Genomic DNA, 72,089 nt, shown 5'->3' with positions numbered 1-72,089 from the left:
GGCATTTTAGGGACCAGAAGTGCCAAAAAGCATTGTTTGTCATTAAAAAGCTAATCTGGGGAGCAAGTTGAATTACTGAGGTGCCACAGTAGCAAGGTTATTTCACGTTCTTTTTTTATTTTTTATGGTTAACTGTTGGATTAGAGTAATCACAGAACTCCAAGATTAGCATTTGCTCATCCATGCATGTCTTTAAGCTTGGCTCAAGCAGGTTTGATGATTTAACTGTAGGTTTGCCATTATCTAGTTTCTGGCATAATGTCACTCTCCATTTATTCATCACCTGTTTGAACTATGAATAAGTAGCAAAATGTGGTACTCTTAAAAAGCAAATCCGTTTTCTATAGTTGTATGACTTATATTTGAGATTATAGATATGATTTTATATGAATTTTGTATTTGATGAAGAGGCTTGATTTCATTATTTTTCAGACTATGACTTTGTTGTTTCTGAATCTCTGCATATAAATAAAAATCCTCTGTTATATCTTTCTTGGCCACGGTATCTAACAGTCTTTAAATGTACAAACCAGAAGCTTATTCTTTTTATTGATTAGCATTATAGCTGTCAGTCTTGCACTGAATTTGGTGCAAGTATTAGGATAGTATCATTCCTCAAAAAGATATAAAATTCCCACCCCTGTTTATTTTAAACTTTTAAAATCATGTTATAAATTCTCTTCATAATGCTATTTGGCCCTAGAAATATTTTCTCTATCTTAATTTGCTCTATCTCATATTCTTAGTTTTGTATCTGTTTTCTAAGAACACTGATTTCTCTGTAATTTTGTGTATTTATTTTAAACAGTAGCCAATTTGGCAAGGTGGCTTATTTAAATACATGCATATGCATGCATATATATTTCTCCCCATATAGTAATATATCCGCACATCTACAGCTCTTTATATAATATCCATTGAGGGTTTGGGTCTCTTTATGCAATTGATTCAGTATTTTCTCCCATTTGCTTATTTACTAATGTTTCTAAGACTACAGAGTGTTTAAGTATGCTTGTCTAAAATTTTATTCTAGCCTGCTTGAGTAGTAACAGTAGGTGACCGCAAAACTGATTTCATTGTCAGTCAGAGCATATATTTACTGTTTGTTTTCATAAGTCACATCCTTGATCATGAAAAATGTGTTATTGAATTTCATGGGTGGATTGGAAGATCTTCATTCATGTCTGTACTTTCTTATGTATTGGAGTGTGATCAGAAATTACAAAACTCCATGCATGTTTAATTTTTGAAAGATACCCTAAGGAAATTTGGAGGAGTTCAGTCTTTTTATCCGTTTGACATTTGTTGGTACAATATGTTTCTGTCACGCAGAGAAAGAAATAGCATAAAAGAATTTTCCTACAGAGCATTTTCTGTATTTTTAATGGGATTCAATGTCTGTGAAAGTCATCTTGTCAATTAGTCTTCCTGAGCTTGGGTCATCTACGCGAGGTGGGCCAAGTACCTGCCTCTGGCATGGCTAAATAATGAAGAAGGATGTAGGAGAAAGTTTCAGCTGCTTGTGGTTCTTTTCCCTTCTCTGGCCTCTCTATTTTTGCCCTGTGGGACAAGATAATGACATCTAGCAAGAAACCAGCTTTCTGTGCCTTGTAGCAGCATGTGTGAGTTCTCCACAAAGATCATGCATGTAGTTTTTGAAACATGCTCTGCCTGTGTCATATTGTCATCATCATCATCATCATCATGGCTAGGCTTCGCGAACGAAGATTTGAGAAGGGCACTACCCACGCTTGCTGCAAGCGTGCTGGTGGCTAAAAAGGCCGATACGGGACAGGCAGGTCCAGTCACAAAAGGCACAGCGGAACGTCTCCCTAGGTGATATTGGCAAGGAGCGGTTCTTTCTGCGTTGTCTTTTCTCCTCAAGACTGACTCTCCGTGCATTCTCAAAGGAAGCAGCAGCGTTGTGAATGGTGTGTCTCCATGAATCCCGATTGGAGGCCAGAGTGGACCATTGGTGGCAGTCAATATGGAGCTTTGTTTAGGCCACCTTTGCTAGGCCCCTCTCCATATGGAGCAAGGAGTGCTGTCCCTAGAAAAGGCTGCTTGGTCATTCAGGATGCTGCCGCAAGAGACTGTCATCTCCGGAGTCAAGTCTCTAATGACCAATACCCTGAACTGCCTGCATGCAGGGTTGGGTCTGCGGCTTCCAGCAGCTTTCTATCACCTGCCATTTTCAACCCTCACCTGTCGCTACAGGGCTTTGCAATGTGGGTGATCCCTTCAAGCCTGTGCAATGGATTTTTTAGGTGAGGCACAGCGTGTGCAGAACTGGCCCCACCCTTTGCTCCTAAGGTTCATCTGCCACGGCCTAGCGAGCTTGGGCGGTGACAGCGAATACCTCAGAACGTAGGTTTGGTTAGAGTATCCTTCTCTTAGATGGGTGGCCTTACAGGGCTAAACGAGCTCCATCTGCCCGGGTTTGGAGTTGGAGTTGTCCTTCTCCTAGGATGGTTGCCAGACGGCTAGTGAGCCCATCCTGCCCGTGGACACACTTTGTCTGACCCTTCAGCTGAGACCTGTCTGGCATGGGAGACCCTACCGGCAGCACAAACCACCTCCAGCATAGCTCTCAATCTCATGAGGGCACACAAGTTTCTCCCCTGCGACAAGGGGGTGTCCCCGGAGAAGATGTCATATTGAGGCCACAGCATATGACCATTCTCTTTCTGCTAAAGGGAAGGTAAGTAAACAACCACATAAATACAAGAACTGCGATGCTGGGAAATCAACCCATGGCACACAAGGATAATATAAGCAGAAATATTGTCCCAAGAGTGATTATTATTCAGGCCATTTACAAGAAATCTGCTACAAGTGCAGAATGCTGAGGTCCTGGTATCATTGCTAAGCCAGAAACTCCAGTCCGTCTTCTGGCTCTGAAGTCAGTCCAACCTCACAAACAGGGGCACCATCTGTGAGGGTTGGTTTCTTGTAGCCTTGTTCATGCTGAGTGCTGAAGGGAATCTGCAATGATATGAAGGTTCTCCTGGTCCTGGATTATTAGTCCATTAACCTAGGAGAAGTGTATGCTCTCTGCTAACCCCCCAGCCATGTGGTCCCTGAGAGCCCCAGTGAAGGACAGGCAGAGACCACCAGCAAGGGAGAGAGGAACAAAGAGGAAGTTTAATCAGGAGAACAGGTTTATATGGGCTTTGGAGGGATACAAACTCACCAGTAAGGGACAAGGGGGGAGTCTGGAATTGGACCAATAGGAGTAGGGGGATTTACATTCAATGGAAAAGGGTTTCAGGTAACATGAGGTCACAGTCTTTCTCCCAGCCCCCTGGCCTGGCAGGAGGTTATGGGAAGAAGAAGCAGTGACTATGCAGTTTCTACATTTAGTACATTTAAACCACATTAAAAACATCAGTTGTTAAAGCATTCTCAGTGGCTGGTGTATTTTCTTCATCAGCCCATTTTTGACATGGCATCCTCCATGCCATGTATTCAGAATGCATTGCTACATATAAGTATTAAATAAAACAGCTACTTAGTAAGAGCATTGGAAATGTAATTCAGATGAAAGAAATTATACTAGTCTCTAATCTCACAATGTTAAAATGCAATGCAAAGCAGAATAGGTAATTAAAATGAGGGTAAAAACCTCATTCCATTTAAATTAGGGAACAGTTCTTGTAGCTTCAGTTAAACTAAAATCATACAAAAATATAAACCAAGACAAAATTTCCCATTGTATCTTATTTTAGTGAGAACTACAACCTGAATTAAGCACATAAGCAAAAGAAGAGATCATGTGCCTCAACCAGGGGTATATAATAGACAGAAAGTGGATAAAAGAAAGAAAAAAGTCAGTGTGTTAAACTGAAATGACAGTTGTTTCATATTTCTAATTGTCAATGAAACAACTCAGAACAGAAATAAGGTCTAAGTGGTAGCGGGCCAGGAGGATGTTTCCTGCCTACACCTCTGCCACTGCGCTGCTATATCCTACTTCCACTCCAGACTGTTTGGAGGACAGTAGGAGTCTGAACCCATGCTTTTTGTTCTCTGTTTTTGCACCTTTTTTCTGTTTTTTTTTTTTTTTTTTTTCCTGCTGTGAGGCTGCTTTGATGGATACTGATTAGCTCTGCTACCTCAGCACACAAAGAAGCTCACAGTGCAGGAGCTGACAAACTCATGAGATGCAGTGTGCTGAGTATTAACAGAATCACTACATAATTTTGTTATGGCTACAGCTAGGACATTTGCTAAAAGCTCCCTGCCAGGGATACACTGCAATAGTGAAGGCTTCAAATGTGTTACAGCTGTTAACCAGCTGTAAATAACAACCAGTTGAATTCAATGAGTCAGACCAGTGCTAGAATAGAAATTAAGGAACCTATTTTTCTTTGGATTAGAACAAAATCTTAGCCATAACTCTGTCCAAATGTTTAAACTGAAGCTGCAGTGCATGTGAAAAGAAGTTAGGATTGCTATTCCATAAAAAATTGAATATTGTAAACCTGATGATCAGGACAAAATGTTAAATAAATGTACATTTTCAGTCAGGACACAGCTGTGGAAAGTTACAAAGATAAAGCTTTGTCTCCTAAGGCTGTGAAAAAAACCCCAAAATTTGGGAAACTCCTCTCTCAGTGCCCAGGGTGGCGTGCAGACATAAATAGCCCAGCTCAACAATTGCACAAAACTAACCCCAGCATTTCTCAAAAGAAACCTCAAAAAAGTGCATTTGACCCAGAGTTAGCAACCTCACAACCTCAAACCTTGGAGAAAAACGAGTATCACACGGTTTTGTTTGATTCTGCCACCTCTGATGTTTCAAATTTTATAGGTAAATGTGTTATCACAGTAACAGACCATGCAACTGCATTAGGTATCATAGTTTTGCCACTGGTTTTAAGTTTGCAAGATCCTAAAGTTGTGTCTGTTGTAATCAAACCTAATTTTGCACCCACAGTTATTCAACCACAGAATAAAATTGCACAGGTTATACCCATAGATGGAGGATCTCAGAGTGAACAGAGCATTCTTGTTAATTGGGCTCAGAAGGTTACTGCTGAAAAGCCATTGTTAAAATGTACCCTTCTCTCTCCTAATTCAGGCCTACAGGTAACAGTGTCTGGTTTATTAGACACTGGGGCAGACGTCACAATTATCTCAATCAAAGATTGGCCAAGCACTTGGGGTGCCACAAGACCACCTGTTGACATCCAGGGAGTAGGAGGATCTCAAATTCTCCTTCAAAGCAGCTTGCCTCTTCTGGTTCAAGGCCCACAGGGTAAGGTTGCATTATCTAAGCCTTTTATATTGGACATCCCACTGACTCTGTGGGGCAGAGATGTCATAACACAATGGGGAATTGTTTTATCTAATAGAAATTATAATGAGTGACGCTAGTGTGCCACATGCACCACCCCTAACATGGACAACTGATACGCCTCTGTGGATCCCCCAGTGGCCCGTCAAAAAGATAAATTGCAACATATTCATGATTTAATAAAAGAACAATTAAGTAAAAACAGATTGGTTCCCACAAATAGTCCATGGAATTTTCCTGTTTTCACAATCAAAAAATCCTCTGGGAAATGGAGACTCCTGAATAACCTGAGAGAGGCAAACAATATAATAGAACCAATGGGAGCCCTCCAAGTAGGACTACAATACTCTAACATGATTCCAGAAAATTGGCCAATTGTGATATTGGATATTAAAGATTGTTTGTTTAATATCTACCTTCACCCTAATGACGCACATAGGTTTGCTTTTTATGTTCCAGCTATTAATGCTGAAGGGCCCATACTTATATGCATTTATTTTAATCAGGTGACATGGTAAGTATTAAAATATGACTGATTACTGCAATTAACTCAGTAATGAATATAATAATGGTTACTGTATATAAAGCAGAAGAAGAATTCTTAATGCTTTCTCACAATTAATGAAAAAATCGTGCTAAGCTGTATGAAGAATTGACAACTGCTAGATGTACTCCAGGGACTGCTGGGTGTCAGGCACAGTTCTCAGTGCGTTACACTAGCCCAGAGAGCTTCAGCTAATCATTAGAAGAAATGCCTTTCTTGGCTCTTATGCTCCTATCTTTAAAACAGACCTGAACAGCTTTTGTGAAAAAACACCACATTACAATCTGAATTTCCCAAAACAGTCTGTTTGGAAAAATATCCTCATTGAAAATTTCAGTTTCCTACATTTTAAGGGCTAAAGTAAGGTAATATTATCCAAAGGCTGGCATCCTGTTTCACTTGATTTAGGTTAAGATAAGTGAAATGTATTTTTTTACAACTTCTCAAACAGTCAGGACCGCTACACAGTCACAAGTGTTTGTAAAAGGCATCAGTGAAAAAAAGCAAGAATATTGTACTTTTGTCTTTTTTATAAAAAACAAAATCTGAAGTCTGCTTGCAATCAGACAACCTAGTGTAGACTCTTTGCTGGCCCACACAATGAGAAACTTCTCTCTTCATCCAGAATTTATGTCAAAGGTTACATTTATCAGAAAAAATCTCCTTTATTGGCCCATTTTTTGAAGTTCTTCTTATTCATCTTTAACAACCTTAGAGATTGCTCTGACACTCCTCTAAACTAAGAGCTTTCTCACCTCCTTCAACAGCTTATTTTGACAGATACATCCTGCATATGATTGTTCTACTATGTTGGTTATTAATAAAAAAGTAAACATTCCCCAACCTGTACCTGGTGAGATATAAAATCTGTGTTTCTGACAGACATCCTCAATGCAAACATGCAAACATGATTTTTTGTGCGTGTCCAAGTGCAATTTTTTAAACACTATGTATTCTGCTGCTACATCTGAAAGACTTTTTTTTTTTTTTTGATGGACTGTAGCAGGATGCTCTGCCCTGGAATGTGGTCAAGCAACTAACAATGCTATTTGCAAGACTATCAGTGGTGGCCTGAGAGAGGGTATGTCTTGCTGGTTTTGGTGCTGGATTATGCTAAAACCAGTCTGACACATCAACCCCAAATTAACATCCTGATAGTGCGGCAAAGATTTGGCAGATAAACTGCTGAACTGGCCTAGAGACTTATGACTAGCTGTCAATCACTTTACACTGTAAAAGTCCAGTCCACTTTCATAGGGCAGGTTCTTCTTACATAACCCATCTTGTGGTGTATGTATGGAGATTCCTTTCTTGAGAAGAGGACACCCCTCAAGGTTACTCCTCCAGCAGGAGTGAAAGAGATATGCCCACAGTTGTTGGTATGAGTGAGTTACATCAATCTCTACTTAGTAATTTCTTTCTTTTTTGCTAGCTTAAATAGAATTGCCTTAATATAATTACTTTGGTATAGTGCCCTAGCCTAGCCTAGCCTAGCCTATTCTATCTACTAGTAGTTTTACTTCTGTACTGTGTAGTAAATAATTCTGATTAAGTTCTTTTGTCTACTCATTTGTGATAATAAAGAATTCTTTTTAAATAGCTATATCTGGTTTGCCATCTTTAATCCTGTGGAATAAAGTTGTACTTAAAACTGTTGCCAAAATCTGGGGCTAATACTGGATCCAGCTGCACCTAGACTCCTCTCTGAGAAGGGCTTTAGGAAGCAAGGACGTCCTTTCTGCAATTCCTGACTCAATGGGAGGGCTTCTCTAATAAACTTTGTCTGAAGCTCCCACTCCCACCTGCACTACAAACCTTCTCGCTGATGTTTTCTCACTTTATTCATAGCTTAATTTCCTAAAGTGTACTTACACCACTGCTGTTCATTCCTGTGCTTAGTGAACTTCTTGCCTCTGACTCTAAGCTTCTACCCTTTCTAAAATTCAAAGTCCACAACCAGTGTCTCAAGCTTTGGATCAGTTCTTGTGGACTATAGAACTGTTTTATGGAGGAATAATATATAAAATCAGGCATGACAAGTATTCATATTATATAACATTTATAAGGTAATTATGCTGTTTTCTGAAATCCATGTAGAGTACCAATGGGTCACCTAAATTCCCATATGCTAAAGAATCTCAAATGGCTTTGGACTTCTAAGTTACAATCTCACTATATCATTTCTTAACATGAATTTGGCTTGTGTGGTAACAAATTTGTTTTTATGCAAGAAATACCTATTGCTGGTTTTGATGGTAAAATCACTGTCAATAGCTTATTACTTAATTCTAGTTTACAGATCCCTAGCAACAGCTAGTTCTATTGCTCCTGTCCTTTTTGACAGGGTGTAAGATAATTTTGTGTTGTGCATCAACATGATGCACAATTCAAAATAAAGTTTAGACAGAAGCACAGCAGCCTAAAGCAGCCAGAGTATAAAAATCACACATTAAGCCAATGGTCCTAACCCAGCAATTTGCAGCAACCAGCAGCAGATGCCTAGTGCAAAATACAAAAGCCAGTAATCATGGAGTGATATTTTCAGAGAGTGATGTCCCTTTACTTAGTCCCTCGTGGACACTTCTTCTTGCACTTGCCCAATCACTTATTGACTGCACATACACTTTTGCAATGAACAATGGTATCACTAGAATTTTTATAGCTTATTTACTCATTGTGTGGAATATCACCTCCTGTTGTTTGTTCTGCATCTGTTGCCTGCTTGTTTTAATTGAGAATAATATCACTGTTTCTTGGATGGTAAAAAACAATTGTTCTCCATTTATTATCTGTTTTGCTAACTGCTACAGAGGCCTCCATTGCATTCCCTTCACAACGGTTTCTCCTTCATGCTAGCACTTGTTCCTCACAAAGCTGGTACAGACATCCCTGCTGCTCTTCTCTGAACACATTCTAGTCCCTGAGTCATAACATCCCAGAATACACAAGGTGCAGGCACATGGGGTTCACATAGGGAAAAAAGCAAGGGTTTCTGTTGTGTCCTTTATTCCTTTCTTTGTAATTTCTAGCATTTGGTTTGTTTGACCTGAGCACTTGACCACTTAGTAATAAAATTGTAATAAAATTCCCAATTCCAGTAGCAGTCAGAAAAGCTATTATTTTTATATGTAAGATTTTCCTGTGAATTGTCTGCTTTTTAGTACTTTTCTCCCTCTAGGTTTTGTTCCCCATAGGCATGAGTTTTGTTCCCAATAATTCAGTGATGATTTTAAAAATCATGTTTTGCTTCAGATCATTTTCAGCTGCTTCCTGCTTTGCATGTTGGAAGTACATATCCAATTATTTGATGTAAATCAAAGCTTCCAGGCTACTACTCAATTTAAATTCTCCTTCAAAGCCATGCCTAATTTGAATAGAAAAGATCAATATTCCCTCTTTTTCTGCAGAGACATATATTAATTCACCCAGGTTTTCATCACACAGGACAGTCCTAAGATTTCTACCTTAGACCATGTGCAGTTAATTTTTTTTTTAATGAAATGTCCTTATGCTTTTTCTCACAAAGAAGGTTCTATAAGTCTTTTTTTGTTGTTGTTGTGAGACCTATCATCTTTAATTCTGTTTCCATTTTGCTTTTTTCCTTTGAAGTCCTTCATAACTATCTCCTTTTCCTTCAGTAACGTATATATTCCATGTGGAACCTAGTAGGTATGAAATTTTCTGATTTTCTGGATTGTTTCTTTTTACAAAATTTATGTTGCCATCTGAAAAGCTGTACTTGGTCATGATGCAATACTTTTTGAAATTCAGGCTTCTCTGAAGCAACTCAGAGTTCACAGACCTGTATAACATTCTATATTGACCTAATTCTCCTGTCAATACCTATCTTGTGCATTTAATGCCTGAAGTATACAGATGCACAAAACACTCTCTTGTGTCAGTATCACACAGCTGGAAATTGCAATAAATGCATTTTCCGTGTTTGTCCTCTCTTCTTCCATGATGAACACTTTCTGTTCTTACCAAAAAATAATAATTAATTGCTTGGTGACAGTACTAAACATTCATTAAAGAAACCTCTCTGGGGAAAAAAAGCTATCAGCATTTTTGAATGTACAACACATGGTGTTGGAATAGGGAGAAGAAAAAACAAAATATTTCTTATCCTGAGGTGGTGAATAAGAGTCAATGCACTGAAACAATGTTATACCTGATTCAGATTGAGTGTGCAATTATGAGCTAAAGAGGTAGTAAAAAGGCTTTTGAATTGATTTAGGGTTTTTTATGACCATATGTCATTTCTCAGCTTGCAGTACTCCAGTGGAGGTGTGCAGTATTATCAATTGAATATATTTTCCCATTTAACAATTTTCAGGCTTTCAGGCCACTTAGAATAATGATTCAAACTATCCCAAGAGAATTAATTTTGTTTTCTATAGAGTTTTTTTCTTGTTCTTGCAGTAGCATGGAGGAAAATTTTGTAATGTGTGGGTGTTCTGTAGAGCTTATTCATCTGCTTCAGTGAGCCTGCTCATTTTGCATCCAACCATTCAGTTGCTAAAATCAGCAGTATGTGTAGACTCCTTCTTATATAACAGCTGATACAAGAGCAAATGGAAATTTAAACAATTTGTAAAGAGTCTGAAAAATTTCATTAGAATAAATTATGAATTCTAACCAAAAAACATATTTAGTAACTGACACTGAAATGATTAGTTTCCCCTTTTGTGCTGACAGATGTGATATTTGCAATAGAAGAATTTTTGTGAGGACCTTCCTCGGAGTACACACACACAAAACCTGATGTAACTGGTCACTGATTTGGAGACAACAAAGCTGTGATGCTTTCTCACTGGACGACTCTCACTCAAAGTCTAACGTAGGTTTATGAACATGTGAGAGCTATGGTTGCTTTTAGAAATGGTGAGCAAAGGTAATAGCTTGACTTTTCAACCTTTATTTTTCTGTGTTTCAGAACTGGTGTGTCTGCTATGCAAGGCCTACTTCATACTCAGCTTTGCTTTGCTCACGTGCTGGCTGTTCACTTATCCTGCAGTTTGGGGGTTCTTCCTCTGTGTGTGAAGGCTCAGACTCACCCCCTGAACAGACTCATTAAAACTGGTGTAGCCACCAACAGAGTGAGCACTAGTGGTGTTTTTAAAAGTCACTTAGTATTACATAACCTCTGTAATACTCTAACTATCCACCTTAAAAAAATGTGTGTATATTGGGGTAGTAAGAAAAACACGAGACAGTTTAATTGCTGTTGACTTCAAACCTAGAAGCGTAATATGGCAGGAAAGTGCAGCACAAAGACATTGGACTGTTGGGCAGAGGGAAGCATTTGGAGGCAAGGATTTCCCTGGGTGGTCTGAGAAGGTCACATAGTCTTACCCATGGGGTAAAACACCCTTACACCTTACAGGTCTCTGCACTGCACACTACAACCTTGTGTACTTTCATCCATTTTGACAACATCAAAAATAATTAATAACAAAGACAGGAAACAGAAATATGTTAATGTTAATTCTAAAATGTTCAGTTTGTAGGAGGTTGTATCAAAAGAAATTAAGATCAGAGGGGGCAGTCCCGTGGTGTAATGGTGAGCACTCTGGTCTCTGGATCACAAGGTCGTGAGTTCGAGTCTCAGTGGAAGCCCGTACCGGGCAGTTAAATGCCTCCCTGACATCCGATCCCGTCAGATCTCGGATGCTCAGCAGGGTCAGCCCTGGTTAGTACCGGGTGCTGTAGACAGTCCTGAGAACTTCACTGTCACTGTCCAAGCTCGCTCGGCCATGGCAGATGGACCTCCGGACCTCGGGGCCAGTTCTGCGCACGCTGTGCCTCACCTAAAAAATCCACTGCGCAGGCTCGAAGGGCACACCCCCACGTGGGGAGAGCCCTTCCCAAATCTTCATTCGTGAAGTTTGGCCATACATACATATACAAGATCAGAGAACCAAGGTAATTAAATGACACTTGTACAGCAGGCTGTTTCAGATCTGTCTCTTCAAAATTTGCCATTTGCTAGTGTGCTGTTTCATCAGTGGCCTATCCAGTATAGTGAGATTAAATGAGAATTTTGACCTGCTTCATCACTTCTGTAAACAAGAAAATTCAATGATTTTCAGCATGCTTATTGAAATAATTATCCAGGTAATTTGGGGCTTGACCAAAGCCCAGTGCAAATCAGTGGAAAGAGTTCCATTAGCTTTAGTGGATTTTGAATCCTGCCTTTGGAACTTGGAATAAACTTGACAACATGGAAGGAATCCGTCTCTGAGAATAAAAAGAACAGATCATGCTTCCATATTTTGTTTTGATCCATTCATGACTGACTTTCAAATTGAACAAAGACCTCAAGATGTTTCTAATTGTTTTATGAAGGGTCATGATAAACATTAGTTATAAAGAATCAGCAATATAAATTAAATAAATTTAATATTGTTAAAATTGGGTGATAATGGAAAAAGGAGAGCCATTTGCACTTCTCAATTTTAGTTCTGCAGAAATATAGTTAAAGGCACTATCAATCCATGCAGCATTTTGTACAATTAAATAGGTTAGTGATGTGTGCTGGGCAAGGGTTTTAAAGTTCTGTTGGTTGCTGAAGAGGTAGGTGGGGCCTTGGGATCATTCAGATACTTTTCTTTTAGGCAGGAGTCTCAGAAACTCTCAGTAATAACATGAAAACAGACTATGGCTTTGCTTCTGGAATAAAACCACAATTTAAAGTTACAAGTTTAAACCCAAGGTTTTATGAAGAATAGTTCACTTGAAGAATTTAATAAATTTAATCAATTTTAACTTCAGGCTGTGTTTTAGCAATAGCAGTGCAGAATAAAGCACACTACAGTAAAGTAACAGTATAAGGAGTGTCTCCATTAGAATTTTACTGTGTTCATTCCCTTTATTTTGAACAGGAATGGAGATGAAAGATTATATTTTTCTTGAAAAAAATACCAATTTGTAGCTCTAGAAAATGTATTCTAGTCTTGGAATTCTAACTTGACCAAATATTTCCCTGTTGCAAACTTCATTATTTTATGGAATTACTTACTGCACTAAAAATATCACTAAGGATGCCTGTTGAGACATTAAATTGACTTCAAAAAGCCAAATAATCCTATTAGATGTATTCAAAAGATTACCTGCATCCAGCATCTGTCCAAAGTAGCTGACTTTTATTTAAAACTAGAAATCCTTTCTACAACTGTGCACATTTTTTTCAGTGATGATTACAAGACTGAACATATGTCAGAAGAGTAATAAAATTTCAGAACACACACACACACACACACACACACACACACACACACACACACACACACACATATGTCTTTCCCCACCATAAGCTGTTTATATCTATTTCCTTGCAATAGAGCTTATAAAAACTGCCAAAGAAATGAGGTATATCAGTCCTCAAAGAGGAGTCCCCAGGTATCTAACATTCTGTCAGCACAGTTCTTTTCCCAATCTGAGCTGTTCTTTCAGTTGTCCAGATTGATGCCATCAAACTAGACTTACACAGCTAAATGTTGAAGCCTGAGAGACTTGCCCACTTACTTATTTAAACTCCTGCACAGAAAAAATTATCTTTGTCCTTTTGAGATTTTCTATAGAACTAAAGATGTTTAAAACTCCAAATGGAAGATAATATGTGAGGTTAGAAGTGGTTAGACTAAAAAGGCTTATTGTTTAGCCTCATCTCAAATAATTTATTGTTTATGATATGACCTTTCTCTTCTGGGCACACTTAAAATAAAAATATCTGCAGTTGTAGTGTACAGGGAGCAAGTGTGATGGTATTTGTCACATCTAATTTCTGGTAAACAGTAGAGATGATAACCTGGAATTTATGGTATTCAGTGTGTTGTGTCTGATGCTTATAAAGTTGTTTTTCAGATATGTGAGCACCCAAGATTTTTGAGGCTCTATTTTGACATTGCTTGGTAATGTGATGTAATGTTTTCCCTCACTATGCTTATGACTATGTCAGAAGATCAAGGAATTTGGTAAGATTTCTTTTGTGATTGCACAAATATGAAACATTACTTCTTTATTCCTTAATATTAGATTGGAGAGAGTGAGTGATTACTCTAAAAGAGCAATGAGACTCTTTGAATGCGAATGAAATGGTAGTTCATCACACAGAGAGTTCAATATACACTTGGAACTCATCAAAGAGATATTCAAAATGTATTTACTGCTAAAATTGCCATAGCAGCAGGAAACTTAAAAACCACATATCTTAAATACAGCAAATTTGTGACTCTGTAGCATTTTCTAAAATTCAGGTTCTTTTGCATCAAATGAGAAGCTGGGAATAACTTCTATAGTAGTAGGTTTGCTGGAAGACTGTTCTAAAAGCTACACTCTTCTCTCCTAAATTGTATGGGTGCAGTGTTGGCACCCTTAACTATCAGATGTCAGAGATACTTTACAGCATCTAAAGGTTCAGGAAAAAATTTAAACCAGGAACTGTATAAATTTTCAATCGTCTCATCCCTTTCTAAGATAAGAAATTAAAAAATGCCCCTTAAATGTGATTTTGATAAGGTAGTTTTGATACTGTATGATAACGCAGGGTTGTATTGAAAGGCTTGTATTTCAAAAAGCACAACTCTGTCTCGTGGCATTTTCGGTGCTCTGTGCTAACAGAGGAGCTCCAGTGCTTTGGGATGTTGAGCAGGAGAAAGAAAATGCTGTTCTCAGGCTTGACTGAAACACATATTTACTAATTCTAGAAAGTTGAAAATTATTAACAACATTTCCTTTTACTAATTCTTCACCTTTACTTCTTCAGGAATTAAAACATAAGTTATAATGATGACTTGAATTTCTGAGCAATTCAAGAAAAACAAAACCAAAAATGTCCCCAAATTCCTTTTTGGCCTTTCCTCATTATTCTTAATAAAAAAGCACACATCGAGCAGTCTGGATTTACATTATTCTTGAATACTTTCTTTAATAAGAAACTGGATCCTTTTAGAAAAAGTCACACAGTAAAATTATTTTAAATAAAGGAATGTAATTCAAGACCTCTATAGCTTTATCAGGATTTAATTATGTACAGATTTAACAGGGATAATCTGCTACCTGTGTTTAATTTCCTCATAAATGACAAAACAAAAACTTCCCAGAATGGGTAGTTATCTGAAAAAGCTCTTGTAATAATTGCAATAACTAGATAAACCTAAGGTAATGAAATTTGAAATCGTGATTAAGTTGGGAGAGTGAAGCTACTACATAAAACCAGTTTATTTCTAAAGGAAAAGATATGTAACTTTGGTATCACACAGCAGCTACCACAGATACAGCTAAGAGAACACCCACACTGATTTTACCACCATATTTGTTCATTCATGTGTCCTAAGCCTCTCTTACTTCTCCTGGATATATATGTTTTCCCTTGTATGAACACTCCTCTAGAGAATCTGAAATAGAGGAATTAAGCCTCAGGAGACAGTATTGATGGTAGAGATTCCTAGGAAAGCACTGGGTATTCATGAGAATTCAGAAGAGTATTACTGAAAGATTTGCTTTTTACCAGATTATGCCACCATATAGTAGTAATGATTTGTGTTACTGCATGTATATATATTTATCAGTGAAACTGATATCTAGCAGAGTATTTATCCCACTTAAAAGATACTATATAATTGGTGTTCTAGAATACCTGTAGACTGCATATGAAAGGCCTGAAGAGTATTAAGACATGTTAATGGTGTTTAGCTAAGCAGTAGTTTTCTAACTACTGCGTAAAATGTAAATCTATTTCAGATTTATCCTGCTGTATTGGTTTACAGGATGCATCTTTACCAAGAACATATTTTACTGTTTGACTAAGAATGTTATTCTATCCTTAGGTTGTTTCAAATGTTTTTAAGGAATAGTTAAGTAACAAAAATAAGTGGTGGGAGAGAACTGGTGACTTGTAACAGCAAATGTTTTTAATCTAGTTGATCTACTACTGACTTTTCTTTTCAATCACTTCACATTTCCTCCCCATACTATTTCAGGAAGCTCTGCAGTGCCCTGGAATCCTTACCACTGGCCATTATCTTCCTTCCAGGAGGCTGCCTCTGGAGATGTGGTGGCTGACAGCCGCTGTCCCCGGGTCCTTACCCCAGGGGCTTTTCTCTGCTCAGCCACCAGCAGGGAACACAGTGCCAGAAGGGTCTCTAGCTCACCTTTGGTCTCGTTCTTGCAGGTAATCATTGTGTGCTGCCCTTCAAAAAAGTGCCTACAGCACCACCAAATTAATGATTGCTCACCTCAAATAATGATAGAAAAGCCACTGCAGAAGTTCTAGTCTCTAGTAGTTCAGTACCTTGTTCCAGTTTCTACCCTGACCACACTCTCAACTGGATCCTCTCTCCTTCGACTTGACTTTCATCTGTTAACCTGATTTTCCAAAGGCTCAAGGCTTATGTGATCACACAGCCTACAGTCCCCACCCTTATAGTTAAATCTATTTCTCAAATTAAAAAAATTGACAAATGAGCTGAGGTCTACGTGAGAATGTTTCCTGTAAGACTCTGAAGCCTGGCTGCCTGCCGGAGGAGCAACTAAATTGATCCAGCTCGTAGACGTACTGCACTGCTCCCCAGTAGCCCATCAAAACGTGTTTTGCTTGGCGAGAGGCAGAGTAAGGCACTGCCACGTAGCTCAGGAACAAGGGGGCGAGGCCTTGTCTGCGTACGCTTTGGGGAGGAGAGGAGACTATCTGTGAGGTGGTGAGGTCACCAACAAATGGGGACATACGTGGAAATAATAGAAATGTCAGAGTAAGAGAGGAGAGAAAAATGGATAGACTTGTATTTTTTTCTCCTCAAGACTCGAATTGTCAATTGCCTTAAACGGAAGACGAGGCAGACTCGCCCGCAGGCGGGTCCGTGGTGCTGCAGCCCTGCGCGCAGCGGCCGGCAGGGTGCAGCAGAGCATCGCGAGTTGGGCGCTCGGGGCCGCAGCGCTTTTCGAAACACGGATGCAGAAATGAACATCATGTAAAATTACACTCTTGACTCTTCTTAAGGATCCTAGTGCCCTGCCAATCAAAAAAATTAGCAGGAGGGAGAGATCTGGTAATTAGCAGCAACTTGTAGCCAAAGAAACTTCTAGAATGCTCATATAATATATGCACCTTGGCCACTTCAAGAGGGAACAGATACTACAGCATTAATATCAGCTAGAGAAACACAAACCAACAATTGAGCTGGTTCCTTCAGGTTCTATGTCCAATCCTGAAATATGTGGGGCTAGGAAACTTACAATTGAAACTTCTGCCACTGCTGATTTAGATCCTGATTATGCCATTGTGTGCAGGTTGTGCTTGCACATTTTGGAACACGAAGACTGTATTTTCTAACTGCTCTGAATGCTTATCAAGTAGTATATTTTCACCCTGAAAGCCAAAATGTTCCGCCTGACACGGTTCAGATCTACAAAGTGTATTCCCTGAGTTCAACAGAATATGCTATTGCATTATTGCAGCCTGTAGAGTGAAAAAACATATCCATACAGCTCTAGTTTTATGATCATGTCCTGAAAGGGGATAGGAGAAGCTGTTATGCGAAGGTACTGCAATGGCTGAGAGAGAAATTATGTTTGTCTCAAAAAAGTGCCCTTCTAAATTTCCAGCTCATCACCACTGGGTTTTTTCATGTTTTCCAGCCATTGTGACTTTAGTAACATGCAAAGCAAAATTGTTCATAGAGAAGCACCTAGAGCACTTGATTAATCTTGTAGCTTGTTTACTTACCCTCTTTATTCTCTTTTATCGTGAACCTTCTCCAAACACAGCTAGTTCATAGTTTTGCATCTGAGCTTCAAAGTTCAAGGAGCTGAGTTTCTTCAGCCCCAAGAGAAGACCTCATCATTGTCTATAAGCATCTGAAGGGAGGGTGTCAAGAGGATGGAGCCAGGCTTTCCTCGGTCATGCCAAGCAATAGGACAAGAGGCAATGGGCAGAAACTGATGCTCAGGAAGTTGCATCTGAATATGAGGAAGAACTTCTTTACCATGCAGGTGATTGCGAATGGGATTGCCCAGAGAGGTTGTAGAGTCTCCCTCACCAAAGCTATTCAAGAACCATCTGAACACAGTTCTGTGCCATGTGCTCTAGGATGACCCTGCTTGAGCAGCGACGTTGGACCAGATGACCCGCTGTGGTGCCTCCCAATCTCACTCATTGAATGATTCTGTGATTCTGTCTACCTATGGTTCCCATGGATCCACAAGCAACAATCAGCATTTCATGTCAGATAATCTTGTTAGAGGGTGGAAAGAAATGCAGGCTGGCAGCAGAACAAGCAACAGCAACAGAGGAGTCATGGTGAATTCCTGGAGTAAGGGTGTTCCACAGCAGGGGTACAGGACCAGTTTCATAGCACAGCAATGCTGCAAAAGATGCAGCTACTTGCTTGGATGCTGCTTCTGTTTGCAAATTAGTAGCATCACTATTAGTGTTTCCTACTTGGATAGGAAACACCCTTAGCATTACTAAATGATGACCTGCCCTTTAAGACCCTCAACAGAGATGCTTACAAATGTCTAACTACCACTGTGCAGTGGGTGAGTCACAGGACAAACTGAGAAAGAACACAAGACCTGGCAAGACCCAGGAATTCGGAGGTCACCCAAATGTACTGATAATATTTATCACAGACTGGACATTTTCAGATATAGACAGATGAGATGAAAAAAATTGTTGACCAGCAAACTATTTCTTGAATTATTATTTGGGTTAAAGATTATAACTTTGTATTTTTGGAATGCTTCTAATGTTTCTGGTTTTGAAACAAACTGACCTGTTAAGTGTAACTTCCTCTTACAAAAATATGCAGGGGTTGGTGCTGACCAAGAGAGGCCAGGAAACAGAGTATAGAATTACGAGCATAACTTCATACGACTGAGGTGCCACAGCCAAACTGGGTCACCTTGAATGTGGCTTTACACAGGGTTGTTATACCCTTCAACCACTCAGGTACAACACAATTTGACTAATTACTAAGACCTACAGGGCTGATTTCTAATCATGGTAAAACTTTGTCAAACAAATGTATTTCTGCAGCATTCTTGTTGCTTGTCTATTGAACCAGATGTCCCTGGGGTCAGTTTTCCCAGATAAACTGGAAGGGTTGCAAAGACATGTTAGAGGGGTGAGGGTGCTGGAGGTCTTTTCCAATCCAATCAATTCTATGATCATTAAGTATTTTTTTACATGGCTATCAAAAGACTCTGATGCCATTGTCACATTTTGTAACTAAAAAATTCATAGTTGAGAAGATTCTTTTGCCCCAGTCTTCCTTCCCTGATAGGGTTAACTTCCTCTTCTCTTTTTTTGGTGATGTGAAGAGCCGATCCCAAAATCTGAGATCCCTAAAGATATGTGTTCATGTCTAGACAAGATCAAACATTCTTTCAGTAGAGAACTGATTGGAAAATATAACTTACTCTTACTGGTTGCTGTTATCACACAGAATCCATGCTAAAGAACAGTAGGCAACATGGAGTCTAACTTTGAAGTTGTGTACTGAAAAGCTCCATTTCAAAGACATCAACTGGAAAGACTTTCAGGCCCTGTGTTGGCTACAGTTTCTTTGAAGCAGAGGTTAGATACTGCAGTGACATTAAGTATACGTTTGGAGGGCAACACCCTGTCAGTTTAAATAATTTTTTCTCCCTTCAAATTTGGCTAACAGCCTACTAAAAAAGAAATCTGCCTTTTTCAGAACACATCTGAAAAAGCCCAACTACCCAATCACTGTAGTCTTAATGGAGTGATGCCCATGCAACATGGGCCCATGCCATACACTAATAAAACAGCGGAACCGGGAGGGATGTAGAGTGATTATTGGGAGCAACAGCGCATCCTTTGGCCAGTTGCATGTCAGAATGTGGAGGGACGGTCAGCGGGCAGCGACTCCTCATGTGTATGGAGGCTTTCCTTACTCCGCAGCCTCTTGCCGCACGGCGGTGCCGGTCCCTCATCGCCCCGGTTCCCAGTAGAGCTCCCCGGTTCTCAGTAGAGCTCTACCCGGCGGCGCGGGGCGGCGGGCGGGGCGGGCCGTGAGGTCAGTTCCGCCGCCGCGGTGGGCGGGGGCCGTGCCGGGGTGGCCGGGGGACTCGCTGGGGTAAGTGCCGCAGGGCGGGGCGGGACCCGCGCGGGGCGGCGCTGAGCTTGTCGCGTGGGCCCGGAGACGAGGGGCACGGCGGCGGCTGGCGGGGTCTGCCCGGAGGGAGGCATCCCTTTCTTTTTGTCGCCCTGCTCCGAGCCAGGTAAGGCTCGTCCTCCCGCGGCTCCCGCCGCCTCCCTGCCCGTCCGCGCGGGGCCGCGCTGCCGGCGGTGCTGCCCCCTGCGGGTCGGCGGCGGCGCTGCGGGCGGAGGGTTGCGCGGCCCGCGCAGCGCCCGGCTCGGCCCCGGGACACGGGCAGCGAGCGAGCGAGGGAGGGAGGGAGGGAGGGAGAGGGAGAGAGAGAGAGAGAGAGGCCTCCGTTCCGCGTGGGTGGGCTGGATGCCCAAGAGATTTTTTCTTTTTCTTTTTTTTTTTTTTTTTTTTTTTTTTGTCTCGTGGACGCCATCAGGCCGCTTTGGACTCGTCTGAACTAAAGCTGACGTCCAGGTTTTTCGTCTTGGCCATCTTCCTGAAGAAAAGGAGCTCTCGGGTTAGTAGCTGTATTCCTGAGCAAAATAGAACATCCTGTGTTTTGTGTGCAAATGAGGTTCTTTTGAATATTTGGGCGTAAGATTCGCTTAATTAAATTCCACATTGAGTTTTATTGCAAGACTGTCTACCATTAAGAAGTATTACATTGGACGCAAGGTAATTTAGATGTATGAAATGGTTTTCTTTAAATTAGATGATCTAGTGTTGTCAGAGATGTAGCCCAAGGGTCCTACAATGTACATTTAATAAAAAAAGTCTGTTTTATGATTAGGAAGTCAATGGTGTTTTACAGGATTTTCCTAGCGTCTGTTGTGCATTGTTGCTGCAGTAGATGGTTGCAGCCAAGGCCCTTTTTTTGCACATACAGATAGCATGTGGCTAATCTTAGCAGGAATGAAATCTGTATAAATTAGTTTTAACATCTACATGAGTGCTTTGAGAACTGGGCACGAAGGGTTATGTGATTTTAATGTTTCTCTTCCCTCTCCTCTCCCATTTTGTTCGGTGCCATATTTCTTTCTGTATTGCTTACAGGCCTTAGAGCTTAGAGAAAGGCAATGCTACATATTGGGCAGTGTGCTCTGGATATACAGAAAGATTTTCAAAATGGTCCTAAATTGTGTGAAATAATGAAATGAGCAGTATAGATTAAAAAAGTTATCATACATGTAATGATAAATACCTGTATAAACATCTGTGAGCACTCTCTAGAATAATGCTTTTGATACAGTAGTTATTTGGGAATGCCTTTTTCAGTGTATGCAGGAAGACAACCAAAGAGTGGAATGATCAAACAGAAATGTGTATCTTTCATATACGAATAAAGCTAGGCCTAGGTCCTAGAGCCACGGGGAAGCAGACCTCCATTTCAGTAGAATATTGCATAGTACATACATGTACTTGCCTTTGTACTATGCCAATAAATATCAGTAAATTGGACATGTTTTCACTTATGCATTTGAAAAATAGTGATTTGCTTTTAATCAGTGTTTTGCATGAGTATATAGGTAGTAAACATTTTAAATGTAATTGTTTTTCTGTAGATTGAAAGAACTGCATATTTTATAATAAAAATGAGCTCTAAAAACTTGATGCATGGTCTTTGCTCTTCTTAATTTTCTGCATTGTTATTATTCATTTTGATTGAAAAAATATAAATTTCAGATACAAAACAAAAGCTGTTATGTGTATGATTAGCTGTTACTGTGAAACAAAATATCTTTTTAAGAAGAAATAATTGTGGACAAAATTTCTGTGATGTATTTGAATAATTTGTTTTTAATACAAAATGAATTATTTTAATTAATACAATATGCGATACTTGAGCGAAACACTTCAAATCTTTCCCACTCATTAGGCCTAAAATCAGTGACTGATGATTCGTAACTGTATAGTTGGGTCTGTAGAACAGTCAACTCTTCTTAACAAAGATAGTCACTTGATGTTAAATGGTCAGTATATGGTGTGTACATATGTATACTTATATATATATACATATATATATATACACACAAGGTAGTTTTAAGCATGCACAGAGATTTAAATTTTTCACAGGGACTCAGATTTTGCACATGCATCCTCCTGATGCAATCATGCACAGTGTCTTCCAATTCTGTTTAAACTTCTTTCTCCTAGGTATGACTTATATGGGTTTTTCAGTACCAAAGCACACCTGGTTGTTGGCTGCAGCCTTGTGAGCTCAGTGTGTGAGAGGTGTGTGCTTTGCTGAAGTAAAGGCTCATTTGATTAATCACATGGGATAAATGCTGCTCATCTCACCCTTTTCACTGAGAGCAGCATATAGTTTGAGATAAAGGGAATGAAATCCGTGGAATATAAATGTTCTGATTTGAAATGATGAACAAAGTATTAATGTATTTGAAGCAAATAGAAATTTCCTGTCTGACAGTGGCCACATCAGTGGTTTGTGATCTTGTACAGTGCAAAAGTCCTTCTACTGGATGAATTCGGCATAGTCAGACTGCACATGTTTCATCCTATTTTCCTTTATTTTAATGGATCTTTGGTTTTTTTTAACCTTTACATACATGTGATACCCACAGTTTGAAATGTGTTTTGACTTCTGTGGATCTGTTAATCTCTGTGTCTTGAGCAGCAAAGTTCAAGATACGCAAGTATTGTGTCAAAGGTGGGAATATTTCTTTTTACTGAATGCCTGACTTTTTAATGTCACTCAATTCCAGATATTTGGTAAAAGGAGTGAATGAGGAAGTTGTTTTTCTTCTGCTGTCTTTTTTCCATGTGCAGTCTTTTTTCCATGTGCATCTAAGTTTTTACTTTTATTTATTTATTTATTTATTTTTCAAACTAGGGCTTCTTAAGTTTTTTTAATTTCTTCTAATTCGGGTACTTTACTGTATTTCTGAGTATTTTTATGGGGGTTTTCTTTGTGAATCCATTCCTGTAAAGACAATGACCAGAATTTATTTTAACACTCTTAGTGTCTCTTACTCCATCTTCATCCATCCCGTTCCTGTTTGCCATTCACTCCTTGTAGACGTTCAGGTCTTCCTTTATTGATGTCTTTGGACTGGTCCAAAGACACTGCTTATGATTATAACTTGAAAAATCTAGTATCTATCGTTAAATTAAATCTTCTGAAATGTTCTTCTACCAACCCTCTAAATACCAAAACACATCTTAAGTAGAATTCCTCCCTCTTCTCGCCTATCCTCCAGTGGTACATTGTGTACATTGATGATCTCAATTTTTTGAAGTAACCAGAAATTTTTTTTCTAATATAAACATGAAATGACAATGTGATTTTGTGCTTCTTTTATTCAAAATAGTGACAAATTGGTTGTGTTTGTATCAAAACTTTTCTTATTAATTGTTCAGCATTCAGGGTGCATGGCAAATAGCTAGCTAGAGAGACATGAGATGTTACTTTGGCACCAACTGTTTATTCAGTTCTTTTTCACCTTGCAGTAGGACTAGCTGGAACAGAGTTAAATTTCTTCACTGCAGCCTATACAGTGCTGTGTTTTGCATCTGTGGCTAACACAGTGTTCATAACACACCAGAGTTTAGTTTGTTAATGAGCAGTTTGCACAATGTCAAGGTTTTCTTTTCCCCTTCTCTCTGCCTCCACTGCAGTGAGTAGGTATGGGGTGGGCAAGTGGCTGGGAAGGCACACAGCTGGGACAGCTGCTTGGAGCTGGTCAGGGAGATAGACCATATCATATAATGTCATGCTTAGCCATGAAAACTGAAAGTAGAGGAAGAAGAAGGGGAGAGAGCAGTTGCCTCCCAAGGTGGCTGCTGTTTGGAGACTGACTGGGCATTTGTCTGCTTGTGGAAGGTGGTAACTTCCCTTATGTCACCTCCCTGCCTCTTTCCTTCTATTCAACTGCCTTTGGCCTGGTCCATAAACTTTCTTGTGCTTTTTCTTCACTTCCCTTCCTACTCAGGGTGCAACACCAGCAAGTGGCTGTGTGGCTGCTTGGCTGCTGGCTGGGATCAACCCTCTGTACATATGGAATGCAGTCTGACACCTACACTTGAAACCTTAATTCTAGTAACATGGTCATTTCACAGCTCTGAATGAAATCTTGGTTTTGGGGTTAAAGCCTGAAAAACCTAGTTGTTTCCACTTTCCTACATAAAGCTGTTTGAATTAGGAAAGTTTAGTAGGATTACTAGCCTATTCTTGGACTACCTCTATTAAATTTTTCTAGTGTTTTGGACTGAGCAGCCCAGATCTGACTTAACTTGAAGCATTCTTAAAATGTTGGGACTCTGTTACTTCTACATCCTTGCCCCTTAAAGAATGTGGATAGTTCTTCATGTTGTCCCATAAGGTGGAGTTTACAGTGTTTAAAATTTTTAAGAAAATTCTCTGGGTTTATAATCCCTTTTTTGTGATTAAGCGTGCTAACGGCATGTAGCTTTTGGTGAGTTTACATGGAGAACAGTTTCAGTATCAATGGATAGCTGTTAACAGCAAAAAAGGGCAAATACTGATCTAACATCACCCTTTTCTTTCAAATGCAATTTTAGTTCTCTCTTAAAGCTGTACAGAAATGTGCAAAGCATCTTTGGTCTGGATCTTGAGCATATCAAGATCTCTTACCATCTTTCTCCTGAAACAAAACAGTTGGTCTCCTGAACACAGGCCTACCATCACACTTGTGTGTCAACCGGTTCATCTTAAGTCTAGAAAGAGGCAGCAGCAGGGGGAAGAATGTTCCATATGAGCTACTGCATCCGTACGCTTTTTCTTTCCTCTTTAGATTCAGAATAATGGAGAGCATAATGTCACCCACATTAGAACTGCTTAAAACAAAATAAATCTCCAGATCATATTACATCAGTCATGTATACTTCCCTCCTTCCTGCAAGGCTGCCATTGATTTCTTTTTCACATTGTGTGTATTTTCACAGCTGTCTGCATTGCACTGAGATGAGATTACTACAGTTCTAGAACTACCTACTAAGGAGTTTTAGTGTGCAGCCATCCATCTGCTAAAGAATGAAAAGCTCATTATGTTGTCCCTAGCCATTGTTTTATTGTTGTTTGAGGTTACATTCTTCAGCATAATTTTGCAGAGCCCCATCTTTAGGGCAGCATTACTATAGCAGTTATATTGACATGCTATACTGACAGATGAAGCATAGGAAGATCATAGAATCACTGAATGGTTTGAGTTGGAAGGGACCTTAAAGATCATCTAGTTCCAAGAAAAGGTTGCTCAGAGCTCCATCCTGTGTGGCCTTGGACACCTGCAGGAATAGGGCATCCACAGCGCCTCTGCGCAACCTGTTCCTCAATCTGTTTCACCACTCACAGTAAAGAATTTCTTCCTAATATCTAACTCTCCTTCAGCTTGAGGCCATTCCCCCTTGTCCTATTACTAAATGCCTTGTGAAAAGTGCCTCTCCAGCCTTCTTGAGAGCCTGCTTTAGGTATTGGAAGGGACTGTAAGGTCTCTCCAAAGCCTTCTCCAGGATGAGCAACTCTAAGTCTCTTAGCCTGTCTTCACAGGAGAGGTGCTCCAACCCTGTGATCAATGCGGAATAATTCCAGAGGAGAGCCACTAAACTGCCCACATCTTTCTTTTGTTGTGGGCCCCACATCTGGACAGTACTCCAAGACTTGGTGAGGAACTGGATTTCAGAACCATAAGTCTTCTGTTGGATGTATTGAAAAGGCATCTAGAAATAACTGTGTTTAATGGTCTATTTTTGAATGGAGGTCTGTGCAACAGTATGTAACTAACAGTGTTAGACTAAGAAAGATGTTGAGTAGATTTTGCTTGTTGATGTTAGCTTTGGACTATATTTTACATATGTTTCAAAAGCCTAATTTAGTTGTTTATTTTCCAAATAACAGTGGTCTCATAGCCTTGCCAAAAACTTAAAGGCTGAGATCTTGTTTCCATTAAATATAGTAAAGGGTCAGAGTGCTGGAACCTGTGGGGCCAAATATACTGCACATGCTAATGTGGTGTTTTACAGTGATATTACTGTCCTTCCTCTGCCTTATGTTGCATTGTTTATTTTGCTTGATTGACATTCTCTATTATCAGGATGAAGTGATTTATTTATATGCTTGTCCACATACACAGAAGTGATTACACTGTGATATTAATAGAAGAGAAAGTAATTAGTTTTATAGCCCCAGATTGTTTTGACTTCATTACTTTCAGAATATGTGAATCATGAATCACATCTTCTTATGAGTTAGTATTCAAGACTGTTTGCATCTGAAACATTGGCACTGATTAGGAAAGAACTTCCTTCTGCATGTCAGGAATTTCTGTGCTAACTTAAAAATCCCTATATTTAAAACCAAACAAATGGTTCTGTGTTTCTAGTAACCATTGTAGCCACCTCTTGTTTCCCTGCTGAGATCCGCAAAGGAGTGGCACTTGCAGTGTTTCATAATATCTTGTCCTGAGTCGAGGGCTGAAAATCAACTGAAATTAGACTCTAATGCTGATTTCTGTTGTGAAGTGTCTTGTTAGCTTCTAAATACATTTTAGATGTACGATTTTTCATGGCATGGGGAAAAAGCACAAACTCTTTAGGTTTTGACACATAGCATATAACTTTGTGTATTTATGACAATGCTGAATACGAGCAAATGTTAAAGGATTATTTGATTTGGTATGTTTTGTTTAGAGTTACTTGTATGTGCAGAATACTATCAGTGGTGTATTAATAGACTTAGAGTCTATTATTCAGCTGTAGTGTGCTAATAGTTAAACTATTAGTTGATTGTATTTCAGTGATCACTGAATCATAACTGACCTGAACTTCTGCTTTTTATTCTTTAGTGCTGCAAGTTGATTGACTAAAATTAAGAACATGGAATATAATACAGATGCACTTGCTTGAACACCATTTCGTCCAAAGTGTATATTCTGCAGATTGGTGGCCTGAATGATTGCTTGATAAGCAGCATGTACAAGAGTAATACCAAGAAAACATTTTTTTCTGTTGATGCTGTGTTTGATTAAAGTGGTGCAAAGTCGCATCTTCTGAAATGCAGTTGAAAAAAATGAGGGAAATTTTACCAAGATTGTACCCTGGCCAAGTTAATGATAGGAATAATTCCCTAACTACACCCCGAAAGCAATCTTTTGAGGATAAAGCAAATCCATCAAATAGGGAGGATGACCAAAACTGCTGTTACCAAGGAACTGAGGTTGAGAACAGTAAATTGTCACTGATAAGCTGTATAAAATGCAGAAGTGTTCAGAAAATTTCAATGCAAGATATAGAAAAGCATAAGAAGCTTGAGTGGACTGAAGACAAAAATTTCATCTGCAAGAAGTGCAGTCATATTACACCACCAGCTTTTCATTTTGTTCCTGAGAGTGCCAATGCTGCAAACTTTGAAGAACACAAGAGGGAAAACCCAAGTAAAACTCAGAAAACATTTAAAGTAAAAAATTTTCTACCAGGTAAATACTACTGTGATAAATGTAGATTTTCAACAAAAGATCCTTTACAGTATAAAAAGCATGTAGGGCAACATGAAGAAATTAAATTTCTTTGTTCCCATTGTAGTTATGTATCCTACACCAAAGGAGAATTCCAGAGGCATTTGGTGAAACACACTGGAATTTTTCCATATCAGTGTGAATACTGTGAATATGGTGCTGTTAGACATGACTATATAGTAAAACATACAAGAAGAGTACATGAAACACCTACTAAACGGCTGTCAAATACTCTCATAAAACAGAAGCAAAAGAAGCAAAGTCAAAGCACTTTATGTAAAAAAACACAGGAATACAATAAAATTCCTTTTCAGAATGAATTTTCAAATTTGTCTTCAAATATGGTTTGTGAGATTCCAGGTAAAGCAACTAAAACAATCTGTTCATCTCATAATGTAGAATGTAGTGTAAATACATCATCAGTCCAGGATAAAACAATGTTGGAGCCATCTGAAATGAGTGTATGTGAGAATCAAAGTGTGGAGGTTGAGGTTTATTCTCCAAAAACGGAGCCTTTACAACCTGGGATGCCTTTAACAGTAATTGCACCGTCTGAACTTGTAGTTCCTTCTAACTGTTTAGCTCAGATCGTAAAGATTAAAATAGTGAATGGAGCACAACAACTGGTTCTTAAACTAATTCCTTTGAAAGAAGCCACTTACAAATCTGTGAACTGTGCTGAAGAGAAACTTGAGAGTCCAGGTACAGAGCGATCTACAGAAGGAAGAAAAACATCATCTGTGTCTCAAAATGAGTTGCTAACCATGGAAGTGAATGTAGACAAATTATCCAGTGTTAGTAACCAGCTTAATTTGGATAGTACGTATGACAAGAACTCTGAATGTCTTAGTTCTTCTGATTCTCACCTCTCAGACTGTAGCTCTGTATCTGTACAGAGGGAAGATGCATCAAAATTATGCTTTCATTTGGTGAAAGGTATTGATGTCCATTCAGGTATCATAGAACTTTGTTCTCCATCTCTGGTGATGAACAGTTCTGAAAAAAAAAGTGATCTTAAATCTTCAGGGTGGGATGTAGGTGGAAAAAATAATTTCCATTGTGACTTGTATCATTATGAAGAAAGTGAGGACATATACCCTCAAAAATATGCTTCTATTTCTGAAGATAAATGTTCCAAGAACATTTCAGTAGAGGCTGCTCAGGAGGGCAAAAATTATTCTGCAATCCTAAAAGAAAAGGATACATTGCCTGTGAAGAGGGATGTGAAAGAATATAAGAATCTGCCAGTTGGCTGTACAAAAGCATATGTAGCTGGTAAAGGTTTTGATAAAAAATGTGTTGCATCTTCTGAGGCAGGGAAAAAATTTCACATCACTAAAATTACACCTTTTGAGGATATAACTTTTGGCTTTAGCAAAGTAAAGAGATCTCAAAACATAAGTCAAAAGAACAGTCATCTTCTGGAATCACTAGAACTACAGAAAATGGAAAATAAAGGCAATCCTTTTGAAGGACCTGTTATTTCGTCTGTATTTTCTCTTAGCTCTGGGGCTGAACATGTTCCAGAGGATGTCAGATGGGATGACACAACACGCAGTAAGAAGTCAGCAACATTGCTGTGTAGAAAGATTGCTCAGCTCATGTCTGCTACTGAATCTAACATGAAATCCATGCCTTTGAGATGTCAAGCTTCTAGTAAAAAGGTGCTTTTGCCGCAACAGAGTTCAGCAAGTTGTGAGAGAGTTGTTTGTGCCACTGAAGTGGAACAGCCTGTAACTTTGTCTCAAGCGCACAGTGGAAACAAAAATGTGATCAGTAGTGAAGAACACAGTGAAGATCAGGTCTTTACACTTGCAAGAACATCGAAAAACAGGGTAACTAAAAATTCCCATGTTGCTACTCCGGTGTTTATCCCTAAAGGGACAATGCTAAGAGTCTTGAATGTTACTAGCAGTCAAAACTCAGATGGAACACAAAACAGCAGTGAAACATCAGCTCCTTCTGTGTATTGCAATGAAATGTTTCTGCCTCGGCCGGTCCCTGTCAGTGTTTCTGAGACACTTAGTGGTAATGTGCCTTGTTTGGCCAATCAGAGTGAACCAAATGCTGAGTCCCGAACTATATCACTCAGGCAAAGACCAAAGCGAGAGGCAAGTGTTAAAAATAATAGCAAACAAACTGTTGTACCATTTCAGAAAAGCAGTGATGTGAGCAAGCAAAGCAAGTCCTATTCAAAAAGTCAATTAGGTCCCAAAAATAAGGCAAAACAAGCAAGCCTCAGAGAACTTCCTAAGAGAAAAATGAGAACTCAGTCAGAAACTGCTTCAAGTTCTGACATGTCATACCTGTTGACAGCAAGACGTCTTCGGCTTGTCCCTCTGAAAATGAATCAATTGATAAAATGCCCTCGTCGTAACCAGCCAGTTGTGGTACTAAACCATCCCGATGTTGATTCACCAGAGATAATTAATGTAATGAAGACTATCAACAAGTATAAAGGTCAAGTCCTGAAAGTAGTTCTGTCAGAAAGGACAAGTAGTTGTCTTGGTGTCAAACGTTATCGGAAGCGTCTTACTCTTCAGAATGTTGAGACAGGAAACCAAACAAAAAAGCAGAGTATGCTAAAAATGAAGCTTAAAAAGACCCATAAAAACAACTACCAGGTGGTGGAAACTTCACCAGCTGAAACACTTCAATGTCTGTTTAAGTGTTGGTTTTGTGGAAGAGTATATATGGACCAAGAAGAATGGATAAGTCATGGACAGAGACACTTAATAGAGGCAACAAAGGGTTGGGATGTTCTTTCTCTTCAAGCAAAAAAGCATTAAGTGAGAGACTAGCAGAGGTTTCCCCTCTTGTTTTTAATGAGTGCCACCAGCTTGCTTGAAATGAAGGAGTGAAATAACTGCTTTATTTTGCCAAAAGATCTTTGCTGTTAGCAAAGTAGAAGAAGAGAGCAGATTTAGAGAGAGAAGCAGATAGTATTAAGCACTACTTTGCACTCTCATGCTTTAAATTTGGATTGGAGGTCAATTTCATCTGTTCCATAGGAAAAATATGAAAAAGATTTGCTATGCAAACATCTTTCACCTTACCCTAGGATACTGTGCTGTAACTGGTTTGTGCTAGGTCTCTATGGATTAAAGTCTTAGACAATAAGATCTTTGTAAATTTAACAGGATTTAGTTTGGTATATTACAGCATGGTATTTCAGAGATCAAGCACATGTGTACTGAGAAGCACCTTTGGTCCTCTGTGGACAGCAAGTATATGTCATAGTTTTTATTGGCAAATTAAGCATTATGCATGAAAAGTAAAATTTAAATGCAAGTGCTCTGTTTCAGTGAAATAAAAACACTTCTGCTGACTTCAGAGGAGATACCAGGGTGTACATAAAATCAGAGTTGCTCCCCATTAGGTCAGATAGCACTAAAAAATTTAATTTGGTTAGTACTTAGTCTTTTACTTAGCCTGTGTTATGTAGATGTGAAAGAACAGAACAGTCAGGTTTCTGTACCATCAAGCCAGAGATGCACCAGGCTTGAGTTGATAGGAACAAGAAGCACTTCTCTGTATGGCCTCTAAGTTGTTCTGAATTAGTAATAGCCAAACATAAACCCTCTACCACCATGTGTGTGTGATAGAATCATTTACAGAACTCAGCATTTGGTTAGAACTCTAATTAGTGAGCTTATTTACAAGGGAACTTGGAGAAGATGAAGACTTTTCAAAATGAAAAACCGTGTTGCACAGCTTTTACATTGACAGTGTTGAATCAGATTTCCAGTGCAATCTTTCATCATTCTTAAGAATTTAGATGTTGTTACAATATATTTTTTGTAGGCCTCAAATTCATACAAGCATGTGCCTAGTTACATATTATGTCTGATACGTATCTACTGACTTCAGTGCAGTGTAAACGTTGATTGGTCAGTTGCTTAAACACTTTTCTAAATCAGGGCCAAATTACAAGTTTTAGTAAAGAAGAGGGATGGATGACACTGAAGTCTACTGTTTCTGTATGTGAACTATAGATGTTTCTCTTCATCTTGTCAATGTTAAATCATTTTAGAGTCATGTAGAATGAAGTATATTGAAGTAAATACAATTAAAATAACTTCTTACAGTTTTAGACATAAGAAAATCAATACTGACTCTAATGCTGGATGTGTGTTCTATGTTTCAACTGGGACTTCTCTTGAAAAACTGGTAGTCCCTGACTTCTTGAAAAACTGGTAGTCCCTGACTTTTTTCACTGTTGATGGATTTTTTAAACAATTTAAGCTGGGAATATTTTTCTAAATACTCCAGCAGATTATACATTGTTTTGATAAAGTATTTATCACATCTGCATTGAAATGTAAATATTTTAAAACTGCATTTGACTGAGGTTTATTTTCAAAACCACTTATTGCTTTCCCATAATTTTGCAATACAGTGTTAAAATCCTTCAGATAGTTGGTGCTTTAAGTCAGATCTTTTTTGTCATGTACACATGGAAAATTTTTGTATTGTTTGTATCAGACTAACCATGGAACAAACTTTCTTTTGCCTGTGTTGTCAGTAATAAGGAAATGACAGTTCTCATTTTGTATTCTAAAGGAATTATATTTTTTTAGATGGGTGCACAAGAGGGTTTTTTTTTTTCACTTCATATACTTTGATGCCAAACCTAACAGTACTCTCTTTGCATTTTCAATGGTAAAAATAGTTTCCATTTTAAAATTCTGGCATATCATATACAATAAATACTAAAATGGTTAACATGAAAAAGAAAACGTGGTTAAAATTCTTCCTTTAAGTCCTTCAGTCCAGGTTACTGTTTGAATTAATTTTGTTTCTGTAAAAAGTACTAAATAAATAGTTTTGAATTTGCTTCGTAAGAGTTATCTCTGGTAAAATTAAACCATTGCTCATGAAAGCTGTACTGGGGAATGGGGAAGGTGGTGTTGCTCAGCTTTATAAACTCTAGGTTGTTTAAGTACACTACTAATGCTTGTCTTCATCTGCAAGCAAGTTCACTGTTTCCTTTAGTAAAAATTTGCAAAGGTTGGTATGTCACTTCCATAATCTGCTACCTAAATCATTATGCTGTGGGGGTTTTATGATTTTTAATTTAGAATTATTTTTTTGTTTTAACTTGAAAATATTTTGTAAGTTAAATTGTATTGTGGCTATGAAACTCTTAAAGCAGATTACGTCAGGCTTTTTATGAGCTCTGCTAAACTTACTTTAGCAGCTTCTGTTTTGTCAATTTTATTCTTATTCAATAACGTTATGTCAGAATAATTTCCTTTAAGTCTCATCAGTTTGCAAGAAATAATTACAGTGAATGTTCTCTTGCATTTTGATGCAGCATCAAGAAATAAAAAGGTTTCAAGAAAATGACAACCAACTGCTAAATTTTTTTAGAGCTAGTTTGTGCTATTACCTACTACATCATAAATTGGGTTGGAATGCTGTGTTTTTGGGCTTGAGTGTTTTTATTCTTCTTGTTCCTGTTCTTAAGGATAAAATAACTGAGGTTACTTTTTTTGGTATTTTCCAATTACCTAATCAAACTTCTGAGTGTGCTTAGAAAGGAAAATTATGGATGCTGTGCAGAAAAATTCTAAAGTTTGCCTTTCATATACATATGGAATTTAGTTAGGCCTTCCAAAACTCATATTGCTGGATCTTTTTGCTGGAAAAATGTCACATTTCCATGTTCTTTGCTACACACTGGAGCACGTTTTCTTTCTGAGTTTGAAGCACATCTACTATTTTTACTGATGATTTTTATCTCTATGTTTGCACATGGTATGACTTCATAGTGACTTGTTTGCATAATTGTCCTACTATGTAAGTGTTTGAAGGTTTGGGTATGGAATACAAGTATCTGCTACACAAGTTAAAGAGTAAGTTTTAGCTGTCATTATGTAAATTCTATTACTTGACTAGCTTTATAATTTGCTCCAATACCAGCAGCTGACACTCACTGACTTCAGTGTTGGCTGAGAACAGCTTGTTATTGAGCAAACATACGCACACCACATAAAATTGATAGACAGTGAGAACTCTGACACATAGCATTTCATATGTACTTTTAAAAGCAAGAATATTTTTTTTTATAACTGTGGTATGCTTTATTAAGTTTTGCTACTTAGTTGAGTTTCAGTGACATTTAGGTAAGCAAGGGTGAGTTTGATTTCCATCCTATGTTAGAACATAGAGCGCAAGACGAGTGAATTGGTCCATCATTGTCACCGGGAGTCGATCATATTTTTCTGTAAGTTGACATACACTTTACCTGTATTCTCAAAGTTGGATTGCAACAATCAAAAAAGGGAGTAGGTCTGCAGAATGCTGCTCAAAAGGCTGATCTGATTTCTGAGACATTTTAATAACTGTGCATCTGTACAAATGAATCAGCAATGTTAAGGCAGAAAATATCTGCGTGACTTGAATGGATATGTGAGGTAGCATTGTTCTCTCTGGGTTCCCGATTGATCCTTTCCATCAATGAGTGTTATGGGAACATATTTGTAGAATTCAATGATCTCTTCCACAGAATTAAATTTCTGGGGATTAAAAAAAAAAAAAAAGTAAAAATCAGTGACCGAGGATGTAGTTGGTAGATGGTTATAAGATTAAAAGGCTTGTAATTGACAGTATTAAAAATTTTTGCATAGAATTATGATTAGATGGATTATAAAGTGAAAAGCACTGTATTTTGGTCCTCATATTTTCCTCGTGTGTCTGTGTCTTGTGTAGGAGAAAGCAACTAGCTGCTGAGGGCAAAAGGGGAGCGTGTCTAAGCCCTGATATTGTAGTATACCCTGTAAAAGTGTGTGATGCCAGATGTGATGATAGATTTTGAAATGATGAAGTAACTATAAATCATTGCTACCATTTTGCTGGCAAAAGTTAATTAGCAGTACATGATACTTTACAAGTTTCATTGTATTGTATTAAATGTACCCCTTTTTCTTCTCCATTCAGTTTCCTTAGAAAATTGCTATAAACTCGTGTTAAAGTATGGAACAAGGTACATCTCAGCAAGGTAGTAGTCTTGTTCTATTCTCTTGTGCTCAAAACAAAGACATACTCCAAGCACATGCCTAAAGTGATAGAGGTGTGATTCGAAATTGTTGACATAATCAGGCAGCAACAGAAAGTTATCCAAGGTGTCTATTCTCATCTGTCCTAGTGGGAAATCTTAGTTCTCCCATTCCAGTGGTTAGCAGTCCTTCAGTTAAAATAGTTCTCTTCCCTATGTGTAACTTCTGAGCTCCCATCACACCATGAAGCTCTCACCATATCACTGGTTTTCCTCTTGGACTGTTCTTTGGACTCAATGGTATTAAATCACTAGAACTGCACACAGTAATGCAAGTTTACTTTGACATTAACACTTACCACTTACTTATGTAACTTTTATTGTAAGTGTGAACCTTCATTGTACACCTGGTCGTATCTCATGGTAATCACCCCCATCTGTTTCACACCTAGTTCATAACAGAATCTAATTAAACATGATTTGGTGAAAGTGTTCCTGCATTAAGATGAAAATTACTTGATCTCAAAGCTAGTGTGCTAATTTTTGAATTTTGTTTTGATAATATTTACTTGTATGCATTTGTTCTACTTTGTTGTTTTTCTTTGCTTGTGTTCAAAGTCACTGTTGTTACTGAAAATCCAGGCAAAACTGTCGTTTATGTTTCATGCCATACTAAAGTAACTTTTACTTTTTTATGCTAAACTTTTTATGAGCACCTTTTTTTTTCTCTGCATTCTAATGTTTTTTGTCATCTGGGAAGTTAAAAGATCTTACTATAATTGTTCACCTGCTTTGGAAATTTAACTAGGCTTCACTTTGCTACTGTCACATTATTCATCACTGTATCTTTAAGCTGTAGCTCTTTGGTAATGAAGGAAAAATGTCTCAGATGTTACTTAGATTTTTTTTTCTATTTTATTACATTCTATACTCTGAGTTAATGAATTTTAAAATATTAAGTTCTGAGTCTCTTTGTCTGCTAAGACATGAAGTTGGCTTAGACATCATAGTAATGAGCACTGATGGTCCCAGAATTTTATGTCCTCAGGTCATTTAATGGAACTCCCCCCACACTTTGTTAGACATAAAGACACCTAAAGGCATAAAGGAGAGGAAAATTCAGTACTTGATTTGTTTCCTTTCACTGTGTGAAGACACTTGAGTGATCTCTGCTGTCATAGGAATGTCCTATCTGCTAGTCTCCAGACTGTTCTGGAGAGATGGGAATAGGGTCTCAAGATTGCTTATGAAATGTGTGGTTTTCAATTATATTGGGGTAGTGGCAGGACTCTGGTCTATGTTGCACTCCTGAATGAAACTATTCATCCTTGAGCTGTCATTTAAGCTTTAGACAAGATATCTTGTAAACACCTTTCTTTGTTGAAAGTAGTAGCTGTTTGCTGTGCCTGTTTTCCTGGCAGTAACTTTTGACATAATACTGTCAGTGGAAGACACTGCAGAAGTGCTCCCTAATATATTCGGATGAATCAAGCCAGGTTGGTGGCTGGTGAAGAGTAGGTGGAGCTAATCCATTTGACTTATGTGGAAATGAACTGGGTGAAATGATGTGACTGGTATGACTGAAAGTTAGCTGCAAATGGAGTGGTGAGAATGGAGAAAATATCTGTGGCCTGAACTGGAAGATCCAGAGATACACACTGGACCATGCTCTAAGCTTCTTTGTAAAACAGGCACAGAGGTGAAGAGGAGCCTACTTTGGCTTTTGATTTTTAGTTACTGAATTGGGAATTGAGCCTGATGCTGCAGACATGCTAAAAACATCTATTTTGTGTGTGGTAGATCTATTTTTGCAAAGGAGATACAAAAAAAAAATTTTGTGCCATGATCATCTTTAAATGTAAACAAAATTTGTCTTCAGAAGAGTTACACACGTGAAAAGAGTAAATGTGTTACAGGGGTCTGGATCTTTAATAGTGAAACTGGAGCAAAGAAAGGTGACAGCCAAGTAAAGGGTGCTTAGGACAGCTGTTTTGAATATAAATGCCTAAATTCCATGTATGCCTCATTTGGAGATCTGGTCTTTATAACATTATATGATTTGGCATTTAGTAAGCTCAGTGTAATATGGTAAATATGTGTGTAGGTGTGAACATCTGTGCCTAAATTGCTGGCAAAAGATGTACCTCCACCAAGAGAGTCAGTGGTGGGCTGTTTCTTTTTCCCTATACTTGTATTCGTTAGACTCTGATACTAATGTAGCTGCACGGAACTTGAGTTACTTCAAACACAAAATCTGATGATCAGCCTGCTTTCCCTGCTCCTCTTAGGGCCTTATTCAGCCACATGAGAGCTAATGATAGAAGCACTCATGGGAGTTGAATTAAGTATGTTTTAAAAATAACTGCTAATTGAAAATCTTATTTGATGATACAATGCATTAACAACTTGTAAACTGTATATGAAAAATCAAAAGTTGCAACAGGATAGGGAAAACTGAATAATTCTATTTATGTGTAGGGAAAAATGTCTTTTTAATGGATGAAAGTAGGCTAATTCAAAAGTGAAAACACTGCAGAAAATCAGTTAAGACCAAACCTCAATAAAATCACCAACTGGGAAGAAGTGTAATAGGTCTGCACCTGTTTGTTGGTGTTCAGATTTATTTCTCTTTGGCAGGTGAAGAGGGAATATTCAGCTAATTTAGATAGAGCAGCTGGTCTGGCTGCACTGCACAGTGCAAAATGTGGTGTAACAAAAGGTATCCCTGCTGAGGGACTATGCAGAGTGCTCTGCAAAGCATTTTAACAGGCACTGGAAAAGTACAGGTAGCAATTTGCTGTAATTCACAGCCTTACAAAGTGTTTTCACCCTCCTGAGAAAAGAACCTTAGATAAGCTGCAGAAGTTGAGATGACAGTTTTCAATAAAAAGCATTTTGGGCAAATGCTTTGAGACTGCCTGAAATGGAAGAAGCTCTTCTGAGCAATGTTGGTGCCACTGATAGTTCATTATTGCACATGTGCTTTGTACCCAGTTCTCTTTTCATGTCTGCTGGTGAGAATAATACATAGAAGTAGGAGATTGCCTTGTCTGTGATTCCATGGTACAACACTTAACTGACTAGAAAAACAATTCTGATTTTTTTCCGTTGTACTTGAAGTACAGAAGGATTTCTGAGTTAAAGAGAAACAATACTCAAAAAAGAAGGCTTAAGGTAAGGTGCCATGATTGCAGATTTGGCCTGGTAGAGCTAAGTCTTAAATACACTGTTGCTTATTAACTAGATGTTTGGAGTCCTTATTCTGGAATTGTTACTTTCCAATTTGACTGCTTTCAGTCCAGACCCACTGTTTAAGATATGTGCTGTCTGTGCAGAAGCTGGAACAAAGTCATATATTTTGGTATTTCCTGAAATGGGAGGGATTGTGTTCCTTCCTTTTAGTTCAGTAAAAATTGTTCATGTACTATTCAAGTAATTTTTTAGTTACCTTAATTGTTAAAGCTGTTAACATGGTGAAAATTTAGTTTTATGTCTTTATTCTATAGTCTACTGTGCACATGGTAGAAATATGGCTGTAGTGTGCCATATTTCAGTTGATGTTTCTGATCTGAGTCTATTTTTATCAGGGCCATTACAGGAAGAATAAACAATTTAAGAACTGTGGAAAACTTAACTAGTCATACTTAAACTCCAGGAAATCATCCGTGAGGTTCAGTTCAGAACTGTAGCCAGTGCTTTACGGAAGACTGATGGTCACTAGAGCAGCACAGGATGATGGTACCTGCAGTACAATTCTCAATTTGTGCTACCATTCAAATTCCTGAACTGTTTAAACATTCTTGAATAATGAAGGATTTTCTTTCCCCCCTTGGCATTATACCATTGTTCCTGAAGAAGAACCTGCCAATAAACCTTGTGCCTCTTGTGAAAGCTCATAAATCCTATCACATGTTTTCTGATAAGAATTCTAATATAAATTTTGAACCTGTCAAATGCTTAAAGTCAGCTTCTGACTTCAGGTCTTTTTTAAGTCTATCTATACAAAGGGTAAGTTTTGAAATCTATTGATGTGCGTGGAAAGGACATAATGGAAGATTCAGCTACAAGGGCTTTGCCACTTCACCTGAGTTGGATTTGTGTCACTCATTTACACAGCTAATAAGCCACAGGAGGTTGTTGCTTTCCTTTTCTTTTCTGCAACTGAGCATTCTTTAAGTTTTAGGGTCTTTTTTGTAAGTGTCACATTTTTATAGAGATGACTTTGAGTTTCAATATTTTATTTTTTCTTTTGTGAAAGACTTGCAGATACAGTGTTATTTAACAATATAGCTAGAATGAGAATTAGACTCTTATCATGACTATAATTGAGTGCAATTATATAAAAAAGCATTGCTAATCTAAAGGGATTTTCTAATTGAAATTTACCACATCTGTAAGACTGATTGCAGGGGATCCACATGATTTAATTGCTTCTGAATATCCATGACAAATGTTGTCATATTGCGTCATTAAAAAAAAAATCCCTTTTTGCTGTACAAGACATAGACAATGAGAGTCATTAAGTAGCAATAACAGCACCAGGCCATGCTGTCAGATATGTGAAGTTGTGTATATTTGAAAATGTCTGCTTATATTATCACAAGTTTAAAAATATGCTAAAATAATATGTATACCTGAAAAGGTAGAACCTGTCTTTCTCTTACTTTTCAGGTGTTACTTACAGTAGATAGAAGTATTGTAGGTACTTAGGAAATTTTTAGATTGATTTAAGTCTGAATTTGAGCATGGTATGTAAAATTTGGTTTTAAATTATTATGTAAGCATCTTGAAACTCCAAGACATACTTGAAGTGAGAGTACTGTAAAAGAAACTTTAATGAAACAGCAAGTTTGCTTCATGGGAGATTTTGTAGCTAATATTTAGTATTAAGAACTTGTGAAGTGCAACATAAAAGCTACAGACTGTAACAGCAGATGGAATTTTACTTACATCATCTCCTCTGAGCCCTGTTCCCAGTGCATATTGTTGGCTTTCTTCCAGAAAACGTACTTTAATGTTGTATACTCTTCTTCCATAATAAACAACCAAAACGTATGGTTCAGCCTTTGATTTCTTTGAACAATCTCTAACCAAGAATGTCTCATCCTGTAGGATACAGATTTAAATTATGGATTGTATGGTTAGCTCACAACAAAACTTGTAAGCTATTGTGGATAATTTACAGAAATTTTCCCCCATGAGTTTACATCCCAGGTTTAGAGATAAATGATACTTACAATGTTTTCCTGTAGCAGTGCCTTCTCTGCTTCATGGCGATTGTATTCTCCAACGTACCATTCACATTTGTTTAAATCCTTGATTTTAAGATATTATAATAAATGTGTAGAAATTAACAACAGCTGGCAGAAGCAAAAGCCAGTGAAAATAGATTTTATCTAATCTGTATTTAAAGCACATTCAGCAGAGTATATAAAAATAATTGTAATGCATCCATATTGAGAAGCCCTGTTAGGAAATGTTAATCAAATTAGACATTCAAATTCTTATTCATGGTTTCAAGAGCTCATATTCAATTGTTTTCAAGGGTGCTGAATACCCCCAGCTTTCAGAGGGTATGGGGGTGGTGCACTATTGTGTTAATCCTGTTTCCTAAAAACTTGTGTTTTCCTGAAGCAAAGTTCATCTTTACCTTTTCAGTGGGTTGGGTAAGAGATTGCATTTCCTGTTCCACAAGTGAATGTTTTGATTTATTCTTGTATGCTGTGTATGATGTAGGAGATGGGGACCTCTTAAATGCCAAGTTCTCTACATTTAATGTGGAACCTGTAAAAGTAAATTCAGAATGAAAAAAATTGTTTTCTTTAAATTAAATTGTAGTTTCATTTTACACTATGTTTTACTTACTAAATATGAGAATAGCACTTTTAGTTTAGAAATACAGTATTGTGATGTCAACCTTTAAAATTCAGAGCTGTCAATTAGGAGTGATCTTGTGCTAATCCAACACTAGTGATTTCAAATTGATGTCCCCAGAGATTTAACACAGTTTCCTGATGGTTTTTAGTTGACTTCAATCTGCCAGGCAATTGTGCACAATAGCAAAATAATAAAATGTTAATAAAATAGCAAATGTTAAATAAAATACTGAATATAGGACAAGGTTAATGGTTAATTCTGTTATATTTTCACCATTTGAGCTCCTTTTATTTGTGTTATGTTGAATCTATTAAATCCCCTCATTGTCCCATTGCCAGCTACCATTGTTTCTACCAAGTTATAGAAACTTTAAAGGATTCAGAGGTTCTGCCATGCTGATGAATTTTGGTCTGCTCTGTGACTTGTTTCCATTGACAAATTCAGGACCAAGGGTCGAGGTTGCTCTTGCATTAAGCTAAAGATGGTAGTCTTTGGCCATGTGTACCTGCTCCTTACTGTGCAGCTGATGGAGGGGGGTTGCATACCTCAAAACCCTCCTTCCAAAGCAAATGTGATTAGGGCTGCTGTTTAAGAGCCAGACCCACTTACCCAAGTCTCTGGGGAGCTACGTGAGTGCAGGGGATGGGACATGAACACTAAGCGTAGGGTAATATGGGAGGCTTGAGCTAACTCTGTTCAGGATGCAGCAGAAACAACCTGAGAAAAGCAAGGGCTTCTTTTCTATTTAAAACCAAATATAGTTTGCAGGTACATGACATGGGAAAAAATTTTTAATTGAAGATAAAAACCATCATATCCCGCTATATAACAGGACACATTTTTGTTTCATACAGTGCTGGTGGGAGAATTGACCTAGTGTCTATTGTAAGAGTAAATGAGAAAAATGTTATCAGTGGCTTCCATCTTTTCGTTCTGGTTACTGCCACCTGTGACAGTACTGTCTGCCAGAGTGGTATTTCATTGTGCTTTATCTGTTCATGCTTTATCAGTTTATTATTACTCTGCCCATACATAGCATATAACAGAATATTAAAGAAATTCTACTTGGAAGACTCTTTTACAAGGAGTAATCCTTTTCAGTATGTTTCACTGTTTCATTTGTACACGTACGATGTTCTGATTTGTAATAGTATTATATTTGTTTTAAAACAGCATCCACTGATAGCAGTAGACAAACAGCCTTGATCTTCAGTCGGCAATTAGTCTGTTCAGCAGTTAAATCATTATTCAAAGTGCCTGGGACCAGACGTCTATCTTCTGTTTCAGCAATCAGTTTGAGTTGTCAAAATGTGAAATATTGTTACCGTTCACTTGATTGGATCATGATTTTGGCATGTTTGTTCACATTGCATTTTTAGTGGGTATCACCAGAAACATGTTTTCTTTGTGACCTGTACTGTGTGTGTTTTGCAGCATTTTTTCCTGTTATACCTTAGGCTGTGGCACAAGAAGTATAAAATTTTCTTGCAATACTCATGGACTGAGTCTGGCTGGGATGGAGCTAGTAACAGCTTGCCAAGGAATGGAAGAAGAATATTTTAGTTTTTTGCAAAGAAAATAGTTTGTTTTCAACAATAAGAGCTAAAATTACCAGAGAGAGAAATATAAAATTGTTTAGGTTGGAAAAGACCTTTAAGATCTTTGAGTCAACCTATAAACCTAACACTGATGTACTTACATAGGATTTAAAAAAAAGGATTTTAGTAGTAATTTTTAAAAAAAATAAGTCTTAAAATATTTTTAAGCCAAATATGGACTTTAAAGACAATTGTAGGGTAGCAGGGGCCAAGGCTACTTGTTTGTTCTCTCCCTGTTGCTTCAGTAAGGCAAGGAATTGACAAAGGGGAAAATATACTGTGCTGTCCCAGACAGCCTGAATAACCAAGAGCTCTGGTAGGGATGCTAGGAAGTGTCTGAGGCAGCAACAGCAAACAGAGACCTAGATGAGCTTTGTGGTTTATGTAAAGAATGATTTTTAAGTTAAGTTGAATTTTACGTGATCTGAACAAATAATACAGTCCATATATTCTTCCTGATGGTATTTTCCTTTGCTGTAAGTTTGCATTATGCAGCTCATAGGTTCTTGACACAGCTTAGGGGTTTGTATTTTTGTTACAAAATGACATTTGCAGAGGCAGTTCCAGGAAAGGAAAAGTATGCTATCTAGTCAAGGACAGTAGGAAGTCACCAGTGTGGATCATTCTTATAGTTCCTCAGTCCCCAAAGCCCCTGGGTCTCCCAAGGCATGAACTCTTGTTTCTGAGGAATGTTGATATAGCATGAGCTAACTTGGCTGATTGACATTCAAAAACTCAGAAAGACCAAAGGCGTTATTTTTAAGTATTCCATGCAAGGTACATCTACAACTCTTTACCAACTAATCTGTTTGTGAAAGAGAAATATATGGACTTTCCCTTATAGCATTTTTGTCTTTGAATTCAGTATGCTGTTCTACAAAGAGAAATAATATTTACACAACAGAATAAGTATATTGTTATGCTTTCACAAATTCATAATCAAATTTGCTTGCTCTTCAAAAGTATGTAAGTAACTTCTGAGTTGGTTATTTTTGTCTCTTTTGAGTATATGAAAGTACTTTTTAAAGCAGGTGTAGGTATATTGAAAGGTAGAGATGAACCACAAAGCAATTTTGGGTTAAATACTGATGAAGCCATATTTTTCTAATATTAGGTAGAGGGGTTGGTGAACAACAGATACAATATGATATGTCAGCAAAAAACTAACACAAGTCTTCATAGAAGTATTATCTTCAAGGTTAGAGAAATTATGCTTATGAATCTAGTAAAACTACTCCTGTGTGTTGGAGTCACTACTGACAGTCTTAAAGGAATACAGGCAAAATGAACAGAGACACATGGGTATGGTTCCTGGTGAAGCCAAGCCACAGGCAGTTTCTTGGCAGAGCACCCCACCAATCAATGCTAATGTTAGCTTCCAGTATGTTCCCTTAGGTAAGCCGCATAGTCCAGGGGAAGTCTTATTCCAACCATAATTATTTGACAGATGCCTGATAATGGCACCTACATGACCTTCTCTCTAGGAATCTAGGATAAATCTAAAGTAATTTCATCGAAGAATGGCTTATTTGTTTACACAAAAGCATTAACCCTGTAGTAGCTGCTCCATGATGTCCCGAACATCTCTAACTTTCATTTAGCCCAGCTGATTGCATCTCTGCCTGGAAAAGCAAAGAAGTTTGTGCTCACAGCATGCTCTTTCTCTCTTTGTATACCCAAACAGCTTACTTTCTCTTCCTCTCCCCATTGTCCTCCAAATCCCTGTCCTATTCTGGGTGTGGAGATCTGACTTGATTTAACACTGTCAGACTTGGTTGGGCATTTTTTTGCTTGAACCAGGCATAGGGTTTATCTGAGCAAGTAACTTGTTTCTGCACTGCTATTGGCTGTGCCATTGTTTTACTTGTTCTTTGCTTCCTTTATTTAACAATCCCTTTGCACTAACAGTGCATTGAAAATCCCCAGTGCAGACATGCATGCATACCAACCCAAATCTGTTTCATAATCTTACTTCTCTATATTTAGTTTGGCTTTCAAAGCCATCTCTGGTTCTTACCTGAGCTGCAAGTGTCTTTAGGGCTCCGTGTACAATGAGGGCTAGGAAAAAACATTGAATGAAAGTACTATCAGAAAAATATTTCTCTTAGTGACAGTGTAAGAGTCAAATTAGAGAGCAATGCATAGCTATGCTGCCCCAGAATACCCTTCCTCTACTGATGTCAGCTTCAGACCTTCACAGGTTTTGGGTGGGGATTTTGTATTTCATGCCTTTTCATGGATTTCTCTTCACTTGATTTTGCCAGCCATTCTTTGAAGTTGTATACATTATCTTTTACTCTCAAGAAGAGTATTTGGCAAGAGCTCCACATTTTTACTGCATGTGTAGTGAAGCACAATTTGCTTTTGCTCCCTGCTAATTTCTCCTGATGTTTCCCCTCTATAGGAAGACTAAGGGAGTTGTTGTTCCCCACCTGTTTCAATTTTCTAGACCTCTGCTGAGTGACCAGTCAGTATTTGGTTGTGCTATTAATTGGAACAGTTACACTGGAAAGAGCATCGACCAAATAACTTCACATAACAGAGCCACTGGTACCACACAGAAAGAAACAGAATACTAGGGGTCACAAACACTGTCACATTTACTCCAGACAATAATTTTATCTTGGAGAATGCCATCACTGTAAACAAGGCTAGATGTGTGACTCTCTATTTGTCTGGGAAAGATATTAAGTCATTCATACACTTCCTATGCTGTCACCTAATTTTTGTGTTTTGTTGAGTATTTTAGGAGAATATAGATTTGAAAACATGTTTAGAAAAGAGATTTGTGTGGGTTAGAAAAGAAAAATAGACTTACTGTGGCAGATTTCTATGGAAGAATAATTGGTCTTTGAAAGGCCAGCTATGTATCTCTTGTCAATAAAAATAGAAAATGAGGGGGAGAGAAAATTCTGAGGCTGGAGATAGCAGAGCTTCTTTATAGAGTATATTTAACACCCTATCATAGAAATAGCAGCAGAAATGTAATACAGCAGCATGCTATTAAAGATAAAAATTGGCTGAGCAATTACAATAGCTTGAAAGCAATTCCCAAAGATGGTTCTTGTGATGCATCAGGGCAAAATGTATTATACTTCTGCATGGTATCAGAAAGTGATACCATCTTGCTGTTATTGCATAGTGAAGTATAAATTTCTAGGGCTGAATGTTTAGTCCTTGAAGTGTCCAGTACAAACCCATGAAATTTTTATATTCCTACCTGGTTTCAAGATGTTGCTGTTGTGCTTGAAAATATACTTCAGGTTTCTTCCCCAAACTTGTAACTATTAGTAAAGAGGATAAGAACTTATTATTTCATCTTATGTGTAACTGACAGTACACATATTTCAACTACTGTGGAATAAATTAATTACATTCATACCTGAGGGTGAGGCAGTTCAGTAAGAAAACTTAAAAGGCTGCAATCAGTCTGGCTTGAATGAGCCAGCTAATGATTTTGATAGGAAACATTTATTCTAGTACTGGATGTTACATGGGGAACATTACAGGGTTTGCTGATGCCAAATATGGCTTAACATAATAGTAAGTAATGTAGAATGCTGAACTAGAGGTATATGGAGTGTTCATAAATTCTTTTTATAGGACAGGATATGCATTGAATTTAATAATGCAGTCTATTTCTTGCTGAAAGTCAGGAAATGGTGCCTTAATCCACAAAAGAAAATGCCAGAGGAAATGAACTCATTATCTCAAAGTGTAAGCAGCATAGAAGTCACATAACCTGTATCTGTATTCAAAGTATTTTGGAGTAATTTTGTTTTTCATGCACACATACATAAACTTACATGGACATATGGACCTACACACACACACAAACACACACACATGTAAACAGCTGAAGCTGTTTTTTCAAAGCTGTATAGGCATCCAAAGAATTGATATGTTTTTAAACCATGGGAGTTTTAATTTTTCTTTTGGTACTTTTAAAAGCCTAAAAATTTTGAAAACTTTTCTTTCAAAATTCTCACTCAAATTATGGGAGAGCACCAAGATGGAGAGAAGGGTCATGTCCTCTGTGCAGATCTTTTTTGGATATTCTTCCCTTGGTTTTTTAGGCACCAACACTCTTATTTGCCTCCAAAAGACATTTGCTTAGAACAAATGTGGTGCCCTAGTTCCTCAACTAGCTGTAGCAAAGGCCAAGTTAACTTCCTTTATTCTGATGCATCTTCCACAACTGGAGGTCTCTCTAAATCAGTCTGGTCCCAGCAGATGTATACCTGTCTCGTGCTTTAGTTAGAATTTTAATGATAGACTATTTTAGTTTTGGAATATGAAGGAAAGACAACAAATTATTACCATATTATTAATTACTGACCTTGCTCTCTTCCAGATGCCTATATAAAATGAAAACAGGGTAAGTATTTTTCTTTGGATTAGTGACTTGAACTTACCCCAACACACCCAACCAGCTTTCCATTTTAAAACAATTTATAGACATTCAGTCATTAATACCTGATCACTGTGTCAAAAAACTCTGGCTAAGTGCTTATCTTGGTCCACTGGCAACAATGGGAACTGAATTTTTTAGGGGTGTAAGTGAACACATGATTTACTGCAATGACCACCCTTTTGTGATGACTGTGCATCAGTTTAACTTATAATGTGGTTATCCTTCCTTGATCTTGATTGACTGGAGAGAAATTGTTCAAAGATTAAAATGAGTATTTTCTTTTCAGGCTCCTTAAGTGAGTACAATTATTGTTACTGTCATGGCAAATACTTCATTCAAAATCACTGTGTGGACAGTTTTAATCGAGCATATTATGTTACATATAAATGAATGAAAGATTTCTAAAGACCACAGTTTGACTCATAAACTTTCACTGTATTTCTATATTATTTTGATTCACATGCAAATAGTATTTCTTTTGTTAATGTGATATATGTAAGACTATAAACCACAAATATTTAAAAGAAGAATTCTTTACTATTTGTATATGTTGCACTTTGAGTTTTCCTTATAAGTTGCTTTCCCAATAATGTTTACCCATTAGTTAGGAATTCAAGGTCTCATTCGGGTCAGGCAGGACCTAAGCAGGTCTCTAGTCCAAGCTCCTGCTGAAAGCACGATGAACTGTGAGACGAGACCTTGGGTCTCAGAGCTTTGACCAGCCCTCATAAATACCCTTTTCTTCCTCATTTCTGCTTGAAACCTGCATAATTTCAAGATTGTTGCCTCTTGTACTTCCACTGTGCGTTCTGTAAAGTGCCATGCTCTGCTTTCTTTATAATCATCTCTTAGGCACTGGCTTGCTGCTCTTGGGGTCCCCCAGAGCCACCCCCTCTGTAGGTGAAGGGAGCCCAGCCACACCAGCATCATTTCACAGGCAGGTGCTGAATGCCCTGCCTGTACTGGTGACCCTTTGCTGACCTTCAGCTTCAGCTTTGTGCAGTACTCCAGGTGTTGTCTAGTGAGTGATGAGTAAAAGGGAATAGTCCCTTCCCTTGATCTCTTGGCTATGCTTCTGTTGATAAAGGTTGATGTGCTGTTAGCCTTTCTGGCCACCAAGGACACACCAGTGGTTCATGCTCAGCCTCTGGTCCCCAGGTCCTTCTGAGCCGAGTTATTTCCATGGGGTTTAGTTCATCCTGGGGCAGGATTTTGCATTTGTCCTTTCCAATTTCAAGAGGGTTCTCCAGACCCTTTCCTGCAGCCTGCGGTTATGGTGAAGGGCAGTCTTTCTCTCAAACCTATTGACCTGCTGTTCAGTGTATGAAACCCTGACAAGGACACATTCAGTCTCCTCCTCCAGGTCACACTGAAACTACTTAGGTATTCAGATATATATGAATGGAAAGTGATCAAAATTAAATTTTATCTTTTCCATGCCATGAGACACAAAATATTTCTCCTTTAAGATGTAGCCAAACTAAGAGCCTGTAAGGGGCTGCAGTATTTGTGCAGTGGTACAGTGCTCAGCCAGAAATATTAATTACAGCTGTAAGATATTTATTGTTCTTGGGAGTGTTTTCATATTTGTAGTGAGTCAGTATCTAAGACAAAGATTTTTTGTGTTAAAATAGTATCTTTCTTGTCAGTGTATAATTTCTTTAGGATTAAGTGTTAATTACAATATTGCTATCAAACCATACTTTTGTAACCATCTTTCAAACCAAAGAAGTTTCTGACCATAAGAGAAGTGAGATTTTGGACAGCCTCCTGGTCAAAACTGTAGAGGAGGGAAACTCAATGGATTTGAAAGTTAGAGCTTGACTAGTGTACAGATTTGTGCTACAGCCTGCTGTGGTAGGAAACAGCTGGGCTTGAGTAGTAAAGAGATGCCTTTCTTCTGTTCCCTTGCAATGAGGAAAAAAAAAATCAGTAGGAACATATTGCTGCCGTAAATAAAACATTCAGTAAGCACAAAATGCCATAAATTATAACCTATCTCTGAATTTTACAAAGATCATCCAACACTCTGCATGATTGTAGTAAAGAGTGTATCTCTTAGTAAATTTTATAGGAAACCACTTGTGATAACTAAACTCCCTTATTACTAAACCCATTTCCTCTGCTTTACTTCATTGGTCTTAGTAGAAAGTGAAGGAACTTGTTAAAAACTTTTTTGCAGAAAGAGGGATCTGAAAAAAGTAATAAAAAAAATCACTTGCCTTTACTAGGCTCTGTATAAAAGTAACTGCTTTCTGCTTTATGTATGCCTATAACTGCATTCCCAGCATTGCCTCTTGTCTTCTGGCCTCTGGATACAGCCAGCTGGTGCAGGGATCACTGGTGGTGGGGCTGGATGTGGGCGTGCTGGGAGAGAAAGGGTCAGCTGGGAAGAGAAGGAGTCAACTGGGAGGTATAGGGAGAGAAGGAAGAGGCCTTCTGACCTGTCAGAGGGGAAGGCAGAGCCGCTGCTTTAGCATAACAGGGCATTGGGAGCACACGTGCCTCAGTGGTGCCTAGAGCTGGCAATGGAGCTTGGCTGTCAGAAATAAGGGTTGTGAGCTGGAGGATGGGACTCATGGGAGATGAACTGGGGCTTACAGGACTTCCCATGGCTCAGGATGTTTGAGGACTTGGAATGCGAGCTTGGGCAGGCAGGCTGTGCTAAGTGGGGCTGTGTTGAGCTCAGAGGGCAGAGAGGGTGAGCATCACAGTGGCTGTGATCATCGCATTGCCTTGTGTGGGAGGTGAGGGCTTGGGCTGGGGAAAGCTGAAGGACCATGCAGGTGCCTGAGAAGCAGGGTAGTCACCCTGCTCACTCCCTGATGGGGCTGTTTTGTAGTCAAAGCTGCCATTTGTCTGACGTGATGGATTTTGCAGGGCTTGTGAGAGTCCTTAGGGAAGGGGCGGGGGGGGAGGAGAGGGAAAAAAGGGTAGAGGATAACAGGCAAAGTTAAATCCAGATATGAAATGTGTCCCTTTTTTGCTTCTGTTATTGGAAAGGGTCATCTTATTTTTGAAGTATTTATTTTGCTTTAATGCTATTATGCTTCTCTCTTAACCTTATGATTTCATTTTTCTGCTTTTAAAAATCTTTGTGGAATCTCTGTCTGAAGAAGAGCGTCTCTCCTACTTCTCACTGTCCATAGGCATCCACAGCCTCTGGCAGTTCTGTGGATTTTATGTGGGTAGTTGGAGAGGTAGGTTTGCACTGTATCTATGTTTTTATTTCTGAAAACAACTTCAGGAACTTACCTGCCATTCAGAAAGGAGCAGTATTGAAAGTGCAACACTTGTCAAGAATAGACAATTTTATGACCCAAAGCTAATATGATTTTTACAGTTTTTTAACTTAATAGGTTAAAATACTATCACAAGAGAGGATGTGCAGCTGTGAAATGTGTATGGCTTTTATGGTCCTAATAAATACAAAGATGAATACTTACTTGGTTTAATTCCTTAACAGATAGATGTCTGCAAAATAAAGAGTAATATGAAAAAAAATCATAAAATAAAAATCACTTTGAGTACTTAAACACTTTGATTACATCATCACTGTAAACTAACAGCCCATGGCAAGGGAAGGATTTTATTACTTTTGTAGAAGTTCAGAGCCCGTTTTTTGTGGTTTTTTTTGTTTTGTTTTGTTTTGTTTTGTTTTTGTTTTTTTTTTTAACATAAATTCTTTGCAGGAGAATGTTTTGGAGAAAGAGGAGATAGGAGTATCAACTTTCTTCAGTACTTTTAATCTCCTGCCAATAGGTCTTATAACACACTTTAGAGTCAGCTATAAATGGAGGTGAGTTCCTTGAAGACTGAAGAGTTTCAAAAATGAAACACTCACAAAGGCAGAATTGAAAGTGAAGAGGGAAGGAGGTGCAAACCAGGGAAAGAGGAATGGAGAATATTCCTCATGGTCTTGATTCAAATAGGTATTTAGGTACTTTTCTGACTTCTCCTGATGTGGCTGATCAACAGGAGTATCATGGTTTCCTGGGAAGGAAATATTCTCCCTCCAAAAATGGACAAGATCTTGAGTCTGACATGTTTTGTTAGATACTCTGGTTATGATGAACAGTCATAATTTTTAGCAGCATACCTCTCATAATAAAAGAATCAGAAGACCAGATTTTACAAGTTATTTATCAACATGAGGTATGGATAAGCATCTAGTAGTTTTTGGAAGGTTCTGGGGTTGAGTCCCTGTTTAGCCTGTGTCCTGGACTGACAAAATATGAAAAGGAGTTTTTTTTGCTAAGTCAGAGAGAACACAAAAGGAAGATCTGGTATTGGAAAAGCTGAGAGCTATTTTTCCACAGTGAGAAGTGATCTCTTTCTCATATCTGTGTGGAAAATATCAACCAATATGGAGGGCTAGAGAAGTAAGAAATTTGAGAACTATCTGTTTGGGGAAAGTTTTAGGAAGGCTAAGGGAAAGGAATGGAACTGTTTTGCATTTGGGTAATTGCTTTTGTATTAGCCTCTGAAATTTGTTAGCTTGGTCTCCTGGGCCATTACTTCTTGTATGAAAGCCTATATTCAGCACAATTGGTGCACAGTAGTGCTAAGTGATATAAAAGGTGTGTTTGAAGGGCTGGCTTCTGACTCTAAGGGACATGCCACTCGCATGGCCTGCTTACCACAGACATACAAAATTTTAGATCACACCAAAGCTTCAGATACATTCCAGGATCTTACACATACCTATTTTTATGAAGCTATTTATAGAGTGCATAAATAATGATGTGTTAAATTTTAGAAGTCTTCCAAATCTTGTTGGAAAACAGGACTTGCACTCCTAAATCACACCTGTGGTTTGACAGCTTTGCTTACAGTCCAGAAGATACTGGCTGTATTGTTGTACTCCTTTACACTGCAGCTTATATGTATGTTTTCTTCATACAGTTATAACTGGACCAAAGATGGGTGAGAAATACTTTGAGTGAATTGCTAGTGTGGGAAATTTTTCAACTGCCTTCCCCAGATCATGTGTGGTGTTAGTCTGTGCCACTCCTTTCTTACTCGTAGAATCATAGAACCGATTGGGTTGGAAAAGACCTCTGAGATCATCAAGTCCAACCCTTGGTCCAACCCCAGTCCATTTACTAGATCATGGCACTCAGTGCCCCGTCCAATCTCAGTTTAAAAACCTCCAGGGATGGTGAATCCATCACCTCTCTGGGCAGCCCATTCCAATGCCTGATTACTCTCTCTGGAAAGAATTTTTTCTGATCTCCAACTTAAATTTCCCCTGGCAGAGCTTGAGACTGTGCCCCCTTGTCCTATTGCTGAGTGCCTGGGAGAAGAGACCAAGCCCCCACCTGGCTATAACTTCCCTTCGGGTAGTTCTAGACAGTGATGAGGTCACCTCTGAGCCTCCTCTTCTCCAGGCTAAACAACCCCAGCTCCCTCAGCCTCTCCCCATAGGACTTGTGCTCCAGTCCCTTCAACAGCCTTGTTGCACTCATGTGATTAAACCCCCTAGAACAATAGACATGACATATATTTGTATTACAGAATTTGGCTTTATAATGGGATCTTTCAAATTCAAGTGCTCTGCATACTGATGTAAGCTGGCAACATGGATTATAACATTTCTTACAAAGCTTTCAATTGATGTGCTACCCTACTGAGGGAGAGGATCAGTCATGGGATTTGGAACTTTGCAGTTCTATATTATGTCTTGCATCTAAATGTGAAGCTACTTCATATTAATAAAATGTCTCAGCAACCAACCTAAACCCTGAAAAAAATTAAGAACCATTTAGGAAAAAAACCTCACCCCAACAATCCATACTTAGAGCTCACTCCTAAGTAAAAACTTTAAGCAAAAGGTTATTTCCTTGGTTTCTATGCTTATTTTCTCTCAGAGGAATTTGTAGTGACCTCTGTAGAATAAAGCAAAGTTCCATCTTAATGAACTGAAATCGAAATAATTTAAGGAAGGATTGACACGATTGACACAGCTTCAGCTGCAATAGGTTATTGTCAAGAGTCATTTGAATATTATGCTCTCTGGTCCCTGGATTTGTGTCATTCCTCTTCCCAGCATGTGTCCCAGCTGCACCCTCCAATTATGAACATGCATTTTGGTCACATAGCAAGAACATATACACACCTGGTTACATGGCAGTGAGCAGTGTATGTATGTGCTCATCTGACTAGATCTGAATTGTATGACAAAAGCAACCAAACTCATAACCTGATAAATGCATATTCTTGGTCATACAGCTGGACACAAGTGGTCTGTGCTTCAGGACTTGGCAGAGCTCATCCTCACTGCCATGCCAAGATCCTGAATGACCATGGGCATTGCATGACAGCGGAGTGCAAGAACCAAGTCATAACATGCATTCATTGGCCTCTTGGGCTGAAGTCAGACTTCTGGCTACAGATTAGTAATTTCTTTTCCTGAATGTAATGTCCTCAGAATATGGGGTGTATTTCTGTATCTCTGATGCAGTCAGTGTATTTCCCCCTCACCTGACTGTGAGGTGCTAAGTAAGTAAAAATTTCCTACTTAAAAGTGATTGCAAGACCTCTAAATGTTATCAATAAAAAACAGGACAAACCTTAAACAAATTGTTCTTGAAAGTTCTGCCTACTTTTCTATTCCTTTATTTCTTTACTGTTATTTTGTCAGTTTTTTTCTTAAGACAAATGCTAGTGTCATATTACACTAAATACCAGTTCTCTCAATTATTCACAGCTGTCTAAAGAATAATTTCTGAAGTAAAAGCAGAGGCGCAATGGAAGTAAAGTCTTGTGGTTTGACCAGGGAGAATGTTTTGATTCTCAGAGAGTGAGGATGAGGAATGCCCAATACCTTGTGACTTTTGCTGATATTGGAAAGGTGGGAGCTTGGCTGAGCGTGTTCCTCTTGTGAAAGAACTGGCTGCTTATCCTTGGCTCTGGAGGAAGTGGCTGATACTGCTTTGGCAGTGTGTTTGGAGGCCTAGAGAAGTCAAAGAAGAATTTGAAAAACTATTATGGAATAAAGAAGGTGCAGGTACCATGTTGTAAGTGCAAGCTCTAGAAGTCAGAGACTGGAATTTTCTGAGAGCATATCAGTGTATTTGAGCTGAGCCAAGCTCAGGTTCAGGAATTCCTTAGGACCTTTCAATAGCAATAGTAATATTGGATCACATTGTATATTTTCAAGATGTTACTGTACTGTATTATGTACCCCTTAATATTGCTTCTGTGTGCCTCACCAGAATGTGCCAAGAACAGCTCTATAATGTGGATATTTCTGGGCGGGTAGGCCTGTGTATATGGTCCAGCCGGGGAACATACTGCAGTTTCAGACACAGAGGGAAAAATGCTCTTCATTCCAGAAAACTCACAGGTAACATGGGCCTGGGGTTTTCTGTCAGGTGTGGGCATGCTCTGCCTATGCTCTGAGGCCTGTCACAGCCCAGCTCTGTCTGGAAGCTGTAACATGGAGAGGTTGGGTGGATAAAACTGGAGGAGCATCCATGGTGCCTGTCAGAACTGCAGTTCAGTGGTGGGCTCCTGAGGAGGGAGCATTGTGTATTTGCAGAGTACATACCCAAATTAAGTCAGGTGAGAGAATTAAGAACCATTCTGGCAACCATAATACAAAAAGAAATAAATAGTGAAATTTTGTAGAATGATGGACTGAGAATGTTCTTATCTCTACACTTACAATTTTGAGTTTGTGAAGTTACACTGCCCTTTTACGCTATCCTTTTATGCTATTTCACATTTTTAAAAGTAAATTCTGAATATGTAATGCTAATCATGTTTTAAAATTCTTTATACATTTCGAGGCAGTCAGTGTAGGCATGGAAGAATAAGTTTGTAAATCCTAGATGAACTTTTGAAAGGATGTTTTAATTATAGAAGTTATTTTTGGGGGTTGAAAAGATCAAGAAGTAATTATTTTTTTCTTTGTGGGTATATCATAGAAAATTATATTTGTGGAATAGAGCTTGGTTCATCTTCTCTGAGAGTAAGTGGAATTATTCCAATTCATTTCTATTGACATGATTTAGATTTGTAGCAAAAAACATTGGCAGAAAGATTTAAGAGGGAATGAAGTCAATATTATCACAGTGAACAGAGCCTAAGGCACCAATCCAACTGATGGAAATTTTTTTGCCAGCACTTTATATCTGGATTGAACCAGACTCAAGATTTCTAGGTTTTTCACTTGTCTGTAGGCACAGATTTTGAAAATGCAGGCCTGAAATCCTTCTATGAACACTTGGAGTCCATGCTTTGTTCTCCCTAATTTTTTATTGGAACCTGTGAGAGTCCAAAGAGCGCCAGGCAGAAAAAGGATGCTGGCTCACTTCCAGTCATCTCATTACCAGTACAGATGGATGTGAGCATTCATTAGCACCCAATTCCTCAAGGACTGTGATCTCTTATGTGATCTTACCGTGGGGGAGGCATAGGGTCCTGGAAAAGAGAGGAAACAAAAATCCCTGTAAGCTTTTGTAACTTGGTTTACTGGAGAGAAATGTGAAAAATTTAGATTAAGTAGACATGCTCATGTTAAGAGTCAAAAGGTTTATGTGCTCTACAACAAGAAACATCATGCTTTAACATGCCATTTTAAAATCACTGAGGAATAAAAGACATCTACATAGACTGTGAATGCAAGCAAATGAGATAATGAAGGACTGCTGGTAGGAATTCTCTTATCCTTTAGCTAGTGCCAGCAAAATGGCAGCCTGCTTTCAAAAATCTATTAAATGGCAAAATGACCTGTAAAAATTTTAATTGATGAGAGATTCTACTTACCTGGTGTCCCTGTATTTTCATTCTTCCTCCTAAAGATAATTATTAATAATTGTTAGTAGAGTGTTATCCATATAATTTACAAATTAAGTTATATTATTCTGGTATTGTTGTTATCATTACTAGAAGTCCAGCCCCATTTCTTGCCCTCCCCTGGATCTACCTCCAAACGTCTTTGCTCTGGCTTTCAGAATGAAACATTTGAGGGTGATATTTATGCAGCTATTGTAAATTTAAATATCGTTCAGAGACTTTATATGTTTATCAAGTTTAGGATGCATTTTTTGTTTGTTTTGATTTTTGCATAGAAATTTATAGAAATATTGAAAAACAATGAAAATAAATACATTTTTTGTTGTTTTCAAATTTGCTAAAATATGCCCAATTATTTAAATTAGCATCTTGCTAATAAAAAAAAAAGAAAAATCTTACTCTATTTTCATTAGATAGGATTACATGCTGAAATCCTAACTAACGAAAAGAAATTTCAATACATTTCAAGCTCTCCTTTAAGTAAACCATAACAAATTGGTTTCAATAAAGTAATGGTTCCTTAAATGTTTAACAGTTCTAGAAAGTACTCTGACAAAAATTCTTCTGTGCTATTTATGCCATCTTGTGGCAAGGCCTCTTAATAGCACTGGACAGGAGGATAAATGTTAAGATATATTTAATAACAGTGTAGTTATCTAAAAATAATAGTGTTCGCTATAAGGGCTATTCACTCAGGATCTTTTAAAAATACATACAAGTTGCATTCTCGAACTGCAGAGTATAATGTACCTGCCTGCACTGGCTGTGGTTCATCTTAACATCAGCACACATCACATGGAGGCAGAAAAGCATGTGAATCCAACCTACAAAATCGTGGTGGAATTCCAAGCTTAAGATAAATTGGCAAACTGTCCTTGTTTACTGATTTCTGCAGATTTTGAGGCTGGCTTACTTGAACTTATCTCAATTCAGATTTTTTTCAATCTACATCAGGATTGTCTCACAAGAGTCTATCTAACCTTTAATTTTCAAACTTTATAGTACTTTTTTTCTCCTAATTTGTAGGAATTATTTGGATCTATGTTTTGCATTATAGTGTGAAATAAAAGGGAAAAAACTGAATTCTGTTTTATATGGAATTCTTAGAGTTATTTTTCTGGCTGATCAATACTTTCTCAAAATAAGCTGTTGTAGCAAACACAGACTTGATCATATTTTCCTGGCTTGGCAATAGCAGTATTTTTGATGATATTTAGCTTTTGGCTTAAAAATTTGAAAATGGTAAGAGCAAAAATATTCCCTTGCAAAGCTAACCAGATATTTAAAAGTTCAATGGTTGGCTTCATGAGACACTGCTACATCAAAGTATGTTAAATACAAAAAAGTGTATAGAAACTACTTTAAAAATAACCCTATGATTGAGTAAAACCATCAATTAGAGGATTTAATATTTGGACCCCTCATTCAATTCTTGAAGAATAATATAGCAATCTGTCTCTGATTTCACAACAAGAAACTAAACAGATCAAACAAAAATTAAAGGTGCATTTTATTTTGAGGCAAATTTACAGTTAAAGGTGAAGCAACATGAAAAAAAAGTGTATGCTAAATGATGTACCACACAATTAACATATTCTTAGTAGGTGAACTTTGTAAATAGTTACCTTAGGATATAAATCTCTAGTAGACATTGCAAAAGTTGATATTACTATTTAAAATAGTTATTAAATTATCCTTTAGAATATATTAATACAAAATGCCTGAGAAGCATAGCGATTGAAAAAGCATGAGATCATGAGAAGCATAGGCTTCCCCTGGCCCCTTATGTCCTTATAATACAGGTAAAAGGAAAAGCTAGGTTTTAAATTGAATGGCTTTTTTCCCCTCCCCTTTGAGGAACAGGGAGGTCCTGAGATAAATTACATCTCCTTCTGTAAATAATTACTTAGATGGTAGATAGTTGAAACTGTATTGCAAAATTTGCAGTATGATTATTTTGGAAAGGAGCTGCTGTTCTGAAAACCATATGTATCTATCATCTGCAATCTCTGCCTCTGTACAAAAGATAAATATGGATGTAACAATTTCTATTTCTGTTTGCAGAAATGGGTAGATTTTTTCATTATACCTCTTACACTTGTCACTCTCCTCCCCTCCGGAACAGATGTGTGAATCTGTTAATAAAGTAAAATAAAGATATAATGTTAGTCATCACCCTTGAAACTATGCTGGTAGAAATGGGGCTGCACCTGACTGGGACACCTCTAATACTTAGAGGATCAACAAGTGAAAGCAAGTGGTGAGGACATCAGCACAAAGTGAAACAGGAACGGCTCACAGCAACTTGTGTGCCCTTGTACAAATGAATGTGATATGGCTAAGAGTTAGAATAGACTACGCTTAACTTTAAAGGATATTACAGAATAGGGGAAAGCTGGTTGTGAATAAGGTTTAGTATCTTTACTCACAGTTGGGTATTGAAGGGGCTGAGATGTGTCCTCACTCATTGGGGAAGTGGTAACTGAAGGCTTTAAACAACGTTTATCTGTAAAAGAGGAAGAAAAATCATACCTGAGTAATTCTGTAATAAGAAGTTTTAAGAAGAAGAGTTTTTAATGTTCAAAATATGCATTTCAGGTCAAGTCTTACCATTTTTGTAGAATTTTATATTTTTCTTTTCAGAACTTAAATGTCAGCTATTAGCTGCATTGAGACATAACCATGACCTTGGTAACAGCTTTATGAATAACCTCCTCACAGTGGTTAAAAAAAAAGCCTTCATAAAGTGGCACACAGTTAAGGCAGGCATTTAACCTTAACTGTGATTAGATTACTGAATTTGTTTCTCATTTGAACCTTTGTTCTTGGCAACACTTTTGTTTTGTTCTGATTTTCTGAGAGTTGTAGGAATTTCACTTTCTATAGAGCTTTTAAAGTTTTACTTTAGCTTTTAATAAATACTGGGTCCCTGGCCATCTAAAAGAAATGCACAGGTTGTATGTTAGCATGTGTTTTCAAGTCATTAATTTTATATCATAAGGGCACGGGTATTTATCTAGGAAAGATGGCAAAAATGTTAGCATTGACTTTTACCCTTTTGAAATACATTTTCAGACCTTTCCTCACTCTTACATCTTGCCACATTATAGTTACTGGGCATAACACATCGGAAAAAACCCAGCCTTTTGTTTAATGTGTTTTATCTGAATTCACAAAAGAGAAATTATGTCTTTTAGGTACTTTGGGACAGTCTTACATAAACAACAAAAGATACTGACTGCTGACTGAAAGTTTTTACTGCTAACCAAGACAAAAATCAGTATTTGGAGTTCATATTTCCAAATATAATGTGCAAATAAAATGTAGGATATCTGAATGTTCAGACTGATTGTGGTCCACTCACAGACTGGTAAATTTACTCACTTAAAAAGCCATATATTTGTTTAGATATCAAACAAACTCCCACAAAAAATTAGTAGAAAAATCTTGCTGATTTTGACGTGAATTGGAGCAAGCTTTCATAATATATTGATCCTGTATTTTAAGATGCCAGATATATTTGGTTTCTGGCTTCCATTCTTTCTCATCTAGGATTTCCCCCCAGTTTTTTAATGATTTAAAGCTTCCAGAGAGTGCTTGTAATGACTTTGAACAATGGATATCTATAATGATATTTCACATCCATAAACAGGATATTAATTGGCTCTATATGTTTGGGCATTAAATGTAGCTTAACATGGTCTTAGTAAACCAAAGGGGGGTTAATGAAGCTATCTTGCAAGGTTAAGAATGCCTGATAAATACACTCAAAATAATTGCTTTTTTTTGCTATTGAAAGCAGCAGAAAACACTTTTTTTTTTTTAAGTAAAAATACTACTTAACTTCATCTGGAGGAAAGTTTCATATGTTCTTTAATATGTTTTCCATCTTAAAGAGTTCAGGATTGAATAACTATGAGCTTATCTGAAACAGTCGTGAGTTTGATCAGTCAGGTTTTTTTCACATTCCAGGTGGAGTGGGATAATAGAATTTCTCCCATGACGGTAATATTAAAATTAAAAAAAGCAGTGTGCAGTTATTAATTTAACATGATCTAATGGAAATAAGGGTAACTTTAGAATATGAAGATGCCGGCAAAGCTCTTCTGTTGTTTCTGCCCATGAGCTGAACATTCTATTCTAAAAGATATCCCCATTGAAAAACCCAAGTACTAGTGCTATATATCTCTAGGCTTTTCTCAATTTCCATAGACAGAAGTTACCTGCATATTCAGATTCTTGTGGAGGTTTGGCAGGAAGGATTCTTAAAGCATTCATGGCCTCCAGAGTGGAAGAACTTACAGTCTCATATTCATCTTCATCCTCCTCAGATAACTTAGGGGAAGGCCGCAAGTCAGCCTTGCCCTTCATTGCCAAATATTTACTCTGGACAGAGGAAGAGATATACAGATAATACAATTAAATTTAAGTTCAAGATGAATTCCAGATTTGGAAATATCTGAATACTGTAACCAGACATTTTGGTGCACAGAAAATTTTCTGATGGAAATTGAAGGGTTGGAAAGTAGTTGACCAAGTGCTTTGAGGATCTAAATTTTTTTATTTAGATACTTGAAATAGCCATTAGTTAGACAGTTTAGATCTCTCTTTGAATTTTCCTGCCTGATCTTGAAAATATAATGATAGTGTTTAATTTTGTGGTTATTGCAGACATTTGAAAGTGTATCTTTCATTATAATGTTATTCATGTGGGATTTATGTTTTACTGACTGTTTACATATGTTACTTGAAAGAGTATATTAACTAAATCATCACAAATGTCACACTTTACTATGAAAACATGTAGTGCTTTGGGGAATTTGTGCTAGCAAATGTGCAGTCCAAGTGAATTGGATAGCAAGTAAGTATTTAACAGTGGAATCCTCAGAAATATGATGCTGAGAGTGACTCAGGATGTCTCTGGATGTCTATACACTTGTAGTAGGTTTGTTCAAGATTATTTTCTGGAGTCTTGGTGTACCCTTCATACTCACTGTTTACATGCTGGGACACAACTCTTTGCTTCCTTCGGCACACAGCTGAGATTGCTGCTGAGTGAACTCAGCAGAGAGTAGCACATGTTTCTGTAAGTCATATTTTGATACAAAAAATATAAGTGCATCATCCCCTTGGATCTTCCCTGATGTTTTTTTTTCTTCTCTTCTTGAACTCACTAGTAATGGGGAAGCAATAGCTTCCTGAGGTGTCTTCTTCTACTAGTTAACTGCCCTTTCCATTCAGGCTTTTTCTCTTGAGTGCTAACGTTTCAGCCAATTTGTTTTACCCTCTAAGGACACACACACAAAAATGATTACTATCCACACTGTTTCAACCTTTATTATGCTAATGTCTATAATTATATGCCTATAACTATATTTCCTTTTAGTCTTCTCACTAGGCAAATATGCTTCTTTAAAACTTTCCTGAGTTGCCAACTAACTTAAAAGATTTTGAACCTCATATCCCAGTGTTACTTTCCTGTGAACTCTCTCCACGTTGTACACATCTTTATTATAACATTGCTCAGACCTACAAGATATGTTCTTGACAGTATATTGCAGGATTTTTATAACAGCACATGAAAAATACCACCACACCCTACACAGACCCCTGCAGGGGATTTTCAGGCTCTCCTCTGCACAACTCTCCAGTTCAGTAAAAGACTACTGTCAGCTACGCTGTGGGTGACTATTTTTATAACCAATTGTGCAAACACTTCATGCATTTTCATCTAGTCCAGGTTTCCAGGTGAGACTGTCTTCTGGGAAATGTCAGAGGCCCGATAAAAATCAAGATATATCACATCTACTGTTTTCTTTCTTACTATTGTGATCATATTTCTGCAGAAAAAGAAACTACTTTTGGTTTGAGGAGTTGATGAGATGTTCTTCATGCTCACATAAACAATTTTTTACATAACTGTACCTATTATTTCCAAAAGTTGCTTTCAGATTGACTTTGTTTCATAGTCTCTACAGGTCCCCAATAAAACCTCAGGATTTTCTTTCTCATAAGAAATTGAGATCACCACTGTTCTTTTCTGTAACTTTAGGAACTCCTTGGAGAGTTCCCAAAGATAATCAATTAATGTCTCAGAAATTTCTTCAAATAATTCCGTAACTGCCTTAGCATAAGTAAATATTTTTCTGACTGTTCTTTCCCTGTTCTGCTCTTTTACCGCCTTCTGTTTAGCATTAATCCCTTATGACATCTGATTGTTATTAATCTTTCTGTGAGACCTTAAGGAGTCAAAGTATTGATTACATCAACCTTCTTTAGTCAACCTTTACTTGTCCAACTTGCTTGTTAAGCATAGAGCTGTGCTTTATTTGCATCTTTGTGATTGAAAGGTATTTACAGCCTTTTATGCCTGAACTGAAACTCAAAACCAGCTTTCAGATAAAAATGGGAAGACATTGAAATGTGTACTGTTAACAGTTCAGTTTTCATTTGCATTACTTACATATTAAACCTTGGGATTTATGACTTACAAGCTTGTTCAGCTTGATTACTGTTATTTTCATATGATCTTATGGTAAAGGTGTATTTTGATTCAGCCCATAAATGGAGAATTGACTAGTGCATGAGTCACTTCTCCAGTCTAGTTCTAACTAAAACAAAGTAAAAGTATTCATAGATATTTCAAAGTTAGTATGCTTTATTTTTCATTAGCAAACAGTGACAATTGCATATTCTGTTACCAGCATAGCCAAGATGATATTAACACACACCAGGAAGCAAAACAAAAGTAAAATTTTAGGAAGAACACTGTGGTACTTACAAATTGATTGGAGCTAACAGAAATAGTTCTTCTGGTTTCTGTATGAAATGGAAAAAAAACTTTCAGCAGGTCTCATTCTGTAGAATATGATACAGTAACTAATAATTTATGTAATGTAACTAAAATCTGCCATCTGCGCAATATTTTAGAGATACTGAAACAAAGGAGATGAAACAAATGCACCCACGAGTTTGTTCTATACAATGCAGGAGGAAGTAGCTGTGTGGAAATGGGATGCACAACCATGAGCATGTCTAAGCCCACCCACCAGGAACACCCAAAGAACGATGTACTTGAACTCCCCTCTCTCTTCTGAGTTTTGCTGCTCAGTGCAGAATTGTGAGAGGTCACCCTGGTGAGCTTGGGGATCCTGATCTGGAAATCCCTTTGTGAATAAAAATGTGTCTTTTTCCCTTTGTAGCAGAAGAATACCCCCAAACTGAGAACATTTTAGCTGTCAGGCTGTTCTCAGTGGTGTCTGTCTGCCCACAAAGTTGTCTCATGGTACAGCCAGAAGAACATAAGTTACCGGGACAAAGAATCGAGCAGGAGAGTGAGTTCACTTCAGAATAGAGTCCCAAATTCTGCAGTTAATCTGACTTACACATTTAATCCAGTGACTGTTTAATGCATAGCATTTATGGTATGACTTTGCCCAGTACATGCTCATATTCTGGACTGTTGTAATCCTTTCTTACACTGTCTGCAATACCACAAATCTTGTATCTGTGCCTTCATAATAGCCTGATTCAAAAGTGGAGTATGAAAGTCCTTCTATTAAGACTAACCAATAACATTACAGTGTGCTCTAATGCTTAGGAGAAAGGGGCACTTGCATGTTGAAGGGGTTTTATGCCATGGAGAGAGTTCAAACCAGACCTACTTTTTGTCCAGGGGTTGTACCCAGATGCTGAAGTGTACTAGGGATAGGCAGCATCCCACAACCCTCCCTTCCAAATGTGTTTTGAAAGAAGACTGTTTCTGCCTGAACACCCTCTTTACATTTGTTGCTCTTGTTGTTCAAGCCTGGTATTGCATATTTTTGTACACCCCAGCAGATGGCATTGAATGTTCATTTATTCAATATATGTAGTACTTTAGTGTCTGCTCAGAGGATCATTCTTAGGGGGTGGAGTTTTGTCTATGCAAGATACTGGTCTGATTTTCTGTTCAGTTATGCTGGTTCAAATTAGAAATAAGCCCAGTTAAATCCATGGCACTACCAAGGAACGCAAGGGTAACTAGATGGGACCAGGATAATAATAAAAAAGGCAGACAGTGTCTTAAATTGTAGCCTTTATATTTCTGTAATTAAAAAAAAGGTGATTCTCTCCTCAGCAATAAAAAATCAATAACAGTGGTAAACATCAATGCTATTACCCATGCATTTCATGGCCTAATACCAAAAGGAAGCTGTTTGATACAAGCCTTTGGGGTGATGTACTGCTATTCAATATCAGTTTACAATTTGATGTCCAGGTTAGTTTATAATCTATTCTGTTGTGCATGAATCAGTGGAGTTTGGAGGAACTCCAACCCTCCTCTCTTTTTCTTCTAACACCTCCTTTCCACAGGGTCAGTGATGCAATGGTGCTGCTTTCTTGTGGGTATGCCTTTTACATAAGCTGCATGCCCAAATATTTACTCCATGCTAGCTGAGTGCAAACCAGATAGAAAACACTCCTCCTGATATTTAAGAATGTCATTTTGATAGTGAAGATGGATATTTCACTCAGCCTTCAGAATGAGAAGTGCTGCACACTGTCCAGGTGGTAGAAGAGGTACTATCAAAGAGGCTCACCACTTAGGGGGAAACTATTTGTGCTGTTTATTATGTATATATATACTACCCTGGAACATCCAATTTATTACAGAATCATGGAATAGTTTGGGTTGGAAGGGACCTTTAAAGGTCACCTAGTTCTGCCTGCAATGAGCAGAGACATCTTCAAATTTTCTGGCTTCTGGTGCACATGCTGTTGTACATGGATGAAAAAGGACAGAATCTTTGTGGCAAGTAGTTGCAATCAGCTGGACCTTTTGGAATTTTTTTTTCACTGCAAGCTACAGACTTAAAGCCAGCATGGGTTAGAGTTTCCTCAAGCTATAGAGACTGAACGTATTTCATTCAGTCTGAAAATTTTTTGTTATCTTGCTACATTTTCTGTGAAACTAATAAACAGAGAATTCCAATTATAAGAATAGGAAGGTGTTATAATTCTATGGCATATGTGTGGATGTGTTTCTTCCAGTTGGCAGAGAATGCCTGATTCCAAAGGAAAAGGCAGAAAAAATTAACTTCTTTTTAATTTGCAAGGTAATAAAACAGCGTGTGCATTTTGTGGCAACCTTGCCTGCTTTTCATTGTGACCTAAAAAAATTCTGTTTAAAAGGGTGACGGGCTAGCAACTTGTACATGAAAACCCACTATCAGAAACAAAGCCCTTCTGTAAATGAAAAAGCAGAAGCTAAATCTGTTCCCATTGGCTTCTGTGAGTCTATGAATGCACAGTGGTTTTTCAGTCACTGTGGTGTTTCAGGCAGTGGCAGAAAGTGACAAAGTGTTGTGGGCTGTGTTTTAATAAACCTTGTGATCCTGCCAGGGTGTCTCCTAACCACTTCAGTAGAAAAAACCTGAAGCTGGAAATTCTGCAATGAGCTGCATAAGCATTTTCAGAGCCACAGTTTTACTGTCAGATCCAAAATTATGGTGCAAACCCTAGTCCTGCTCAAGTATATAGACATCTTCCTGTAGCCTCTAGAGGGCTTAGATAACATGAGCAGAATCTTCCTGAATTATATAGGTTTAATTACAGGACAAAGTAAAAGATTAGGCAGGCTTTGCTTCAGAGACTGTGTAAAAGGCATGTGAATAAATGCTATTTATGGTGGGCTTTTGTGATAAGGCCAGCTGTCACAGAGAGTAAAAGATTTGCAGCTAGATGATAGATTGCTGGGTTTTATTTTCCCAGAACTGCTTTTTCCAGCCCTAAATCTAAATCTTCTGTATTATATGAATATTGAATGCATTCAAGCAAACTTCACAAAACACTATAAAAGCACAGTACATCAAATAAATTTATCTGGCTAGTTGGGCCGCTTTTTATTTAGATTATTTTATACGTTAGTTCTATAATTTTACGTGCTTTGATTAGATGTCTCATCTCAGCTACAGTTCTGAAAGATGGTATCATTTGCCACTGATTTAAATAGATGCAATGCATTAATTTTTAAATCAATGTAGTTTAAACACATGCTTACTACTAACCATAATTTGTCATCGAATTAGATTTAGAGATCCTGTGTCATTGTCATGTTGTTTTGGAACAGCAAACAGCAAAAAGATGGGAGACCTTCAAAAATGACAACAAAAGAAGAAAGAAAATTCCCTCAGTTGCTTTGTAGAGGTCATCAGCAAAGTTTTCAGCCTCCAACAAGAGGATAACTTATTGATGGCTTTTTGCAGTGTGTACTATCATGAAGCCAAACAGGTTTTGAGGCACTCTGAAAGTAATACCTTTTGTTTTCTCCATTAGTGGGTATCCCCTTGGTGGGTATCCATTGCTTTTCAGTTTTCTTACAATTCATTTTAATGTTCATGATCTTACAATTTTCAGGTCTGCAACACCTTGCGTGTTACAAACTATTACTGGCTCTGAGCAATAAGTATGCTAGATAGACAAACTATAGTACATCCTTTTTCATCACTGAGAGAATTTTACCTTTCAGATGTATATCCGGATTCATTGCTTCACATATGTTTGGGCAAGATCTAAATACACAAAAAAGAAAAATACCTATCTAGTTAATTAAATATTAGAAATTACCACTATTCTATAAAACTTCTCAAAGATTTCAGCTTAAATGAATGAGTGAACGCTGCAAGAGTAATAACTACATTTGAGAAATGACTTGGCAGATTTGGAAATTCAACAGTCTTGGGTCAAACCTTATATTTTTGTTCACTTACAGCTCTGAGTTTTGTGCAGTTACAGAGAGCTCTACTCATTTTGCAAATATTAATTTTAGACATAAATATTGTAATAGACTTATTGATGCTTTAGTATATTCAGTGTAATGTTGAAGGGATGAGTTTCCTTAGGGAGATAGGAGGTAAACCTCTCTTTTCACACACAGCTGTGCTGCTACATGTGGTTCCCATCTAATTCTGCCAGCCAGCAAATTAAGTGGAACATTTCCCCTAGTCCTGATGTGGTATTCTTCCATCCTGCTATTACTCTGCCATAGAGAATATATGAGATATATTGGGTGTGAAAGAACCACATAAATAGATCTTGACCTTAGACCTTATTCTGATGGTTCTCTCACCATGACCCTCTTTACCCACTTAGCTCTGTATCAGCCTGTGCAGTAACATTTGTGGGTCATTGCAGTAGCTGTATTTAGTATACAGAACCAACATTAGGAGTTATTTTGCACTGAAGACATGAGCAGGGATCACATTAAGATTACGCACTTGTTTCATATATATCTAAGCATCCACCCTTGGAATTGCCCAAAGTTTGGGAAATACCAGCACAATCTTCTGAGTTTCAACTAGCCCTCTCTCACAAAATAATTGAGATCAGCAGCAGCTTTTGGACACAGTGAAACTGAGAGGTTTCCTGTTCAGTGAGCAGGCTGTAAACCACACAAGTATACTGGAGTGTGCAATTTTAGTGTGGACATATCAATAATAAACCTTTTATTTGTGTTACTAATCAGTGCTTTAAAAGGTAATTTATTTACTTACGTATTTTTTGGCAAAACTTTCTTCCTGCTGCTTGAATCTGCTGAGCAGTGTACTACTGTTCTCCTGTTGGCTCTGACAGAATGGAACAAAGTTTAGTGTTAGTGAGCAGCAGTAAGTAGGAAAGGAATGTGAGTCAGAGCAGAACTGAAAAAACAATTTTCAAAACTGGGAAATGCATATATGTAAATGATTCCCTTCTTCTCTACCTCAAACATTTTCATTCTCTGAGTATTTTCCCGAGTTCTATGTATTCAGCTATTTGAAAAAAAGAGCAACAGTTCCCTTCCCTGCTGAGGGAGTGAAAAGCTGGAAACTGAATTCCTGAATCGAGTGTTTTGGTTACTTTAGAATAGGGTACTTATTGAATTCAGTGGAATAGGAATTAAAACCCAGGGGCACCTATCCAAGATCTTTATTGCTAGTAAAATAGTTGCTAAACACCAGTGATGTAGCTATCAAAGCAACAGAGCTCACTTCTCTTGGCCTCTCTACTTCTGATTGCTCTGGAGCCCCTCTTAGAAATAAAACTCCTTATTTTACTCATATGAAATAATACTGATCTGTAATGCCTCGAAACAAAAACTGAGATGATTTCCACTTTTACCCTTTGACTACCAGAGACTTCAGTGTTTGTAGCAGAAGAGCTAGAATTATTTTACTAAATAATTCCTACAGATTGAATAGATGGTCATGTCCTTTTGGAACTAATCCTGCTCAAATTCCTTTAAATTCATAGATCCTATAATCAGAGTTGCCAAATTTGGTTTCAGTTTTTCTTTAAAAAGATGCCCCCCAAACCTATTTAAAACAAAACAAGTGAACAAAGAAAGAAAGAAACAAACATTAACACATCTCCTCCCTCCCCACATTTTAATAAATATTTAAATGTGAAGATTGCTAATTAATTTTTCTGTCAGTATGGAAATACTAAGGGGCACAAATACAAAGATGCAAATTTTAGAAGAATGACAAGATATGATTTTATTTTCAGCTGTGGATTTAGCAGGAGAGGTATTCTTGAATAGTTGCTCTAGCTATGGGGAATTTTAGTTAAACAGTTAAATCTGTACTGCTGAGTTATGTCTCTGGAGCATGGGCAATATGAACAGGTAACTGATTTCTGTCATCCTTATACTCTTTGTCATTCATGTATATTTTTTGTCTTTTAAAAAAATAATTTAATTTCTTGCAAAACCCTTCCTCCAACACTCCCAAGGCAATCTGTATTACAAATGCAAAAGGCTATTGCATGTGAGTATTATGCATACAGTGAACATAATTTTTGTATTTTTAAATTTACTGCATTCCTCCTGACCTCTTTCTGTGGCAAATTTCCCAATATGCACCTGTAGAGGGACCTTCTGCAGGTTCTCCTTTGCCTGCAGCAGGGAACTATTTTAGTCTGTTGAGCTAGTTTTTTTGTGTGCGTGTCAGATGCAGCACTGAGGTTTTACTGGCATCTCTATGAGTCCATTAGAACTACACAAGTTACTTGCAACTAGTAGCATAAATGGCTCAGAAGTACAGGATTGACAAGAAACTTATCATGGTTCAGACATTCAGCACTTTTTGGATGTTCTATGTTAATAAAGTCCCCACCTTGCTTAAAAAGATTACATTAAGTCTTTTTTACCATTTTTGCTTTAAAATACATCTATGCCATTTTTAAAATCCTCATGTCTAATTATAAGGCCAAAGCATTTTTCCTTCGCTGAATTTTCTTCATTCTCTGGTCAATGCTACAGCAACATTTCTTTCTCCTGCAAAGAGATGTGATTTTTTTTCTATGCAATTCAAGACATTTTCACCTCATTTTACTTAAGGAAAATGTGGAATTTAATTTAATTAGGTATGCTTTATAACTTTTTCCATTTATGTTTCTCATATCAGACTGACCAGATGCAAACCTCCAATTAGTGTGTCTCTGATAATGTGGTTTAGTGGCAAAGACAGAGAAGCAATAATCATTCTGCTCAAGATTCAAGTAATGTTATGTATGGCCAAAAGATGTACAGAGTAGAAAAATTGAGGGTAGACTTCATTTTAAGTGATGATTGACTAATATTTAAATGAATATTAATTGCCATGGAGTACCTACAGAAATAAGAATTACATTTACATTAATGTGAACTGAATTCATCTTGATGTGCTCTGTTGCAATCAATTAAGATTAATTTATGATTAATTGATTACATAAAAATGTCTGTTTCAAAGATCTTAAAATTTCCAAGAGTCATGAAATTATTAGGTAAATTGTAAGACAATTTGAAAGTTTATATATTATACAACATTTAAGGGGATTGTTACTAGTATAAATTTTACTCGCTAGGAATAAAAGGTGGCTAAGTACAGATGGTTGAAAGACAGAAACATCCATTCCAACTTATCTTTATTGTTTCACTTTTCTTTTTCAACAGTGAAAAAACAACAGAAGTCACGACCATATTAACTAGCTCTTCTCTGTCTGCAATATTTTGCACATAACTCTTAAATATTGCCTGATGTTTTGTTCCATCATTTACTACATTCCAAAGGCCTTGCCATATTCATATGTCCAATCCTTCTTCATGACAATCACATAATCTGGCCCAAAATATGCAGAAGCAATTCCTTATTGTTTAAACATTATTGTGGTTATCTGGTTTTGTTGTTACTTACTTTTACAGTTATTTGCATATTTATTTGGTTTTACAGAAATGTATGAGAGCTCCTATCATAGAACAGATTCTCCTGTGACAGATGAGTCACAATCATAAAGTCAGTCCCAGTCCAAAGGATGCATAAACCAGGAGAAAACAGGTGGATACCACTGACAAACACGGGTAAAACAACAAGCTGAAGGTAAAGAGAGTTTTGCTAGAGGGAAAAAAATAAAGCATGAATCATGCTACTCTTTGCTAAATGTAGACATCTGAAGGGGGTCAGTCCCTGGTTTGAAAAGCAGACACCTGTCAGTCCTGTGGTGAGAGAAAACCACACTTGTAATATTACTGCTATTAAAGTACTATTAAAAGAAATCTGTGTTATATTTTAAGGACTATTTAATACAACAAAAGGATAATACTATTTAGCAGTCTGAATATATCAGTCTATGGCTTTCATTTAGAAACTATCCTGTTTCCTGAAATGGCTGCTAAAGGTGGTATGTGCTCTGCATGTCAGTGTGAGTGGACTTTGGGGGGACTTTGCAATCACAAGATCCTTTGGTTACATGGTGGTTTGAAAGTGGATTGTACTGTTTATTTTGTTTTCTAGTAGTATCTGTGTCAGTAGATGCTGTTATTTAATAGCAGGGTTTGGCTTGGGAGATGGCTTAGTCACTTCTACTGTGGCTCTGATTAAGCAAAACTGAAGTCAGGAGGGCAGAAGTAATTTTGAACTATTTTAACAACAGATAACAATGTCAAAAGTATCTAAGGGAATGAGTAGAAAAGAGTTCACTTTTGGAAGTGATACCTGCAAATAAGAGTGATAATGAACCTGGCTTGATTGGGCTAAGTCACTATTGAAGTTAAGCTTGAATTTCAAAGTTGCCTGATGCAGGTGTGCCCTGCCATTTTGGGTTCCTGGGTATGTCCTGCCTGGCCTTGAGATGCTGCCTAGGTTCAATCCAGGTCTTTTACAGATCTTGGATTGAACTTCTTTGGCTGGTGCCCGTAGAGTTTGACATCTTAAAATTGAGTCCAAAATCTTAGTCTTACTGAAGAGAGAGCTGTGAGCTAGCAAAGAGCAGCTACCTGAAATTGGTCTCAGTGGATGCTCAGGCTACAGAGGAGATGCAGCCTGCCCTTGCAGAACACAGCTGGGAGCATCAGGCAGATACTTTCTTCTAAGGAAAAGTGAGGGATAGTTATCCATCATCTTTTGTATGAAATAATCTCTAGCTATCCACCATCTTTTGTATGAAATAACCTAGAGTTCAGAGAAGGTATGTAGCTTTGTACCTTGACTGTTACTGTGTCTTGCTTATATTTGCTCTCCACTAAAAAGAAAACACAGGTACTGAAACCTGATGTGGGCTGCTGCACCCCAGGTGAGCACCTGCACCCCTTGGCTTTTCCATCACAGTTTGCTCATGCTCCTTGCAAAGAAGAGGAGGTTTGCTGGGGCATGTGATGGGCAGAATACCCTGCAGTCCTTATTCTGTGGGTGCTATGCCAAAGGAGGGCTTGGATCTCCCAAGGACGTAAGCCCGAATCTTCCTGAATGCTGTAACTATTTGCAAAAGGACAGTGTTAGAGTTCCACTGCTCTTCTCATCCCTCCTATGGGGCAGCAATGGGAGGTGATTTTGACACTGATCCTGCTGGTGGATGGGAGGTCCAGATGGGGAGTCTGCACCTGAGCAAGGCTGTTAAGTGCCTTTAAAAGGTTGAGACAGAGCCTCCATAACCTGACTTGTCTGTGGCCAGCTTGCTCAGCTTTTAAGCTCTTTTGAGGTAGTTTTGGAGAGGCACAATTGCCTCCCTGTGTATGTGAGATAATTTCACAGTACTGACTCAGGCTGGGATGGAGTTAATTGTGCTGAGAGCAGTCTGTAGGATGCTGTGCTTTGGATCTGTGACCAGAACAGTGTTAACAACACATCGTGTTTTGGCTGCTGTTAAGAGTGCTTGTATAGTACCAAGGCTTTCTCTTCTTCCTGTTCTGCCCTCCCAGTGAGCAGGCTAGGGGTGGGCCGAGGCTGGGAGTGGACAAAGCTGAAACAGCTGACCCAGCTAACCCCAGGGATAACCCACATCACATAATATGTGCTCAGCAAAAACAAGTAAGTTTTCTTTTGGAGTCAGCCACTGCTCAGTGATTGCCTTCACACCATCTGTTTTGTTTCAGTGTTTTGGCTTTTTTTTTTTTTTTAATTTTCTTTGCTTACTAAACTGTCTTTATCTCAACCCACAAGTTTTCTTACTTTCACTTTTCCACCTCTCCCTGGGATGGGGTAGCCCACCACAGGCATGCCAGTGAGCAGGGCCAATGGGAAGGAAGGGAGGAGCCAGTTGAGCTTTCAGCTGATCACAGGGGTTTCAGGATCACAGTTTTGACATGAGCATATAAATATCATCCAGCTCCAAGGCAAAGACCTAGCCACTCTTCTGAGGTATATCCCAGCTACTGCCCTAAAATAGAGGTTTTTTTGTTTTGTTTTGTTTTGGTTTTTTTTTGTTTGTTTGTTTGTTTTTTTTTAATTTTAAAGGTCAGTTTTATGAATCAATAATAAGGTCATCCATAGTAGCGTTGTACTGTGTTGTGACTTAAAAAAACAACTCAATAAAACAGATGCTAATATGGTTAACACATTTAAAATAGTATAGTTGTCCAAGTATGTCATGTTGGAGGAGATTTGTTCTGCGTTTTTTTACCTAAAGAAAATGCTAGAAACATAATAATACATGTTAAAGGCTATAGAAAAATTATGTAACT

General features: G+C 37.9%; 2 protein-coding genes across 3 annotated transcripts; one reads left to right on the top strand and one right to left on the bottom strand.

Moving 5' to 3' along the window:
- The first annotated feature begins 19,898 nt into the window (after window positions 1–19,898).
- Window positions 19,899–32,283, top strand: ZNF518B (zinc finger protein 518B). 2 transcript variants are annotated; one of them, XM_071556791.1, is made up of 3 exons: window positions 19,899–19,942; window positions 20,394–20,474; window positions 26,776–32,283. In XM_071556791.1, exon 3 carries the CDS (start codon window positions 26,985–26,987, stop codon window positions 30,231–30,233), a length of 3,249 nt encoding a protein of 1,082 aa, XP_071412892.1. In that variant the 5' UTR covers window positions 19,899–19,942; window positions 20,394–20,474; window positions 26,776–26,984; the 3' UTR covers window positions 30,234–32,283. The 2 variants fall into 2 exon arrangements, with proteins under 2 accessions (XP_071412892.1, XP_071412891.1); XM_071556790.1 differs by lacking the exon at window positions 19,899–19,942 and adding an exon at window positions 19,979–20,087.
- A 1,286-nt stretch (window positions 32,284–33,569) lies between these two features.
- CLNK (cytokine dependent hematopoietic cell linker) lies at window positions 33,570–66,736 on the bottom strand. The gene is made up of 17 exons (XM_071556792.1): window positions 66,670–66,736; window positions 65,639–65,688; window positions 61,917–61,954; window positions 59,359–59,521; window positions 57,565–57,641; window positions 57,225–57,270; window positions 55,106–55,134; window positions 54,741–54,760; window positions 53,160–53,288; window positions 49,780–49,807; window positions 46,259–46,277; window positions 45,140–45,203; window positions 43,937–43,977; window positions 40,095–40,228; window positions 39,682–39,759; window positions 39,395–39,550; window positions 33,570–33,965 (listed from the first exon to the last, which is right to left on the bottom strand). The coding sequence occupies exons 2-17, from the start codon at window positions 65,661–65,663 to the stop codon at window positions 33,822–33,824; spliced, it is 1,191 nt and encodes a 396-aa protein (XP_071412893.1). The 5' UTR covers window positions 65,664–65,688; window positions 66,670–66,736; the 3' UTR covers window positions 33,570–33,821.
- Window positions 66,737–72,089: the final 5,353 nt, after the last annotated feature.

Source organism: Pithys albifrons, chromosome 5 (assembly GCF_047495875.1).
Source record: "Pithys albifrons albifrons isolate INPA30051 chromosome 5, PitAlb_v1, whole genome shotgun sequence".
In the NCBI taxonomy this organism is placed as follows: Eukaryota; Metazoa; Chordata; class Aves; order Passeriformes; family Thamnophilidae; genus Pithys; species Pithys albifrons.
The sequence above is the reverse complement of the archived record's forward strand: the minus strand, read 5'-3'. Positions and strand labels throughout refer to the sequence as shown.

Coding starts and splice junctions, on each gene's coding strand:
- ZNF518B (XM_071556791.1), top strand. CDS start 26,985: ATGCAGTTGAAAAAAATGAGGGAAATTTTACCAAGATTGTACCCTGGC.
- CLNK (XM_071556792.1), bottom strand. CDS start 65,663: ATGAATCCGGATATACATCTGAAAG. Junction 49,808..53,159: donor ATATCAGCAAAAGTCACAAG/GTATTGGGCATT, acceptor TTTATTTTGCAG/ACATCTATCTGTTAAGGAAT. Junction 39,551..39,681: donor CACTGCTACAGGAAAACATT/GTAAGTATCATT, acceptor TGTATCCTACAG/GATGAGACATTCTTGGTTAG.